The sequence below is a fragment of the Jaculus jaculus genome, chromosome 4 (genome assembly GCF_020740685.1).
Source record: "Jaculus jaculus isolate mJacJac1 chromosome 4, mJacJac1.mat.Y.cur, whole genome shotgun sequence".
Taxonomy (NCBI): domain Eukaryota; kingdom Metazoa; phylum Chordata; class Mammalia; order Rodentia; family Dipodidae; genus Jaculus; species Jaculus jaculus.
This window is the reverse complement of record NC_059105.1, coordinates 46717199-46789287: the sequence shown is the minus strand read 5'-3', so window position 1 is coordinate 46789287 and position 72089 is coordinate 46717199.

Below are 72089 nucleotides of genomic sequence, written 5' to 3'. Positions count from 1 at the left end.
GAAACCCAGAGTAGTATTCCAATGTATTGAGTGAAACAGATACATTGTCATACTTTAAACAAAAATCAATGAGTTATAATCTGTGGACATCAGTGACCATTTGAGCAGTGATAGGAAGCAAAAGTTCCTATAAAGTTTTTGTCTATAGGCCAAACGTGTTTTCAAATTTCAGGTCAATAAGAATATGAGTATTTTTAGTACTATGTACTAAATAATGAGTAAAAGAATAATTTTAGAAAAAAATACATCTTTGAATGTTTTAGTGCCTAAAAGTGAATTATTCTCTTTGTGTTGTACCTCATTGATTTTTATGACATGTCTTTGTCAATACATTAATCATTGCTATTCACTTTTACATGTATTAAAAATTCACAGAGTTTTAAATTTATTGGTTTACAGTTTTAGCAATCTATCTCATTCTAAAATAGTACTACAAACATATTGTTAAAAAATGAATTTAACTCTGGACATATTGTGTTCAGAAATTTCAATATAAAGGAATCCAAGACAGACATGTTGGGTTTTATCTGATAGCATGGTATGGTTTTGTTAAATTTACCAACGTCCCTATTTTTAGATAAATAACTTTGAGACTGTTCACAATATTTTAGCAGAAAAATTAAATCTGGAAATTGCTTTTGAAATGGTTATTTAATTATAATTGAGGGGATCAAAATGATCTTTCATTAATGATATTAAATGGGATAGAAAATATGATCTTAGTTCTTCTAATTATTCTGATGAAAATTTAACTTTCTCCTAAGAAATCTGTAGTGAAGAGGCAAATAGCTCAAAGAGTCTCTATCCTATGCCTAATCATGCTGCTGTGGGTATGTGAAAGTGGCATGCATTCGGTGTGTAGCTCATTAGTATATTGATATTTTGCAAGTAGGATGTCCTGAATTCTAACTCTGTAAAAGAATTGGAACTTAGCCAGGCATGGTAGAGCATGTCTTTAATCCCAGCACTTGGAGGCAGAGGTAGGAGGAGTGCTGTGAGTTCAAGTCCACTTGTGACTACATAGTCAACTCCATGTCAACCTAACCCTCCCCCCACCAAAAAAAAAAAAACAATAAAACTCACAAAGGACAATACAGTATATGGCTTCATAATTCTTCCTAAAGAATTATTGATTGTCAAGTTTGGAGAATGACAAGACTAATTCAAAACATTCAAATAATAGGCACATAATAATATATTTAAAAGCATATTTTTCCTAATGATTTTTATTTCTCTAAATTTTCTCTTTTTTTTTTTTTTTTGTAAAGGGAAAGGCTTGGCTAGTATGTAGGATTTAAAATATATGACCTTCCACTACTTGATCTCTTGTATAAGAATTGTTTGCTGTATCAATCAACTGACATTAAGAAACAATATTGTAAAATATATGATTAAAATTTCAACATAATATCAAGGATAGGGAAGCTTTACTTCTACGTGATTATCACTTCTTTTAGAATCTTCTTATCAGATAGTACCTTATCAATGAGTTCTTCCTAAGCTACCCTACACAACATAATGCTTCACAAACTCCTCCTGGCAGTCCCCAAGCTTTCTATCCCTTTACTTTGTATAATACCTTATTAATATATCCTATATGTTTATTTGCTCTTTTTTATCATTAAAATACAAGTTATATGAGAAAAATACTCATTTATACATTCTATACCTATATCAATCATATCTTTGTATATATATATATATGTGTGTATGTATATATATATATATATATGTATATATATATATATATATGACATATATTTAAGAATATACATATATATGTTCTACATTTACATCATCCTTATAGCTATAACTTCTATATCTATGTCTCTATTCATCTTAATCTGTCTATATCTACATCGTTCTATGTAAATCTAAATATATGAATCATCAATATCTATATGATTTATCTATAACTGTACTCCCATCTAGATCTCATCTTTTTCTGTCTGGAAAACTCTGATTTATATAGAGAAGTATACATAAGTAAAAGAAATACCTTATAGGTTTCCTAAGAACTGGAGAAAGTTATAAAGTACTATGGAGTCTGAAGTTGCTTAAAACAATTCAAGAGAAATTTGGTGGTATCCTGGCCAACTTGATGATTTTAAGGAATGCTATAATATGAAAATCATTGACCTACCTGTTATAGCCATCACAATGCTGGATTTCTCATTAGGGCAAATATACAATTAATAAAATTCACTTCACTAGCCTCAAAAAAAAAAAGAAACAATAAGTTTTATTTTTAAAGTTTTTTTTTTAATTATTAGTTATGTACACAGTGTGTAAACAGCTATGTTGCTACCATCATTAGCCTTATCCCTGTCCTCCCTCCTCCACAGTGACCCTTCTTATTAGGGTCATGCGTTGTAGGGTTAGCCATAAGCTTGATTTTTGAAAGCACTTTATGACTCTCTTTAAAAATGTTCTTAGAATGTGGATGTCATAAATAATAATAGTAATATTTTGATGTAAATTTTTTTAATAATGATGCTAGATGAATCTCTTTAGGAAAGTGCAGAAATATATGCCCATGAATATAGTAACCTATTCTGATATTGCTACCTAATTTCTCCAGGTACATGAACTTTTAGGATGCTGTGATTACTTGAACCTCTAGTTTATTTAAGCTATGTCTTGACCTAATTTTAAGAGGTGACTTGTTAGAATAAAGTCCAAATGTTTTGAATATGGATTTGACTAAGATTTTCTTAAATTATTTATAATTACTCACATGTAAGTAAAGTGATTGTTTTCTGAAAGTGTCATGTTGTCTTAGAACCATTACTGTAGAATCCAGCTTATTTTTTTCTTTATTTGTTATGCACATATTCAGTGCAACTTTGTCTTTCATTATTTAATCTTTAACGTAATTAGTTTTCTCCAGGCTAATCAGAGTCCATGTCTTAAAAAAGCAGTGAATGGATTTACTGAGGTAGTTTTAGCTTGCCCTCTGGACTCTATGTACATATGCACACTCATAAAAATGCACCTGCATATTTGCAGGCGCCTATATATGTACATGTATAAGAATCCAAACATACACATGCAAGCAAAAAGAACACATATGAAAGAATAATTGAAATAATCATGTTTTCTCCTGTTTTACATATTGCTAATCATTGAAACAAGTGAATGATGGAGTTGAAAAGAAAATAGCAATGATGTGTTTCTGATATAGATTTATAATTTGTTTATTGATTTTCCTTCATAACTTTGGACTTCTGTTCCTTTTAATATTTCTTGTGGGCTGGAGAGATGGCTTAGTGGTTAAGCGCTTGCCTGTGAAGCCTAAGGACCTCAGTTCGAGGCTCGATTCTCCAGGACCCACCTTAGCCAGATGCACAAGGGGGCACATACATCTGGAATTCGTTTGCAGTGGCTGGAGGCCCTGGCACGCCCATTCTCTCTCTCTGTCTCTGTCTCCCTCTTTCTCTCTCTGTCACTCTCAAATAAATAAATAAAAATAAACAAATTAATGTTAATATTTCTTATATTGTTCTACTTCATAGTTGAGATAGGACATAGCTTCAAGAATTACTTTTGGTCTTTTTGAGTACTTTTATATTAATGTAAAATTAAAAGATAATCTTTTAACTCGGAAAACCATCCTCTGTACATCACCTAGCTAAGAAATTAAAACTTATCTTCAAATTGTTAAGGTAATAAAATAATTTTGTAGCATTTTGCAGAAGCAAACAAACAAGTTTCTCTCCCGAGTGATTATGAGTGCGTCACCTATGCGGCTGCATCCTTCAGCTTGCTTGTGAGCTTTTTCTTTGGCACAGCTCCTTTCACTTCTAGATGCTTTCATATGTTTCTCAATAATCTTTCTTTTTTGCATTTTATACAAATTAAAACCATTTTAATGTTTCTTGTAAACTTAAATTCTAGTAGGTGAGGTGCCAGCTGGAAAAATTAGGGGACCTCAGCTATAGTAATGCCTTATTTAGAGTTTTGATTTTTTTTTTTTCTTTGAGATGGGGTCTCTCTGTCATCTAGGCTGACCTCAAAGTCCTGAGCTTATGCTATCTCCTGCTTCAGATTCCTAAGAAGCTGGCATTATAGTACTACAGATGTGCCTATTGCCTGGCCTGTGGGTTCCTGGGTTTATGACTATCAAAAATTCACGGACTGTGACAAATCCAGGAGTAGAGTATTTGCTGTCATCTAGGACTTTTTGGTCATTTTCCATTATTTCCCATGTCAGGTTTTTTTGTAGCTTTTTCTTTAAAATTTTTATTAACATTTTCCATGATTATAAAACATATACCATGGTAATTCCCTCCCTCCCCACCCCCACACTTTCCCATTGGAAATTCTATTCTCCATCATATTACCTCCCCATTACAATCATTGTAATTATATATATACAATATCAACCTTCTGTAGCTTTTTGTATTGTACAGTTCAGTGGCAGCCATCATGTTCATAGTGCTGGACTACCATCAACCCAAGTTCCTAATAACTCCCATCACCCCTAAGGGAGACTCCATGCCTGTTAATTAATCACTCCCCATCTGGGCTCACAGCCCTTCAACTTCCACCAAATCTGCTGTAGCTCTAGGAGTTTACCTGCTCTGGATATTTTATATAAATGGAGGCATATACTATGTGACCATTTCCTGTGTCTGTCTTCTTCCATTTCATATGCTCTCATGGTTGACCTAGATTATAGCTACAACAATACTTCATCGTTATGGCTAAATAAAATTCTGTTGTATGATACTGCATTTTGTTTATCCATTTATTTAATGCTGAGCATCTGGGTTATTTTCACCTTTTTCTAGTTTGCATACATATTTTCCATCTTTTTGGTGTATACCTACTAATAAAATCATTATATTTAAAAAAATTGTCTATTTGTATTTATTTGAGAGCAACACAGAGAGAAAGAAAGAGGCAGAGAGAGAGAGAATAGGTGTGCCAGGGCTTCCAGCCACTGCAAATGAACTCCAGACATGTGTGCCCCCTTGTGCATCAGGCTAACATGGGTCCTGGGGAATCAAGTCTCAGACCAGGGTCCTTAGGCTTCACAGGCAAGTGCTTAACCACTAAGCCATCTCTCCAGATGCAAATCACTATATTTGAATTATAATCCACAGCAAGATTCTCCTTTGTTCCTTTTCTTCCAGTACACCAAGGAAATTAGGACTGTTTCACATTTGTAAAGGATTTATATGAGTTTGGAGTCCTTAATCTGAGCTTCCTATAAACTTTCTTTAAGAATAGAATCAGTAAACCGGGTGTGGTGGTGCACACCTTTTATCCCAGTACTCAGGAAGGCAGAGTTAGGAGGATCCTGTGAGTTCAAGACCAGCCTGGGACTACGGAGTGAATTCTAGGTTAGCCTGGTCTTGAGTGAGACCCTACCTGAAAACAAAACAAAACAAAACAAATAAACAGACAAGATTAACAACAACAAAAACAAAAGAATATCATCAGTAGGCCATCATAGTAGGTGGTACATACCTGTAAATCCCAGCTTTTGGGAGGCCAGAACTGGGGATCAAGAAGTTGAGACCAGCCTGGGCTATGTGGTAAAACCTTGTTTCCTTTCCTGTTCAATTGGGGTAATATGACCTACATCACAGGATTATTTTACATTCCTCACTCTTGATACAGAATTTTTTTTTTTTTTTGGTTGTTTCAAGATAGAGTCTCACTCTAGCTCAGGTTGACTTGGAATTCACTGTGTAGTCTCAGGGTGGCCTTGAACTCATGGTGATCCTCCTACCTCTGCCTCCTGAGTGCTGGGATTAAAGGTGTGTGCCACCACACCCAGCTCAGAAAAAATGTTTTTAATTGTGAGTAACCCATCATTTAAGAGCTCACCTAACCATCATTTGACATACTCTCTTTCACAAACTTGGCATTTATTCAGAAAAGCAAGTTGGAAAATGAGTACATTCTATGCAATTATAGTAATTAAATGACTTATAAGAGGAGGACAATTCATGGGTTAGTAACTCTCTGCATGCAATTTTCAAATATGAGAAAAAGCCTTATCACCTTCCAGTCTTTTGGCTATGGTTAAGTATGAAAAAAGGCCTTAAGCTAAAATATAGGAAGGCTGTGCTGTCTGTTAGATGGGTTTAAAGACCTTAAATCTGCCCTTTTATTTAGAAAAGTTAAAGTTTCAGTTGGGTCATGGAAAATTAGTGAGTAGAAAGATGGAGCAAATTTTCTAATTCGCAAAGCTATGGTCAGAGTTAAGTTTACATGATTGTAGGGCAGCCCATCATAATTTAATTGAAGTAAGAAAACTAGCACATAATCCAAATAAAATGTCAAAAATGTTAAGTTTAAAAAGCTTGACGCAAAACAGTAGCAATAAACATAATATATATCATTTAGTTTACTTTTAGAAAAGAGTTTAGACTAAATATTTTAAAGTTATTAAAGCCTTAATGCATTATTTCTTCAGATTTAGGTGTTAGTTGTTGACATTTGAAACAATATTATTATTCATAAGAAATTATTGCTACATTAAGTGATTAGGATTTAGAGATTTGTGCAACTTAATTCCACACAATACAAATTCTTCCTGTTTGGTGCTGGCAAGTATTGTTTTGATTTCCACATCTGATTTTGTACAAATATATTTATCTAAAACTGCAATTGTTGATAATTGTGCAAAACCCATTATGCCATTCTCTGGACAAGTGAATATTCACCAATAATACCGGTTACCCATAGACCACTTTCACGGTACATAAAAAGTATTTATTAGGGCTAGAGAGATGGCTTAGCAGTTAAGTGTTTGCCTGTGCAGCCTAAGGACCCTGGTTCGTGGCTCGATTCCCCAGGACCCACGTTAGCCACATGCACAAGTGGGCACACACATCTGGAGTTTGTTTGCAGTGGCTGGAAGCCCTGGCGCACCCATTCTCTCTCTCTCTCTCTTGCTCTCTGTTGCTCTCAAATAAATAAATAAAAATTAAAATTAAAAAAGTATTTATTATAGGGATTGGCCCAAATATTTATGGAGGCTCAGAATTTCTCAGATATAGCATAGAACATAGTGCAATGTGGGCATAGGCCACAAGAAAAGGTGAAGGCACCAGAAATGGTATGAAGTCTAAATTATACTCAAAATCAGCAGGTTAACATGGAAAGGTGAAATAGATTTGTTTGAGAATAAAATGGTTCACTTTGAGAATGGCGAGGCCTGACCTCAGTGCTTTGGGGGGTTAAACTCAGCAACTAGGATGCCAGACTCTCAACAGATCCCCAAAATGCCTTTGGTTCAGTGGCTAAAGGTTCTTGATCTTGCCAATTCAGGAAAAAATATCATGGACAGATGGATGGGTTTAACATGATAAATTACAACATGGAAAAGTCATTTTTACAGAAGAAACAGCTTATTGTATGGAGAAATCAAATTTATTGCATAGAGAATGGAGACAGAGAGTGTTCTTAGGCTTTGTAGGCAAGCACTTTAACCACTGAACCATATCTCCAGCCCCAGTGAAAATTTCTAAAAAAATACTTTATTATTTTTATTTATTTATGTATTTGAGAGGGGGAGAGAGAGAGAATGGGTGTACCAGGGCTAACAGCCACTGCAAATGAACTCCAGACATGTGTGCCCTTTGTGCATCTGGCTAACATGGGTCCTGAGGAGTCAAACAGGAATCCTTTGGCTTTGCAGGCAAATGCCTTAACTGATAAGACATCTCTCCAGCCCCTCAGTGAAAACTTTAAATAAATTCATATGATATGAAGTCACTAGGGGTTATTGGGATGAATAATATTTATGAATAACAATATGAAAATGCTATGGAACCAATTGGAGTAAGGACAGAAAGGAGTTGGAGAAATTCTGTAATAAAATTGTTGCCATAGAAGCAAGAACAGAAGAAAGAAACAGCAAAAATAAGAATTTGTATTCCTGCTGATATCTTTTGAGATTATACATATGTTTCTGAATTTGCAGACAGAAATGATGGCTGATTGTTTCTTCTTGGTTCTAGAGGGACAGTGAAAATGGATATCCTAGCAGATGTCCTTTCTACATTGAAAGCACATGTTGTCTGGTCTTTGGCAATCATCCACATAACATCCTGTCAGGAAGAAATAAATTTTATGTCAAAATGAGTCATGAGTTATGCTATAAATATTATCACATGACCTCTCCCATCACTATATACGTCTTGTTTTCCCAAATGGATAATTTGAGTGCAACCCAGCACAAGACCAATTTATTGAAAGAAGACTTGTTGCCTCAAGATCCTTAAAGCTATGCTTCACCTGGGATTTTCCAGCTCTTCAACATACAGCTGTCTGAACATCTGCATTAGCAACCCAGTGTGGACCATCTTCTGTGATTCTTGACTGTCCTCAGAAGGGAAGTTAATAGGAAATTACAAAACCTTCTCAACATTCCAAATTTGGATAAATTGAAGGTTTGTAGTTCAGTGCCAAAACTCCTTTGGCTTAATGTGCTCAAGAATTTTTAGTACAAGAATTATTCTCCTGCTTGTACCAATGACCATAATGCAAATTATTGGGGGTTTAGATATATTTAAGAACATAATATACTTAATTTTTTCATTAATAATATTCCATAAAAGGAATATTTCAAGTTGACCCTATTGACTTCTTCTAAAATACAAAAGCATGTGCTTCCTTATGACTTGGACTTTATTTCAAATCAGATCCTCACAGAGTGTAATTTCCAATGACTTTATTTACATTATGATTACACCGTTATCTTGGAAATAAAATATAGACACCTAGGGACTGGTTGATGAAAAGACAGGAACAATGATTGTACTTCCAAACGATAAAAGAACATTGAGCTAAGAAAATTATTCAAGAAAAATGATTAAAAATTGCTTCTCCATGGTTAAAAAAAGTGGCTCTCAGTGAAAAGAAAATGCTCATGAATTTTTGAAGTCTATTTTAATCATTTCATTTCTCCTAATTTAGTTTTGTAATGTCAGTGTATTCATGTTAATGAAAAGTCATTGAACAGGTACACAACGGTTGTTTCCCATTAAGGAAAAAAATTCAGATATCAGTTCAGAGCCTGCTCAGATGTAACCATCAGGGAATTAAAGTATTTCAGTGTACATTTAAAAGAGGTACTCTTCAATCAAGAAGAAAGCCACAGCCTGCATGCCAGACATTATTAAATAAGAGAGTAAATGAACCAAGTAGAATAATTCTGCATGTTTCTTGCCATGAGAAAGAAAACTTGTGAGCATTGCATGTGTGCACTAATAAATTTCTTTGCATTGAAATTTGGATGCAAATAAAATGCAGTCAATTGTCAAAATTATTTTGAAGACTTACAATTGCATGTCTATTTACTAATAGTTCTTACATATTTTCTAAAATTAACTACAATGGTATTCAATTCAATGGGTAATTCTCTTATTATTCAACTGAAATAATGAATAGATTAAAACATTCCAAGTATATGTACTTTACAATATAAATTTAAATATGAGTATAAAGAAAATCAGGGTTCAACATATTTATATGATACAATATCAAAAGTTTTTCAGGAATCTTTCAGCTCTTTATTTTACAATAAAATGTAAAAATCAGTTCTACATAATGAGCTGCAAGCCAACCTGGGCTACATAACAAAACAATGCCTTCAGAAACCAATCCCTCAAAGTACTATCCCTCTGATCTTGGTTTACTTCTTTTAATAAAAAACAATGACACTCATGCATTTGTACCAGGAAGGCATGTGAATTCATGTTGTAGGGATAAGTCAATGTCTTGTTCTAGTAATAAAGAAATTTTGTTTACAAATGACAGGATCTGTTTGTGAGGTTGGCCTAAATCATAGGGAAATTAACTGGTAAAGGAAACTTAAACCCTTAGTTATTGTTAATGAAAACACAAACATAGTTTGAGGAAAATCCTCACATCACAATTTCCAGCTGCATAATATTAAATAAACTGAATCCATAGGACACTTCAATAGCTATAGTCAGATTAAGACAAATATAAATTATTATTCAGAGTTTAATAAAATTAAAATTTAAATATTTCTAAAATGCAATTTGCTATATAAATATTTGTAACTGAATCTTAGTCATAAACACAAAAGGTAAGAAAATTCGCATGATACAAGAACAATATATCTTAAATCATTAAATTACTAAATGATTTTGATGAGTAATTTTCACATTCACATTGTCTTGGAGACTTTTAAATCATACCTTGTTTTTGGTGTGTTTGCATATAAAATGTGTGCAACAACATTTAGACTAGCTGTTATTAATATCTGTTTTGTTTCTTTTGGGGGGACTATAATAACTGTCATGAAATCTGAAATAGAGCATTCTTCTAGCCTTCTGGTTAAGATCATTTCTACTACTTCTGCTCCTAAGAAAACTACAGTGAATGTGGCACAGAATGAGCTCTGTGAGCAAGTTACACCTCAGTTATTTTTGATAATTTAAGTGTAGGTGTGTCTGAAACCATGGTGAAAGAAATGCTTCTGAAGATTGTCCTTCATTTGCTATGCAATATTCATCCTTCTCTGCACCCCTGCAAAGTTGTACACAAGAAAAAGAACTTCCTCTTTTCACGTCTTTTCATACTTTAAGATCATTGATCCCAATAGTATTTTATTTCTCCCAAAGTAACTGATGTTCTATCAATTATAAATGCTATCAAAATGTGCTCTTTCCCTACTTTTTCAAGAGAAATCTTGTTTTCTGAAGTGATTTGCTTCTTCTGGAAACTTTCAAAAGCATCCTGGCATTTCTATTTTGAATCAGCAAAAGTGAATAGTCTTTAAAGGCCAAGGATTTGGGTGTGAATGTACCATTTCTTTTTTTAACAACTAAATCCAATATAAGTAAACTAACAAAGATTCTGATCAGTTTATGCCTATGTCCCATCAATTTTTGATTACACATTTTGTAAACATTTTAATCTGGTGCAGTGTTAAATTCTGGATTTTGAAGTGAGTAACATCACAAATACTTTGATGTTTTCCAAGGTTCCTAAACACAATCACTGAAGAAGCATTGCCCAAACCAGAAATATATGCTTGTTTTACTGGATGTTTTGTATAGAAACTGAGTGTACAGAAACTTGCTTGTGCTTAGTTCTGTGTCTTTCACCTTTCAGAAACATTCCTTGAGCTAAAGAATTGGATGAAGCAGGGATGTGCTGGATAACAGCATTGGAATAGCAATATTCGCTCCCATTGTTTCAGCAGGTTGTAGTAAAAGTGCACTGATGGAGAACACATGTTATGCATTTCGTGATTTCAGTTTTGAAGCACAACTGATACTTACACTTGAAGCAAACATGACGACATATCTCAGCTTCACCTTCTATCAGTTTTCCAGCTGCTCATGGTTTGTAAACCTCACCCCTTCACCAAAGTAGTACACTTTTTCAAAAAGGATGTTTTTCTTTTTTCACTTTTCATCTGTGAAACATAATTAAGAATGGAATAACCACATAGCACAACAGATCAGTAATTCATTGAAAAATGCGTCTCAGTGCTTGTGTATAATTATTATGCAACTCAATATACACAATGAAGACACTAAACAGCAAATCTTCAAGAAAAATGTTTTTAACATATGTTATTATAAGAGGTGATGAGAAAAAGTCCCTTCCTTGGATTATTACTTCATTGTGTATTTTACCAAATATGCAGCACTTGTTTTGGGTGGACATTCATTCTTTAAAAGGGAATCATGTCTATGTCAAAATTCAAATTAGTACAACATGTGATGCATGATTGACATATATATTCTTAAGTTATTCACAAATTTCTTTCAAATTTATACATGCTGGATTGACTTATAATTAATTTCATACAAGAAATATGAATGATTCACATAAATTCATGTCACTCCACTGCTCTAATACATGCCAAGGTTTGAACAATTTCATTATCTAAGAATGTTCCCAACTTCCTCTTTGAAGTTAACCCTTGCTACAGTACTATCTTGGTGAAGCATTGATGTAAGTTACACATAGAAAAATTTTGGTTGCTTCTAGAATTGTCCATTTCTGTGTCATATGATCTTAGAATTCATTTTCCTCAGTATAGTTTTTGGGAATTCCTATGATGGCTGAATAAGCAGTTTGCTGGCCATTTTGCTGGGCAGTATTCCAACATTTACATCTCCATTACTTTAATGTCTATTGTTTACATGAAAGTTTTGGTGATATGAATATTTTTCTAAAATTTTTATTTTAGCTTTTGTTCAGTTATATTTTATTATTTATCCTCTTAAAATTAATGAATACATTAATAAAATGTGGAAATACTATGCTCTAAAGTCAATACGATTATGAGAGTTGTTTCATATTTTGGTTCTAAGTTCTTTAGTCAAATTAGAGTACTGATAATATGATGGCTTTACATGATTTTTTAAACTTAAAAAAAAAATAATCAAGGTAGAATCTGACAGTCCAGGATGGCTTGTAACTCATTCTTTGCCTTGAAATAATGAAGATCTCTTTATTTTGTCTCCTGAGTGCTGAGACTAAAGGTATGCATCATGATTTTGTGAATTTTATGATGACATGAGAGTTAGAAGAATACTATTTTCAGATTTGAAATGTCATCTTTCCAGTCTGTTTCTAGTGATGTGCTTTCACAATACCAAACAGACTCAGAGAATGAAAGTTCTCATGTACACCCCAAAGGAAATACCAATATACTATTGTGTGTGATTGATATTTTGTTGCATACAAGTATTTCACAAATTACATTGAATATTGAACATTGTAGTATAAAGTAGAATTTGTGTTAGATGATTTTGCCCATCATTGGATTAACATAGGTTTTTCTGAGCATGTTTTAAGGTAGGTGAGATTAAGATATTGGTTTCACTGACTGATTATTATAAATATACTTTTTTGTGATACTTTATAAATAATAATTAAGTGTACAATGAATAATTATAATATTTTATAGCTATACTACATTATTACTAAAATTTTATCAGGAAAGGACCTAAATTTCAGGTCAAAGGCCACAGGAATTATCATTACAATGTTTTTTTTTTTAATCATCTGGAAGCCTTTTTTATTCATCTGGTTACATGTTGGAGTATAAAAGTTTATATATTTATTAAATCAAATTACTCAGTATTATCATTTATGCATAATGCTTAATATGTCTACATTAACTGTATAAAACATTTGTGTGGGCTGGAGAGATGGCGTAGCGGTTAAGCGCTTGCCTGTGAAGCCTAAGGACCCCGGTTCGAGGCTCGGTTCCCCAGGTCCCACGTTAGCCAGATGCACAAGGGGGGCGCATGCGTCTGGAGTTCGTTTGCAGAGGCTGGAAGCCCTGGCGCGCCCATTGTCTCTCTCTCCCTCTACCTGTCTTTCTCTCTGTGTCTGTCACTCTCAAATAAATAAATAAATAAAATTTAAAAAAAATTAAAAAAAAATTTGTGCCATGTGTCAATCTGTTTGTAAAATTGTATATGTGGCAATTATTTTTGTTAATAAACTAGACTATATTTTTTTTATTATTTGTTGATTATTGTTTAAATATCCCTCCAAGACATCTAAAATTAAGGATAATGTGAAATCCAATATATGGCATCTTTATTTTCAGTAAAGTGCTGACATGTGTCACCAAAGTAAATCTCTGACCATGTTTTATACCCTGATGCCTTCTTTCAGGTGCAGCTCTTAAGATTTATGGGCCCTGCTGAGTAAAGTAGGATTGTTTGCACACAAGGTCTATAAGTTTGGAACTCTCAATTTGATAAACACGACGGTCACTAGCAGAACAATGGGTTGGCGAACTATAGAGATGGGTATTCTGAATAAAGTGATATGTATATTTTCAGTAGAATATAGCAGGATGGCCCAAGATTTCATTATGTTACTTTTAATAGTTCACAATTTAATGCTTACATTTGGCATTTTCCATTTAATATTTTCAGACTATAATTGATCTCAAGTAACTCAATGCACAGAAAGTAAAACTTACAGATAAGATGGAAATGCAGTAGATGCTATGAAGTAGAATCAAGATATGTTACTTTTTTTGTTGTTTTGTTTTTTTGTTTTTCGAGGTAGGGTCTCACTCTGGCCCAGGCTGACCTGGAACACAACCAGCTAGATGTATTAGACTTTATTTTTTATTATTTATTTATTTATTTGAGAGCGACAGACACAGAGAGAAAGACAGATAAAGGGAGAGAGAGAGAATGGGCACGCCAGGGCTTCCAGCCTCTGCAAACGAACTCCAGACATGTGCGCCCCCTTGTGCATCTGGCTAACATGGGACCTGGGGAACCAAGCCTCGAACCGGTGTCCTTAGGCTTCACAGGCAAGCGCTTAACCGCTAAGTCATCTCTCCAGCCCAATGTATTAGATTTTTAAAAAGGATAGTTAGAATAAGAAAATCAAATGAGTTACACTCGTATATTAAAATGAAGCTACATAAATGTATGCAAATACACATGCCTAGGTATTTTTATAACTATACACTATTACATATTTGCCATTATGAAATAAGTGATAAATTTCCTGATAACCTTCTTATCGGATTGCTTATGTGTCCTACCAATTAATTTACTTGTATATTTTTCACTTTCATATACAAAAATTAGATTATAAATTCATGTTGTTATAGTAAATTTAGAACCATCATAGTGACTAGTATATAAATTTATTTGTTTTTTGGATCACAAATTCTATGGATGAATTTGGAAAAGATTTAAAAAGTATATCTTTGGGCTAATGAAATGGATTAACATTTAAGCCATTTCCCTGTGAAGTCAAAGACCCCAGGCTCAACTCCCCTGAACCCAGGAAAGCCAGATCCAGGGTGGCACATGTGTCTGGAGTTCATTTGCAGTGGCTAGAGGCCATGATATACCCCTTTTCTCTCTCTAACTAAATCAATAATGTATTAAAAAGTATATCTTCTGCCTTTTAGGAAGTAGAATTTTATGGTACCATTGCCGTTTGGGTCCAGATTAGTGTTTCCCACCCCTTCGATGCCCTCCCCTCCCTCCCCATCCATCCTAGTGTGTAGTCCATGAGATGCTTTCTGGGTATGTAAGGTATCTTGGGTAGATTCAGGTTAGGTGCTGTAGATGAGTGAGACTATGTGGCGATTTTTTTTCTGTGATTGGGTAAGTTCACTGAGAATGATCTGTTCCAGGTTCAACCATTTTTCCTCAAATTTCTTTGTGTCATTTTTTCTTACTGCTGTATAGAATTCCATTGTACAGATATACCACATCTTAGTTATCCATTCTTCTAGTGATGGACATCTGGGTTGATTCCAGTTTTTAGCTATTACGAATTGAACGGCTACAAACATGGTTGAGCAAATCTCTCTGGCCTGTGGTTATGGCTGAACCTTCACTAGACCCTTACAGGAAACACCTGAACCACAAGAAACTGGAGAGGGTAGGATCAAGTCTAACCTAAATCTTCTACATCTTCCCTCCCTCCCTCTCCCCCTTCCCCCCTCTCCCCTCTAACTCTTGTATATTAATTATTTTTTTCCTCATTTTCTTAATGGGCACTAACCTGTAACCCCCACTACCAGCATGGGGCTATCATACAAAATGAAATTTTGATCAGAGAAACCTACAAGGTTTCCTAAAACAATGACAGACTTCTGTCAGAGTATTGATGACCCACCCTATTGCTGAAGACTCCATATGCAGCTGACATATAAAATGGAAGGGCATGGCTGGAAGCCAGGAGACTGTCAGTCCCCAGACAATCAGTGTGTCTAGTGTCAGAAGGTGCTACATGGGCGACTGGGAGAAATGACCAATATCTGTCCAAGCAACTCATGGTCTAACCTACTTAGCAACAAATAACCTGTTGTGATGCCCACACAAGTGCAATAGTGGCACACAGCCATGGTGGGGAATCAACTGCTCTTGATTTGGCTAACTGATCCCCTCAGTGGTATGGGACCCATAGCTGGAGCTAGAAAACAAGTCAGAACCATATCCAAACATAAGCCCACTCTCTAATATCAAGCTACCATCAATCATGGGCTACAAGAGGGCCTACACCTATTAAACTCTCTATCAAAAAAGTTAGTGTTATCTCAATTTCCCGGGTGCTAACTTACTCTCTGTTGGAGAATCTGCTTCTTTTTTTCAGATAGATGCAGATCCTAAGGAGAGAGCTGCCCCATCCTACCTCAAAAGGGGTCCGACTGAAACTATGGAAAATTGGCAAAACAAGCAAAAGTGCTGATTTCCTGATGAACTGGATACCAGCACAAAGGGGAAGGAGACCAACACAGAGAAAAATCAACTCCTACCAAATCAGAGAGCCAGAGCCTCAGCCTCAGAGGCCCCCAACACTTCAGCACTGAAGCAGACCAAAAATGAACCCAACATGGCTCAGGAAAATTTTGTGGAAGAGGGAGTGGAAAGAATGTCAGAGTCACATGTTGGGTCATGATATGCAGAGACATTTATCGTACCAATAACTGTGAGCTAACTCCACAATGCACGACCCATTTACATCAACAAGGAGGGGCCACTGGGAGGGGGTAGGTCATGGATGAGTCTAAACAATGGTACCAAACTGCCTGTATTTGCTGAAAAGAAAACTAATATATTTTTTTAAGTATTTCTTCTACAGGTCAGTAAATGTATTAACTTAAATTCTTAATTTTTTCAGCACATTCAAAATTTTTCAGAGAAATTGTAAAACTTAGTGTAGATTCATATAATTTCTGATTTTGATTCTCTAATATATAGTATTTTAAATATTATTTTGTTACTACTTTATTGACAATAAAAATTGCAGTTTGCTTATGTAATTTTAGTATTTTGGGATCTCACATTTTTATGACTTTTCTAGACAAAAAGAATATTCTGAAAATGGAGACCATTTTACAACACCTAATCTTTTATGTTAATGTTTTGAAAAATGTAAGGTATTATAATGCAATTTTGGTTATTATTATAACAAAATAGTTTTGTACTCTAGGGCTATAAATCAAAATAATATCACAGGGCTGTAGAGATGGCTTAGTGGTTAAGCGCTTGCCTGTGAAGCCTGAGGACCCCGGTTCGAGGCTCGAATCCCCAGGACCCACGTTAGCCAGATGTACAAGGGGGCGCACACGTCTGGAGTTCGTTTGCAGTAGCTGGAGGCCCTGGCACGCCCATTCTCTCTCTCGAACTCTCTCTCTCTTTCTCTCTTTCTCTCTCTCTCTCTCTGTCACTCTCAAATAAATGAAGAAAAGTAACCCAAAAAAATAATAATATCACATATTATTTAGTCCTGTAATGTTATTGGGGTTATATTTTATACATGTTTACTATTTGTAGGTGAAGATTGATATGTTAAATCAATTAAGAAATTAAATGCGACTGAAGAGATTGCTCAGTGGATAAAATGCTTGCCTGAAAAGCCTAACAACCCAGGTTTAATTTCTTACTACCAACATAAAGCCAGATGCACAAAGTGGAGCTTGCATCCTGGGTTCATTTGCAGTGGCTGGTGGTCCTGGCACCCTTTGATCCCTCTCTGTCTCTCCCTTCCCCCTCCTGTTTCTCTTTAATAAATGAAAAAAAGAAATTAAATGATATGTTGAAGATTAATATCATTAAGAGCAGAAAGGAGATAGATTATGAGACTATCAAGTTGAAATCTAAATTTATGATGCTATCCCTTGAATTATTGTTTCTTGCATATTTATTTAATCTTTCACTCTTAATATTTTTAATTATGAATATATACATATACATATATATATATATATCGGTCCATAAAATAATACAAAGCTTAAGTAGTATATAGATAAAATGTGTAAGAAAGAAAGTGGGAATGATCAATGGCAAACCTGGGTGAATCAGAAATGTTAAGATAAAACAAAGAAAAAAATAACATCACATAAAATAACAATTTAAAGAAAATGAACATAAGAACAAAATGAAATATAAGTAACTGTACACAGTCACGCTAATGTTCTGGGGTAGCACAGAGAATATTCTCCTGATCTCCTGCTGAGACCACTTGGTTGCATCTCAAATCATAACATCCAGACTGATGGGATGACTTGATCGAGTCAGGTTGCAGGTGGTAGGGCTGGTGCGATGAGTCTTCCAGGTTTGGCTCATACTTGAAGAATGTAGGGGGTAAAGATAAAACTCCCACTGGATTCAAATGTTTAACAATATTACAATGTATTCCTTTCTTTCACTTAATATCCTGTGTGCTGTCATTGTATATTTCCTTGTCATTCATGCCTTCTAGTTATTTTCTCTCTACTGAATGTTGATAACTTGGGTAGTTCTTGTTCCTGCAGTTTTCTAAATATTAAATATTGTCCTTGGTTATCTTCACTGAACGGCATGTTTAAAGTGCTTATGGTCAACAACGTGGAATGCCAGCAAATTTATTCATCCTTTCTAAGTTTCTTCCCATTTTCTGTGTTAATATCTTCAGGTTATATAACTGTGTCCTGCAGAACGTGAAATGTTCTTGGTAATGTTTTTATTTTCGCAAGCTGGTGCTAGATCCCATGGGTTTGAGGTTGATTTGCTCAAAGGAGAAAATAGTAATGTGGGAATTATTCTATATTGTGCAAGGAAACTACTGTTTTACTCATCAGTTCATGGAGGATGATAACAATTCAATAAAATCTGACAATTATCATTCTCTAATAAACTCCCTTAGCTGTATGGTACAACATAAACACTTGCTGACACCAGTCACTGTGCTATATTCTGTTGCTTGTATGAACAAAAAGTTACTAGGAATATGAAATATCTTTGTTCATACACAAAGTCAGAATTCAGGCTTTGTACATTTGAAAATATAAAGAACTAGGTTGATCTGAGTGGTCATGCTCATTCATGATACTTAAGTGAGATTAAAGGACTCCTGGCTTCCTAGTACCCTACTGCTGCATTAGGATGCGCAAAATGCCTCAGCAACTCAGCATAATGGAATCAGACTTAATTCAGAGACAGAACTATGAAACCATAAGTACGTGCAATAGAATCTATTTCTCCCATTTTGGACTTGAACTGTACGTGTGAAATACCATTTGGTTCACAATATACTTGAGGCAAAAAAAAAATAATAATAATCTCAAAACCTGAATTGTGAATATTTGTTTTTCCTTGTCCTCAAACTTTCAATTTTCTTATTTATAAGATTATATTTGAACATGGCTTTCAAAAATAGGCCATGATTAAAGTGTCAGACAATTAATAGTTCAGGGGTGGACGGGGAGATGGCTCTGTGGTTAAAGGAGTTTTCTTGCAAAGTCTGATGGTGAGGATTAAATTTCTAAATGCACACGAAACACATGAAATGTCAGACAGACAAAGGGCTCCATGTGTCTGGGTTTCATATGCATTGGCAGGAGACTCTGGCATGCCCACACTCTTCCTACCTCCTCTCACTCTCTTTCTCCCACACAGACACATAAATAAATAAATATCTCAAAAAATGAAAGGCCAGATATTGGAGAAGTTCAAAATTCACATCTTCATTTTTCCTGATATTATTGTCAAACACTCTGAAGCTCAATATTTATATATATATTTAGAGAATAATAATACATAATATGTTTGAGTAATGAATATGTACATTAAGTTGAGAACATATAGATTAAGATCTAACAAACACCATCTGACACAATGAGTACAGGCCGTCAGTATCGCTACTCTTCATTATCTGTATTTTTAAATCTGTATTTATACTCTTAAGAACTTTAGAACATTAGCTAACTTTTTTTGAGTAGTTATATTGGTGTTATGGCTATATTTTACACATAATATCTCCATAAATTACACTTCCTATTATTTTAAACTACCTTGTAAACATTCACCACACAACTATATACACATAGGCAATAAAATTTCTCCCAGAAAAAATCCAAAGGATTATATAATAAAGGTTTGAAAATCTATTCAACTCTATTTTGGTATTCTCACTTCTGAAGGTCTCCTTTTCTTTACAGAATGGAAAAGTCTTGGCGAGATGTCAGTACAGGAAAATGTATTCTTTGCAGTACACTTAAAATATAATTCTTTGAGAGGTGTGGGTGCACAAAAATTCTTTTCAACATTTTGTGAGTTTTCACTACCACTTGATGATAAAAGTATATTTTATTAGTCAACAAGGGACATAAATATATGGCGGGTTTTGAAATGAAATACATCTTGTATTAAATTCTGAGACAATATGCCTTAAGAATGTTATGGGGAAGATGCCTCAAATCTTGTACAATTAATAAAATGTCAACATTGGAGACAAAACTTTGAATAGTTCTACTATTTTTATTGTTCCAACTTCTTTCCATCTTACCTCAGTGACTGGTTCCACAGCTCTTTGTATATTCTTAATTGTCATTAAATGGGATAGAAGGAGTAACATAAGCAAGCTGTTTCATTTTTGGTGGAGAAAAATATTAAATATATAATATGAATAGGAAATATGTACTATAGTGAGTCTAATTCCAAGGTACTTAACTGTTAGGAATCCAGAAATATTATTTTTATTTAAACCAATGTTATACAATAAAATGAAACTATGTTTATAAAAACCCTATAATATTTAACAGTTTGTAAGCATTCTTCCATCTGAGAAGAAGCAAAAAAAACAAAACAAACAAACAAAAAAAACCTCTAAATCACAGTGGCATTAAAACTTAAAAAAATATTAATCAGTTATCATAATTTGTTTCTAAACTTTATATTTCTAGATTACAAATTGTGAACAAGAGGAAAACATAGAATATTGTGAAATGACGGGTGTTTATTATTTGAGTATAGTTTTTTGATAACTCTGGTATGACAACAAAGAGAATGTAGGCATGGTGGTTCATTCCCACAATTTCAGCACTCAATTCTGAGTCAAAGGTCTACTATCAGTTCCTCACCAGCTGGTGTTTATGAAGAAAACATGTTTCAAAAAAACAAGCACAACAGAAAAGAAAAGAAATGTAGACAAAAGACTCTGAGGAAGAAGGTTTGTGTACTTGGTAGTAGTGAGAAGCAAGAGAGTTAAATACAAACATGTATCTGTTAGAGTGAGTAAGAAAGAGATTTAAGACAGAGAAAATAATTAGGGAATTATTTGCTACATGCATAGTTGATAGGGCTGTTTGTGTATATTTGATAGAGGAGTTTCTCTATCAAAGTTTGGCTAATGGCCGTTACTGAAATAGTAGAAGCTCTGAGGTTTTAGTAAATCAGTGTTCTAAAGTTTACTGGTCAGTGCTATATGAAAGGTTCATGGCTTTAAGTTTCCTTAATAAACTATGACATCAAGGAGTATGCAGAGATTAAAGATAGAGTAAATGGATTGTGGGTGAGAAAATTCTCATAAAGATAAAAATGAGGTAATCTCTATTTTATTTGGACACATTAGGTCAGAAGTATTAAAGACTTGTATTTACATATAATCTAATTTGTTTAAATAGAAAATTAATAATAAGGAAATACAGATATAAATGAATTTAAAAGAATAAAAAGTATTGTACCTTCTAGTTCAAAATTTTATTAGAATATGCAAAAATGAAATAGAAAAGGAAAAAACAATTACCTTGTTTTTGGCATATTCAATTGACAGCCAGATGATAAATAGTCATGCATAGTCAATGCTCCATCAGTATAAAATATCATCTATTATAAACATTAAGAATTCATTCATTAGTCATAACAGCAGTGTTCTTTTTTGAAGTGATCAACTACTAATTATTTTACTATTGAGGAAATTTAGGCTTCCTCTGATTATTAGGAAATGGTTGCATCCTGGTTTAAAATCTTGAACAAGTATTAGCTTAGCTCTTCCCCACAAGACAATAATGTTTCTAAAGTAACTCTATATTTAAATAATAACAAGATAACTGGAACATATTTAAGCATTATAATGCAGGTATTCTTAAGTACTTTGCAAAAGCACTGACAAGTTTTCAGCATTTGATTTAGGAGTTCTCTATCAAATTAGCAACAGAGTTCAAAGCAAAACATATCTTGGGTAAAGATGGGTATTTTTAAAATTCATTAATAATGATAGAATATGCAAGATTTACTTCACCATTCAGAAAGCTTTCTTTAAATATCCTTCTCATGGGAAATTTTCCTTTACCTTTTCATCTTTATTTCATTCAGAATATATCATTTCAGAAATGAATTAGACAATTTTGACCCAATTAATTTAATAGAGTTATATCTTTCAAATTTTGATTCATTCTCATATTTTTGTAAACTTATTTACAATCTTGATTAAAATAGTTTCCAACTATTTTAGGGCACCTCCTTAGTCATCAATATTACTCCTTGTGACATTGTGTGATATACTCAGTGGGATAGTGGTAAATGAGACTAGCCGTGCTGTATTTCTAGCTCTACATCAAAGCCATTCTAATACTCAGCATTTTCTATTTATATGTTTCATGCCTTAACTATTTATGATTATTTTATACTTGACACAAATTTAGTAAGTAGCACCTGGGTTCATTTTCTCCACAAAGCACAGTCTGTATAAAGAACTCTGCATATGGTTTAAGCTGATATATATATAAATATCATATATGCCTATTAACCAGAAACTGGATAGCATTGTTCCATTCATCATTAGAGATTTTGATCTAATAATATTGAGACTGATCTCCAAAAGAATGGAAATTTGGTACAAAGGCATTTATATGTTCTTAGGAAGAACTGGTCAATTACTGTAGATCTATTTATTACAGCTTCTAGAGAACATATTTAGGAATTTCCAGACACAACATAGTGTACAATTACCAAATCTCAAACTAGATAGTGACTGTAATATTTATTAAACTTGTGTTGAGCTTTTATACTCAAGTGATTTGCTTGAAAATTTTCATAAGTAATTTTACCTAGTAGACATGTAGCATTTTCAAGTTAAATTTAAGGAAGAAATAATAATACTTCAGGCAAATATAATGGAGAAATAGTCTTGATTTGCCATATACAGATGCTAAGAATGTATTCTGATGAAAGCATTATGAATTACATAAATCTCATCTACACATATAGATAAGCAAAATGTCCCAAAAAATAGTTTCTCCAAGATTTAAAAGCAAATAGATTTTAAATTAAATAACAATCAGTTCTTTTGAATATGTAAGAATTTTTTATGTATGAATTTTGGGGTCTATGGGCCTGTATACCTGGGGGTACAACTAATGTACATAGTCATGAAACTATCATGAATATGACATTATAAAGTCAGGAGATCAATTGAGTGGATATGATTGCACATATGACACCAAAACTTCCTGTTCTAAAGATAACTGATAACTCTTGCCTTTATATGCAAAATGAAGTAATTGACTCTCAGACTAGTAAAGACTGACTCTACTAAATGGCCATCAGAACTTTGTTCTCACATGCGTCTGATGAGGTGGATGAAGAGATAGCTCACGATATGTGAAGTTTCCCTTTTATAATGAGATAGGATACAATGGTGTAGTAATTTGGAATATAGAAAATAAGAATTATATAGAACGATAACACTTTTAAGTATGAAATATTTTATGGTATTGTAAGTGTTTACTGTGATATATATATGTATGTATATATAGATAGATATATATAGATATAGATGATATAGATATTGATATATAGATATTTGTATGTGTATTCTCATATTTAAAAAAATTTTTTTCAAAAAATTCTCCACCTGCATTCTGTTCATGGGCTTTACTAGTTGGGGCACAGCATCAGTTAAAGTGAACCTTTAATCCCCACATGAGTTCATGTCCATGACCATTCAGTGGCATTTCTAATTCTGCTTATCAGCTTAACCTAACCAAGGGGTACTTGCTCACAACAATAGTTGCTGAAACTCTTTTTACTCTGAGAATGACAAACTGAATACAAGTTATAATGGTGGTGAACATGTATTGAAATACTCCTAAAGCTCCTTCTTTTGCTCAAAATGACAATTTGAATATTGACTATATCAATAATAAAAATATTATTTAGGACCCTCAATCACTTCTAAAGGAGTAAAAATAATGATTGTTTCATAATTTAAATATATAATTCATAAATTTAGTTGAGCAAGACATAATCTTTTTTTTCAGCCATTAGTTGGAACATAAGATGATGTTTCAATAAATTTTCAGACAACTTTTAAGAGTAAGACCATCATATTAGGAGACAACTTTTTGCATATTAAATTATTTGAGTATAAACTATTTTATTATCCAAAAGAGCACTATTCCAAATGGACTAGAAAATTCATTCAACCCAGTATTTTTGTTTGTTTGTTTGTTTCATTTTTATTTATTTATTTGAGAGAGAGAGAATGGGCGGACCAGGGCATCCAGCCACTTCTAATGAACTCGAGACGTGTGCGCCCCCTAGTGCATCTGGCTAACGTGGGACCTGGGGAATCGAGCCTCTAACCGGGTTCCTTAGGCTTCATAGGCAAGCGCTTAACCGCTAAGCCATGTCTCCAGCCCTCAACCCAGTATTTTAATTCAGATGCTGTTTTGATTCCAATTTTCACTACTCATAGAAGTAGTTTTGGCAAGAGTTATTACTGCCCCCTCGATTCATTTACAATTCTTTGCATGGTCTTTGAGTGTATATAGGAATTTTGAGACTTTCTAAAAGTTACTCTGTCTGTAGCTTATGTTTAGTAATGCCTCACACAGTTTTGTAAATTATGGAATAAAATGTATGTGAAATAATTTAACTTAATTCAAAGAAAGTGGTAGAAATATGTCTTTTTATTTTGTACAAATATGCACAAAATATTCAATTAGTAATTCTTTTTATTTTAATGTTAAGTGTTGATTAATGGGGCAAAATAAATTTACAATATCTTTCTGTAATCATTTTATGACCAAATTTTGATTATATTTAATAGGAAAATAGATGCATGTATATGTCCACAGTATATAACTTCTTCATGTTGGGAAAAGCTGAATCTTCTATATTAAGTAATGCATTTTTGAGTGTCCAAGATGTCATTTAATATGCTTGTTGGCTATTTGTATCCTACATATAAAGAAAAGAAAAGTATTTTCTACTGTGAAACTGTTACTATAGCTAGAGAAGTTGTGCAGTTTTAAATGGATGGCCCTCAATATATTCAGGATTTTATTACAGTTTGTAATTTAGATCTGCAGCCACCTGGCTAAAGGAGGTGTCACTAGAGAGATCTTAGGGTCCAGCACTAAGGTGTGGTGTTAGATTTGGAATTCCAGTCTAAAGACAGACTTTTGCTGGGGTTCAGACTGGAGTTCTTGTACTGTGCTTGCTTGAATTTTGGTGGTGGCTTGTGGATGTTCTCTTTCATTCTCTGCCTGTCTTCTTCCATTATGAAAATTCCCATCCTCCATAACTGTGCCTGGTTTGGAAGTTCATCACAGCAACCTGAAGCTGTCTGATACAGATGCCTTGGTAATAATTGTGTTCATTATATAAGTGAGGTTAGAATGGTATTCACAGATTGCTAAATATAAAATGAAGAAGATGAGAGTTTGAGAAATTAAAACTAAAAATAATGAACACTTGAAGCTTGAAAGAGTCAATAAATGTGTCATTTGTACACTCTGTTTCAACACAAATAAAATATTTGCAGGTGAATATTATTTGGTAAAATGTGTACATGAAAAGTTGAAGATTACAAAGCTTTTGCAATATTTCTATATATATGATTAGATAGCTGTTGCTAAATGACAACATAATTAATTATAATATCACCTTTTACCTTTAGATTAACTAATTTTGGAATATGTCATAAATCATAATGTGTTATTTGCTATAATATACATCAAAATTATTATTAACATGACAAATAAATCACTATTATTTATAGAAAAGCACTTTTGGAAAGAAGTTAAATACAGCTTAGTTTATTTTAAAATAATCTAACTGAACCAATGGTTATAGAAAATATCTATAATAAATTCTTGTAACATGTAAATATATAAGAAATGTATCTATAACCTGGCCGTGTCTTTGTGGCTGATTTGTTAGTGGCAATTATGTATCCTCATAATCACTCTAATAAGATAGTACTTTAGAAGTTAATTTTATTAATGCAAATTATGAATCCCATTATGAAATACAGATTGCTTGGAAAGACAAGCAACATTTATTTCTTACTATGTTGGTACCTGCTAAATATTCCACATGTGACATATGTTGAATGCATGTGAGTTTGTGTAACTAAATTACAGTCTTGTACTTTGTGTAATCTAGTACTTCTTTGGAATGCTTTACCTCTTATTGTTTACAGAAAACAATCATGAAATCTTACCAAGTATTAGGTACTTTTTTCTAATGGATTCATATGAGAATTTTAGTGCCATAAATTTAATGACTTATCAAAATTTTTTAAAATATGTTTTATTTATTTATTTAAGAGAGAGAGAGAGTAAGAAAGAAAAGGCATGCCAGGCCTTCCAGTCACTGCAAACAAACCCCAGATACATAAGCCACTTTGTGTACCCAGATAACGTGGGTCCTGGAGAATCGAACTGGGATCCTTTGGCTTTGCAGGCAAACACCTTAGCCACTAAGCCATCTCTCCAGCCCCAAAACTTTTAATAGTGTCCCTGAATGCCATCTCTTTTTCTTCTTTTAATTTTCTTTTTTTTATAATTCTTTCCCCTTCTTTTTTACTGTTTTATTATTTATGAGAGAGAGAGAGAAATATGGATACATTAGGGCCTCTGGCCATTGTAAACAAACTCCAGATGCATGTGGCCCCTTGTGCAGCTGGCATACTTGGGTCTTAGGCAATCAAACCATGGTCCCTAGACCTTGTGGGCAAGCACCTTAACCAGTAAGCCATTTCCTCAGCCCCCATGACTCAATTTGAAGACTGATTTTAAATTTTAAATTTATTTCAATTATAATATTTAAAGGTGTGGTTCTATAGTTTCAAGTATTCGAAAATATTATTTAAATTTATGATACTGATTTCTTCTTGGTCTTTAACACACTTGCCTGACTCCAATTCTTTAAAGAAGGAATTCTTTTATTGATAATGGTATATTTTGGTCTGTGTGAACAATTAAAAGTCAGATATCCTGGCGTTGCTATTTTGTCCTTATAATTGTAATGGCAATAAGAATTAGTAGGTAGGTGGTATTATTAAGCTCTATATTCTCCAATCTGTGTCTTTCTGTCTTTTGCCAAATAGGAATACATTCACTGTTATTTTTTGAAATAACTTTTTCTAGCTCTACCATCTGTCCATCTAGAACTCAGTGATATGATCACCAAAGGATCTGGAGTTCAGCTCATTTTTATATTGAGTCTATTTTCAGATTTTTAAGTCTTGCAGTTGATTGATACATTCTGCTTTATAATATTTATATATTGAAAAGGCAACCACTCATTCTTAACTTGATACGAATTCATGTGCTACTCATCCAGGGAAGAACCCTGCAGTAAGTTATCCTGGAACCTTCCAAAAAATTGTTAAAGAGAGCTAAGAAGGTACTTGATATCCCCATATAATCTCTTTTCTCCTCCCTTCTCACCCTCCCCCCACATGACTAATTTGGAATAAGAAATTATTTAATCATCACATACATGTTAAATTTTCAGGCTGGAATGGAAAGGTATTTATGAAGCATGCTATTTTTAACTAGTCATAGAAATATATTGGTAGTACTATTAAATTTCATTTGGTACCAATTAATTAGAATAATTGGTATGCAAATATGTCTTTCATCTTATTTAAACACAGATATGTTTATCCAGAACAATTTTCATGATGTTGCAGTTTTGATTAACTAACTTAAAAATTTTGTTTTTGGATGAGTCTAATGATTAAATATTACACTTAATCAAATTATGTCAAATAGAATAAATTTGGTAAATCAATATAACTTTGCAACGCATGAAATAATGGATCAAATATACTAGATATGCATGCATTCATTTTATAATTTTTATTGCAATTAAATGTAATTAATACATCATCCATAGAAGTCCAGATGTAAAAGACATATGCAAAAAAATTGGGGAAATAGTTTCATCAATTTTTCTTTGATTTCCCTAAAATCTATGATCAAAATTATGAAGTTCTTTCATCGTAGTTCTTTGAAATTTCTGCCATGTACATTCTAATAGCCCTAATTTTATAGCATAAATTTCATAAATATTGCTATCATTGAGTCCATTCATTCCATTTTTTTTTTTTTTTACTCATAGTGCAGAACTGTGTATTAAAACTGTTATTAGAGGGCTGGAGATATGGCTTAGCAGTTAAGCACTTGTCTGTGAAGCATAAGGACCCTGGTTCGAGGCTCGGTTCCCCAGGTCCCACATTAGCCAGATGCACAAGGGGGCGCACGCATCTGGAGTTCGTTTGCAGAGGCTGGAAGCCCTGGCGCGCCCATTCTCTCTCTCTCCCTCTGTCTTTTTCTCTGTGTCTGTAGCTCTCAAATAAATAAATAAATAAATAAAAATTAAAAAAAATTATAAAACTGTATTAGAAAGAGGAAAATAAAGAATGGATACAGTGCAGATTTTGGAACAAATCACATTGGGGCAGTGGTTGTTGAAGACAGCAGCTGCCTGTCAACAACAGAGCTAGTTTACCTCATTTGTACACTCTTCACCATTGATACCTTTCAGGCTTTGAGTTCAATTACACAACATAATGGGCTTTTAGTTAGACAATGGTTTTTAGAAACTAAAATTACTATTCATACACAGTCAGTTGTTGATGTGTTGGAGCATTAACTGAACTCAAAAGTCAAGAGATGTCTCCTTATACTACACAGAAGATATAGTCAATCCTTACATCTCTTAGATTAACATTTATTGATAGTATCAAGTCAACTGAAAATCTGTGGATATGTTAACATTACACACAATTTTGAATTTATTCCACAGGTCATATTTTTTTTATATATATCATTCTGCAATCTCAAAATAATTCTAAAACTGTCATTAGCTGGAGTTAGAGATGAATTTATTGATCTCATTCTAGTAACTTTCTTAAAATATATTAGCAAAAACTATGAATTTTTGAGTAAACTTGTCTGTGATCTTATATAATTATTGATAGATACTCATCTATGTGTTAACATTTAATAATAGAATGTACTTATATTTACATTCATCTTTCAAGTGGTTTAAATTTAATAACATGTTAATGGAATAATACAGTTGAAATGTTGACTAGGTATTTACATATTTAATGAAAATAAAATTATTCTACTCATCAACACAGGAATATACAGTAAAGTGTGAGTTTTAGGCTTATTTCATGAATTACTTAATAAAACACACTCAAGTAAAACTAACGTTTTCCCCATACCTTTCTTACTAGCAGGCCTTTCTGTTTAATTTAATTTTTTTTTAATTATTTCTTTTTATTTATTTGAGAGCGACAGACAGAGAGAGAAAGACAGATAGAGGGAGAGAGAGGGAATGGGCGCGCCAGGGCTTCCAGCCTCTGCAAACGAACTCCAGATGCGTGCGCGCCCTTGTGCATCTGGCTAACGTGGGACCTGGGGAACTGAGCCTGGAACCGGGGTCCTTAGGCTTCAAAGGCAAGCGCTTAACCACTAAGCCATCTCTCCAGCCCCTTTCTGTTTAATTAACCAAATGACACCACCTGAGAATATTTTTACTTCTCTGCTTATCATATCATTTTTTAAAATTTTGAAATGTTTGATGTGATTCTTTCCCTGTGTTTAGAATATTTGTGCTGCTGTTCAATATGCTCACAAACTGACTTTTTAATAATATTCTGTTCATTTAAGATGGCATGATAATAGATCTGACTTTCTAAGACAATACTAGACGCAGCTCTGACATGATGCTAAAAATGAAAACAAAGTATTGAAAGGGATCAGGACTCTAAGAAAACACAGGATCTCCTGTAATTATTCCACTACTAAATTGACATAGATTTCATGAACTATCAATTGTAGACTCACACTCTAAATAAATAGCAGCGCTGTTTGAAAGGAACCCTCCAATCAACTGCTAGTTCCTTCTGATTATCGATAAAATAAACAGTGATAAGATCACAAGAAAGTTAATTTTAATCTTTTGGATGTGATCAATATGATTTTTGACCATAGAGTTTACACTGTGATTTTAATGAGATACAGAAATCTTTAGCAAAAGTAATATCTTTAATCAAATGCTTTATTTGATAAATAACTGGCTACCATTTAGTTTATAAAGGCTGAAGCATATCATCCTTTTCATCTCAAGATATCTAGATATGGTGTTTTGATATCCTCCAAATATTAATTGTTATAGAAAACCTAGATAGAGTTAAGGGTTAGTAAAGTGAGAGTTCTTGTTTAGTATGATAACAGTGATATATAATATTCATATTACTGTAAAGAACTTTAATTTATAAAGTTATTTAGAAAATTGTGTGATCATATTAGAAATTAATGTGCTATGCAAATACAATGAATGAATATCACATATTACACCATTTCTAAAGTTTCTCAACATATGTTTAAAAATAATTCTCTCTTGAAAGTAGTAGATAAAATATAAGCACATTCAAAAGTTTCATTTACTTAAATTTAACTGGCATGTGGGAACACACATTTATTTTTATCATAAACATTCATACAACATGTACATGTGTATTTAAATGAGCTCTTTTGTAGATTATACAACCCTAGTGAAAGCAATAGCACAACATAATTTTTTTCTCTTATCTGCCCACAGATTAGTACTTATTTGAAGACCTTGTCTTGCTTCCACTACCCCTCAAATTTACATCCTTTTGGATCCTTGTATATTACACATGTTCTGAAAGATAAAAGATTTTTTTCTTATTCTTTATTTATACATGCATATATTTATATAAATGCACATATAATCTATTTTTATCAAATTTTATTAACATTTTCCATGATTATAAAAATTATTTCAGGGCTGTAGAGATGGCTTAGCGGTTAAGCGCTCGCCTGTGAAGCCTAAGGACCCCGGTTCGAGGCTCAGTTCCCCAGGGCCCACGTTAGCCAGGTGCACAAGGGGGCGCACGCGTCTGGAGTTCGTTTGCAGAGGCTGGAAGCCCTGGTGCGCCCATTCTCTCTCTCTCTCCCTCTATCTGTCTTTCTCTCTGTGTCTGTCACTCTCAAATAAATAAATAAATTATTTAAAAAAATTATTTCATGGCAATAACCTCGCTCTCCCCCTGCACTTTCTCCTTTGAAATTCCATTCTCCATCATATCCCCTCCCCATGTCAATCAGTCTCTCTTTTATTTTTCCTCCTTTTATGATAGTCTTGTGCAGGTAGTGTCAGGCACTATGGAGTCATGGGTATCCAGGCCTTTTTATGTCTAGAGGGAGCAAGTTGTAAGGAGTCCTACCCTTCCTTTGGCTCTTACATTCTTTCTGGCACCTCTTCCACATTAGACACTGAGCCTTGGAAGGTGTGATTGAGATGTTACTCGGTACTCTAGTCAATTCTTTCCAGTACCATGATACCTTCTGAGTCATCCCAAGGTCACTGCCATCTGAAAAGACAAGATTCTCTACCCAAAGTGAAAGTAGCATTAATATAAGTGTATGAATATTAAGAGAAGTACTTACTGGGCAACTTGATAAGCATAGTATATACACTTATCCAGACATCAGCAGATGTTCCACCCCTAGGGCTCATGACTACCCCTGTTTTAAGTTTTCAGAATCAGGGATATATTCCCTCCCATGGAGTGGGCCTGTAGTCCAATTGGAGGGAAGTTAGTTTCTACCATGACCAATGTGTCACTATTGCACCCATTGGTGCGTTTGGGCTGGCTAGCCAATTACAATGCTTTCTGTGTCCACTGTTGAGTATCTTCACTGGTGGTATCTCTTTCTCCCATTGAACTTCCTGTAGAATGGCTTCTTCCAGCTTTCTGTCAGCTGGTCTACATGGAGGAGGTTATCAGCATTTCCCTGATGACTAGGAATGTAGAAAATGTCATTTGCAGTACAAAATCTTTGTAATTTCATGAGGTCCCATTCATTAATCTGTGGTTTTATTGCCTGAGAAATTGGGGTTATATTCAGAAAGTCTTTACCAAGACCAATATGTTCAAGGGTTTCCTCTAGTTTTTCCTCTAGCAATTTCAGAGTTTCAGGTCTGATGTTAAGGTCTTTAATCCATTTGGATTTGATTCTTATGCTTGGAGAGAGAGAAGAATCTATTTTTATCCTATTTATATCCTTTATATACATATCCAGTTTTCCCTGCTCCATTTTCTCAAGAGGCTTTCTTTTCTCCAATGAGTAGTTTTGGCACTTTTATCAAATATCAGGTGGCTATAGCTACTTGGACTTGTATCTGGGTCCTCTATTCTGTTCCAGTGATCTACATACCTGCTTTTGTGCCAGTACCATGCTATTTTTGTTACTGTCTCTGTAGTATAGATTAAAATCAGGTATGGTGATACCTCACGACTTATTTTTGTTGCTCAGTATTATTTTAGATATTTGAGGTTTTTTGTGATTACAAATGAATTTTTGGATTGTTTTTTTTCTATTTCCGTGAAGAATGCCTTTGGAATTTTGATGGGGATTACATCAAATGTGTATATTGTTTTGGTTAGATTGCCATTTTCACAATATTGATTCTTCCAATCCAGGAACAAGGGATGTTTTTCCATTTCCTGGTGTATTCTGCAATTTCTAACTTGAGTGTTTTATAGTTTCAATTGTAGAGATCATTTACTTCCTTGGGTAGGTTTATTCCAAAGTACTTTATTTTCTTTGATGCAATTGTGAATGGGAGTGATTCTCTGATTTCATCCTCTGTGTGTTTGTTGTTAGCATATAGAAATGCTACTGATTTATGTGTATTTATTTTGTGTCCTGCTACATGGCTGTAGGTGATTATCAGCTATAACAGTTTGCTGGTAGAATTTTTAGGGTCCTTTATATATAGAATCATGTCATCTGCAAATAATGATAACTTGATTTCTTCCTTTCTAATTTGTATCCCTTTTATGTGTGTCTCTTGCCTTATTGCTATGGCTAAGACTTCTAGTACTATATTAAATAAAAGTGGGGACAGTGGACACCCTTGTCTTGTTCCTGATTTTAGTGGAAAAACTTCCAGTTTTTCCCCATTTAGTAATAAGTTGGGTGTAGGCTTGTCATAAATAGCCTTTATTATACTGAGATATGTTCCTTCTATTCCCAGTCTCTGTAGGACTTTTATCATGAAGGGATGTTGGATTTTGTCAAATGCTTTACCTGTGTCCAAACAGATGATCATATTTTTGTCCTACAGTCCATAATGTATTACATTTATCAATTTGTATATGTGGAACCATCCTTGCATCTCTAGTATAAAGCCTATTTGGTCAGGGTGAATAATCTTTCTCATATATTCTTATATTCCGTTTGCCGATATTTTGTTGAGAATTTTTGCATCTATGTTCATGAGGGAGATTGGTCTGTAATTTTCTTTTTTTGTTCTATCTTTGCCTGGTTTTGGTATCAGGGTGATGCTGGATTCATAAAAGGAATTTGGTAGGTTTCCTTCTTTTTCTATTTTATGGAAAAGATTAAGAAGCAATTGCATTAGTTCTTCCCTGAAGCTCTGGTAAAATTCAGCAGTCTATCCATCTGGGCCTAGGCTTTTTTTTAGTTGGGAGATTTTTGATAACTGTTCAAATCTCCATGCTTGTTATAGGTCCATTGAAGTGATTAATCATATCTTGATTTAATTTAGGTAGGTCATATAAATCAAGGAAATCATCCATTTCTTTCAGATTTTCATACTTTATGGAGTATATTCTTTTATAGTATGTCCCTATGATGTTTTAAATTTCTGTGGTATCTGATGTGATGTTACCTTTTTCATCTCCTCTCTCTTTCTTTTGGTTAGATTTGCTAAAGGTTTATCAATTTTCTTTATCCTTTCAAAGAACCAACTCTTAGTTTCATTGATTCTTTGGATTTTTTTTTTATTTCTATTTCATTAATTTCTGCCCTAATCTTTATTTTTTCTTCCCATCTACTGATTTTTTGTTTGTCTTGTTCTTCTTTTTCCAAGGCTTTAAAGTGAAGCATTAGGTCGTTTACTTATGACCTTTCCAATTTCTTAATATAGGCACTTAAAGCTATAAATTTACCTCTTAGGACTGCATTCATTGTGCCCCCAGAGATTTTGGTATGTTGTATTCTCATTATCATTTGACTTTATAAATTTTTTGATTTCCCTCTCGATTTCTTCACTGACCCATTCATCATTTAGTAGTTTGTTGTTTAATTTCCATGATTTTGTGTATGCTCTATAGCTTTTATTGCTATTGATTTGTAGTTTTATTCATTGTGGTCAGATAGAATGCAAGGAATTATTTCAATTTTCCTGTATTTGTTAAGATTTGCTTTGTGTCCTAATATATGGTCTAATTTAGAGAATGTTCCATGTGCTGCTGAAAAGAATGTGTATTCTGCAGCATTTAGATGAAATGTCCTGTATATATCTGTTAAGTCCATTCCTTCTATGACCTCATCTAGTCCAGATGCCTCTCTATTTATTTTTTCCCAGCATAACCTGTCAAATGATGAGAGTGGGGGTTGTTGAAGTCACACACCACCACTGTGTTTGGTGTTATCTGTGACCTTAGTTCTAATAGCATTTGTTTGATGAATTTGGGGGCCCCCATATTAGGTGCATATATGTTTAGGATTGTAATGTCCTTCTGTTTCAGGGTGCCTTTAATCAGTATACAGTGGCTTTCCTTATGTTTCTTAACTAATGCTGGACTTAAGTCTACCTTGTCAGATATTAGTATAGCAACCCCAGCTTTTTTTCTAGGTCCATTTGCTTGGAACACTTATTTCCAACCTGTCACCCTAAGATATTGTTCATTCTTTGTAGAAAGGTGGGTTTCTTGGAGACAACTAATTGAAGGATCCTGCTTTTTAACCCAGTCTGCAAACTTATGCCTTTTGGTTGGGGCATTGAGGCCGTTGACATTAAGAGATAATATTGAAAGGTGTGTATTCGTTTTCGCCATTTTTTTGTAGTTCTTCCAGTTTTACCTTTGCTCTCTTGGATTAACTAGTATTTGAGTATTGTTTGTTTTTTCCCAGTTCCTTATATGTGTGCTTTTCTTTTTCTTCAGCATGGAGTATTCTTTCAAGTATTTTCTGTAGAGCTGGTTTTGTCTCCAAATGCACATTTAGCTTGTTTTTGTCATGGAATGCCCTTATTTCTCCTTCTATTTAAATGGATTGTTTTGCAGGATAAATTAACCTTGGTTGACAGTTGTTATCTTTCAGGACTTGGAATGCATCACTCCATGCCCTTCTGGCTTTTCAATTTTGTGCTGAGTAATCTGCTGTAATCCTGATAGGCTTGCCTTTGTAGGTAACTTGGTTTTTCTCTCTGTCTGCTTTCAATATTTTTTCTTTGGTTTGTGTGTTTTGTAGTTTTATTATAATATGGCAAGGAGAGGTTCTTTCCAAGTTTTGTCTGGCTGGTGTTCTAAAGGATTCCTGTATCTGCACTGGCACCTCTTTCCCAAACTGGGGAAAGTTTTGTTCTATGATTTTGTTGAAGATGCCTACTATACTTTTGGAGTGAAATTCTTCTCCTACTATGCCCGGAATTCTTAGGTTTGATCTTTTCATAGTGTCCTGAATATCTTCCAATTCCCATTCATACTTTTCTATTAGTTTGTCTTTCTCTTTGTTGGAGTGTATTATATCTGCCACCTGGTCTTCTAGCTTAAATTTTCTGTCCTCTCCTTCATCCATTCTACTGATGAGATTTTCTACAGAGATATTTTCTTTTTAATGATTTCATTAACTGTGTTCTTCGTTGCCAGTAATTCTGACTGGTTTATCTTTATTATTTCTATTTCCTTAAATTGGTCTCCTGTGTCTTCTTTGATTCTTTGATTTCTTCTTTGACTTCTTTGAACATATTTATAATCATTCTTTTGAAATCTTTCTCAGGCATTTCCTCTAACTTGTTCTCAGTGGAGGTCATTTATGATGCATTAATACTTTTTGGTTTATTTATGTTGCCTTGATTTTTGGTGTTTCTTGTGTTATAATGTATATATTTTTGCATCCTGGATTATTTAATGATTGGATTTTCTAGTGAGCTGGGTATTATTAGATGTATTAATCAATCTGATGTTATATAACTTCAGGGTAGGAGCTTGAGGCATTATATGTGGCTTTCAAGACTCTCAGCGTCTCTACAAAAGTGATCCTAGGTGTTGGGTTTGCCTGCTATGAGAGTATTCAAGTAGGCTGAGTGGACAAAATACAGGCAGATTCTAATATTTAACTAAACAAAGTAAACTTTCAAGGAAAAACAGGTCAGAGTATTTATCCAAGAGTGGGTATTATGACAACTAGATCCTCTATCTGTCTCTTAGGGTGTGTGGTGCCCCACCCACAACCTTAATCCTGACAACAAGTTTAAGATTTCTGATTTGTTGAGGGTTCCAAGTCAGCTTGTGACCAGGTGAGACCCTTCCTTGGTGTAATCCCAGTTACCTCTGCTCCTGCTTGGGTCTCACTGTCATAACAAGTTGGCATGGGCCACTGCTCTGTTCACTGGAGCTGGGCACTGGTGGTGGGGGAGGGGAGGCTGCCGATGCTGCTCTAGTTCTCACGCTGTTCTATGTGTTCTACCTTGAGCTCTGCTCCTCCATTGTTTGCTGTTGTAATCCCTTCACATTTCTTGAGTTTGTAGAGAGCTCTGGTTTGAGTGGAAGCTCCTCTCACCTGGCTTTTCCTGCAGCTCAAGCTGAGCCTGGCAGTTTTCTGGCATTCTGAGGCCGCCACCATGGTCAGCAGACCTGCAGCTGCTGCTTCTGCCAGTGGGCTCTGGATGGTTTGGATCTCTCCTACTTCTCTGCTGCCATTTCACTTTCCTATACACCTCACTTTTTAGTAAAAGTGTGTATTTTGCTGAGATTTTTTTTTTTTTTTTGGCTTTTTCCCCCCTAGGCTGATTTGGCATGGTACTTATGCCACCATCTTATCTGGAAGTCTGAGATAAAAGGTTTTGATTCCACATGTCAGTAGATCATTCAGTACTTGTCTAACCCTGACTGCTCTTGGCTTACATCACTGACATCTGTTCCATGTTGTCTCAAGTGACAAGATTTCATCTTATTAGGACCTTTATACTTTCAAACAAATTTTCTGCTGTTTTCTTGCTTTTCTTTGGGGATTTACATTGAACATATGTTGAATCTATTGAAAAAAAATATATATATATATATATATATATTGAGGTATGGTCTCACTCTAGCCCAGAATGATCTGGAATTCACTCTATATTCTAGGCTGGCCTCAAACTCATGGTGATCCTCTTACTTCTGCCTCCTCTCAAGTGCTGGGATTAAAGGTGTGCTCCACCACACCCAGCTTGTATTTCATTTTATTTTTTATGGTTGAATGTCATTTCATTGCATATATGTAACACATTTTCCTTATTGACATATCAGTCAGTGGGTGCATAGTTTGTTTGTTTTTTTTTTTCCATTATCTCAGTGAATATGAGTAGCACTGTAATAAACATGGAAGTGAAGGTGTATAACATTTTGGTTTACTTTCTATGGGATAAATAGCCATGAGGTGGTCAGCTTTCCATTGCCATCCAAATATGCCTAAGATGAACAAATAAAATTGAGGAGCAAGCCTAAAGAGAGGGCTTATCAGTTAAGGTGCTTGAGTGAGAAGCACAAAGACACATGTTTGATTCTCCAGGCCCCACATAAACAAACATACAAGGTGATGCAAGTGCACAAGATTGCACATGCACACAAGGTGGCATATATATCTCGAGTTTGTAGTGGCTGGAGAACCTGGCACACCAATTCTCTCTCTCTTTATCTGCCTCTTTCTGTCTTTCAAATAAATTAAAAATGGAGGAACCATTGGCTGGTGGTTTTAGAGGCTTCACTGTATACCATCTTTTATACTTTTCTACACTGTATACTTTCTTGTTTGCATTAGATCTGCAGGAATACCAATTATTACTTTGGGAACACTTTCTGAAGTAGGGCTCTTCCTTTCTTTGTGGTCAAGATGCAAAGGAAGAGACCAGACAGTGATGCCCACCCCCATCACTGATTTTCAGCATAGTACTTGAAGTCTTAGCTGAGGCAATAAGACATGAGAAACAAACAAAAGGGATGCAAATTGGTAACGGACACAAACTAGCCCTATTTTTAGAGGGCATGATTTTATGTATAAAAATAACCCCAAAACCCACCAGAAACCTTCTAAAAGCAAAAAATTCTTTCATTAAAATGACAAGAAACAAAATTAATACAAAAACATCAGTAGTTTTCCTATAAGCTAAAGTTAAACATGTGGAGAAAGATAAAGAATGATATCCCATTTTCAATAGTCACAAAAATTTAGATGCCTTGAAATATCCCTATACAAGGAAGTGAAATGCCTATGCAATGACAACATAAAAATAATGAGGATCAAAATTGATAATGATACAAGAAGATGGATTGGAAGAATTAATATTGTGAGAATGGCTATCCTACCAAAACTGCTATATATAGATTCAGTGCAATTCCAATAAAAATTCCAGCAATGTTCTTCACAGAGATAAGAAAAAGTTCTCAAAATTCATGTGGAAGAATTTCTCAGGTAACCAAAAATATTCCCATAAAAAGAAATATCTCTGGAGGTGAAGTAGTCAGTTTTTTGTTTTGTTTGTTTGTTTGTTTATTTATTTATTTATTTATTTGTTTATTTGAGAAAATAACAGAGAGAGAAAAAGGCAGATATGTAGAGAGAGAATGGGCACACCAGGGCTTCCAGCCACTGCAAATGAACTTCAGATGCATGTGCCACCTTGTGCATCTGTCTTAAATGGGTCCTGGGGAATTAAGCCTCAAACTGAACAGGGGTCCTTGGGATTCACAGGCAAGTGCTTAGCCATTAAGCTATCTCTCTAGCCCCTAGTATTTTTTTTTTTCTTTAGAGGAACAAAACCAATATAATGAACTATATTAAAAGGGAATTCATTAGATTATTTAATGGCAGTATAAGAATAGCAGTTTGTAGACCCAAGTTTCAAGGAACCTGGTAGCTGTTCATTCTAAAAGCCTGGTTGCCCCAAGAGTCATAATCCACCACTGATGGCCTGGAAGCTTTCTAGAGAGTCACTGGTCTTTAGTTTACACTAGTCTTTGGTCCACACTGTAAGGCAGCAAGCAGCACCAGAAGCCAGGTGGGAAGAAGTTTTTTTTTGTTTTGGTTTTGGTTTTTTTTTTTTTTCTTTTTCCAGAGCATTTTTATTTTTAGATAAAGCCCCCCATAACAGTGGCCACCTACTCAGGGTGAGGGGCTCACTCTTGGGGAAGGACTTTCCTCTTAAGTTAATCCTTTCTGGAAGCAACTTCAGAAACCTACCCAAGAGCAGTATCTGTGGATTCCTGAACAAATCAAATTTTCAACAAAACTTAATCATTACAGCAGGTAGCTCCACACGTGATTTCAAAATACACCAAAAATCCATAATAACTAAAACAGCATGGCATTGGCACAAAAACAGACACACAGGCCAATGGACAAGAATAGAAGACCCATCTCTAAATTCAAACAAATACATCTACTTCATCTTTGACAAAAGAACCAAGAATATACAGTGGAATAAAGACATCCTCTTCAAAAAATAGTGCTGAATTAATTGCATAACCACATGTAGAAGAATGAAATTAGACCAACTTGTCTCACACTGCTCAAAAGTCAACTTTAAATTGATTAAAGAATTTAATATAAGATTAAAGTTATAAAACTATTAAAAAAAAAAAAAAAACAGGCATCCACTCCATGATATAGGGATAGGGAAAATCTTCCTAAGTAAGACCCCAGTATCACAGGAAAATTGGTCACCACCAAGCCATTGGGACCACTTGAAAATAAAGGCTATTGTACAGAGAAGCAAATCTTCAACAGAGTCAATAGATAATCCATAGAATGGGAGAAAATCTTCACCAGCTATACTTCTGACAAAGGCATATCTAGAATTCACAAAGAATTCAAAACACTACACCAAAAAAATCAAACCACCCAGTAAAAAATGTGGTGGAGCCTGGTGTAGTGGCGTACACCTTTAATCCTAGCTCTCGGGAGGCAGAGGTAGGAGGATTACTGTGAGTTCAAGGCCACCCTAAGACTACATAGTTAATTCCACATCAGCCTGGACCAGAGTGAGACCCTACCTCAGGAAAAAAAAAAAAAAAAAAAAAAGTGGTGGAGAAATAAACAGAGACTTCTCAAAGGAAAAAATGTAAATGGTCTTACACATTTACACATTTAAGGAGACATTCAACCTAATTAATAATCACATAAATGCAAATCAAACAACTCTAAAATTTCGTATCAATCCTATCAGGATGGCATTCATCAAAAAGTAGAATGACAGGCTGGAGGGATGGCTTAGTGGTTCAGGTGCTTGCCTGCAAAGCCAAAGAACCTCAGTTCAATTCCCTAGGATCCACATAAGCCAGATGCACAAGGGGGCACATGCATTTGGAGTTTGTGTGCAGTGGCTAGAAACCTTCCATGCCTATTATCTTTCTCTCTCTTGTTCCCTACCTCACTCTCTCCCTCCCTCTTTCCTTCTCTCAAATAAATAAATAAAAATAAGTATTAACAAAGTAGAATGACAATAAATTCTGGTAAGGCTGAGGGAAAAGTGGCCCCCTTACCCACTGCTGGTGGGAGTGAAAACTTTTACAACCACTATGGAAATCAGTATGGACTCTCCTAAAAAGATGAAAATAGACTTACCATTTGATCCAGAAATACCACTTTTGGGTATATGTACTAACCCCCCACACACACTTTACTACAGAGATACTTTCTCAGTCATGTTTGTGGCTGCTCTATTCACAATTGATAGGAACTTTAACCAGATGCCCATGAATTGGTGAATGGATAATGAAGATGTGGTACATATACACATTGAATTCTACTTAGTGGTAAGGAAAAATGAAATAATTAATTTATCAGGGAAATGGATGGAGTTTGAACAAATCATTTTTAGTGAGGTTATATAGGCACAGAAATCAAATACTGTATATACTCTTTCATCTGCAGTTACTAGCTAGGATCAATTAGAGATGAATGAAAATGATACTCAACACCAGAAATATGGGCATAAAACTAGAATGAGACAAGTAAAGAGAAAAACAAGGCAGAGAAGAAAGGAGGAATTACTTGACAACTTAGGGGAGGGAAGAATATTGGGGATGAATAGGTCTTGGATGGATAGCTGGCAGAGAGAGTAATGAAGAAATTATATAAAAATTATGACAACATGAATCACTTCCATATTAATCCAAATTTTGACTAGCATTCTGCAAGATATAACCAACAACAGAGGGGCACTGGGGAGAGTCCAGAGAGAAGATGGAAAAGTTTAAACTTCTTAAAACCATTGGTTCTGGCTGGTAATTCCCAAGCCCAGAGTTGGGTCAACCCTCACAGTGAGCTGTTGACCAAGGAGAACCATAAAGTATACGAAACAATGTAGGCCATTACCAAAACATTTGATTATCTGCCAGAGGTAAAATATAAGACCTTATTGTTGAAAATACCACATGCTGCTATCACAGGACATCTAAATACATTGTCGTTTCTGTAAAGGAAACTAGTTTCCTCCTCGCCAGCCCTCATACTGCTGGAGATGCCAACTGGAGGTGATGGAAGAAAACAGTCACCAAAACCATGAATAAGTAGAGGAACCGGAAGATGAAAAAATCAACCAGCTGGACAAGCATTACACAAATGTGCAATAGTGGCACACACCCCCTGCTGGTAACTAACTGTTCTCTGATTGGACATGAGGCCTGGTCATGTTTTAGAAAGCTCATACCTCATACTGGAAAACAAGTCAGATACCCATAGTCTGGAAACTCATACTTCAGACAGACACCCATTTTTAAAAGACTTGTCTTCATGAGCTAATTTCATTCCCCTTAACCATACATTTTACATGTTCTACAACATTGCAATAACTATGGACTGAAGTCCAAGCCTTCAACAAAGAAGTCTTCTGGCAAAATACAGATATAAATAATAGCAAGCCAGTACTGGGATTGTCTGTTCTATGGTAGTTCTATTGTAATTTGGGGGAAACTTCCAAAACTGTCCTCCAAGGTGGACTTATGCATTTCAATTCCCACCACTACTTTAAGTATTCACTGTTACCTAATTACTTCCACCTTCTGTTGAAACTGTATTTATTCTTAGGAAAATAAAATGCTAGGATAATTAAGAACTTACTCCCCATATAGTCTACCCCTCCTGCCTATGGTTGACATACCTCCCCTGGGAGCTGCAGGTCTTCTTCTGGTATATTCTGTTGTTTTCATGGCATTATGTTTTGAATTTTTAGGATTATTTAAGAATATTTTCTTCATTCTCAGAATTCCAAAGGATGGATATATGCCATAGAATGTTTCATAGATTAGAAAGAGTACATAAAATGCGGAACTAAGCTATCACTCATGAGCTCCTTATACAATTATGTATTTGTTAACTTAATATGGTCAGAGTAAGGTATTATCTGACATGTGTGTACTTGGAAATTTTAGAGAAAACAAAGAAGAATTAGGTAAATTCTGAATGAGAAATTTTAATTATTAACTCACAGTATTGAAGAAATTAGTATCTGTAATCTATTTCTAGTATTGCAATTAAAAGATAATCTTCAAAATATTTTCTTCAAAACTATTTGGATCACCATCATTATGACAATGTGAATCACATAAAATGCTAATGTGTTGTGTTTAAGGTTAACTGCCAAATATAATTGAAAAAAATCATATTTGAATTATTAAAATGTTATAAAATAGATCCAATATCCTTTAAACATATATTTTGCTATAATTGTAAGAAAAATGTAAACATTAAGGATTTGAATTGTTTTAAGGCTTTGGTTTAACTGAAACCTATTCATAACACATTATATTCTCAAAAGACTGGGGTATATATGCTGAATTGAAGAGTGATGTCTTCCCAATAAATGAAAAATCTGTTAGGTCTATCAATCAGTCTCTCAATTCTTCCATTCATTACTTCACCTTACTTAATAGAGACTTCCATAGATCACTATCATTACACTCTGCTCACAGCATATTAAAACAGGAAATCACTTTGTCAGTCCTATGTGGCAGTCTTTTATTTTATAAATCAATAAACAGCTGTCCAAAGAGAGCATATAACTTATTCAAAGTTATAAACTTAGAAGGTATTAGAACTATATTTAGACTGACATGAAAATTTTAAGACTTAAAGAAAAGTTTCAAAATATTTCAAAGTTCCTTTTTACCCTTAATTTTACTCCCCCTAGCTAATTACTTATATAAGTATAGTTATCCAACCTGGGATTACAGAGTGATCACCAGGTCAGCCTGGGCTAGAGTGGGACCCTACCTTGTAAAACAAGAACAATAACAGCAACAACATAAAGGCTTTAAAGAATTTATTATATTTTTCATCAGTTTCTAATGTCTCATGTTCCACCAAAGTCTATGAAAGTATCCTACATTCCAGTCAGGTGTATCCCTATCATAGTGTCACTCATAAACTTATGTATGTCCCTCAACTTTTCCTTGGCTTGGATTTTGTAAAACTATCAGCAATTATTTTGCGTCTTTCTACACTTTCGTTGGTTTAGCATTTCCACATGATTATATCAAGATTAAAAATCTCTGATTATATCAAGATTAAAGAAACTCTGTGTAAAAGAATCGTTATTAGTATATGTTGTCAGGATAGATATGTCATAACAAAGTCTTATTATTAATGACCCAGTATTTCATCATGTGGTTTGTATTGTCTGACTTGTCCACTTTAAAGTTAGCAATTTCTTTTAATAATGAATAAATATGCTGGAGAAATGCTATAAGAATATAAAAAATATTCAGTATCCTCTCAAAATTTTCACACTAACTTCAGAATACATTTTTAAAAATATTTTCCTTATTTATTTGGTGGGGAGAGAGGCAGATAGAGAGAATGGGTGCCTTGTGGCCTCCAGCCACTGCAAACAAACTCTAGACTCACGTGCCACCTTATGCATCTCACTCACATGGGTTCCAAAGAATGGAACCTGGCAGGCAAGTGCCTCAGCCACTAACGCATCTCTCCAGCCCCAGAATAAATATTTTTCACCTTATACATGTTCTTCAGGAGTTCTAATCCATCATTTTCATTATTTTTCCATTGTTTCCCATCCTTCTACATTTATTCATTGAAATTTCTTTACAGAGGAGCTATCATTACACCACAATTGTTACAAATATGTATTTACATAATGTAACTATTTTCTGGTTGAAATTGTTTCTCACATGGCCACTGGAAAGTAAAGTAGTGTTTTCAATGACTTCAAAAATAACATTCTAAGATGGAAGTGAGCCAGTGATTTAAATAAAATTTCCCTGCACGAGCTGCAGTTCTAGCTCTGAGGCAGTTCGGGAGTACCAGTCCTCCACCCTTGCAATTAGAAGTGATACATGTCTTTGAGCATGTAGGATTAGGACATTTCACTTTGCTACAGTTCAGAAATGTCAGAAGGGTCTGTCCTTTTCTTACTTTTTCCAACCGTAGAGGAGTTGTCTTTTTCTAGGAGAGATACTTTCTTCCTTTATGAAAAGGGATTCCTGAAAGATTAAGATTTCTGGGAAAATTGCACCTTCCCAGAAAACCTGACCCCAAACTACTGACGTCAGGACTTGACTGAGCAGCTCAGCCCCACTCCCATTGAACTACTCAATCTGGGTGTCCTGGGGCTTTCCCTATTTTCTTGCACTCTCCTTGGGCAAGAGCCCTGTTCTTATCCATTCTCTAAATTCTCCTGCTTCTAAGCTGTCCCTCTCCTAATCTATAATAAAATCTTTCTAAACCTTAAATATTGACTTGTATTTAAGCATTTGATACATTGTATAAGCAAGATATTATGATGTTATGCTTCTCATTCACTCCGTTAATGTGAATCACTTCATCAAGGACACAAACACAAGTGTGTGTGGGTGTGTTGGTGTGTGTGTGTAGTGAAAAGTTGTCATGTAGCACAAGATAATTTCAGATTTCTCTTCTCACCCTCCCAAGTCCTGATTTAGGCATGTACAAATGTGCCTGTCAAGGACTTATAATACTTTGTGGTAAGTGATATGTTGACACTGTTGACTGATTGCTAAGTCTCTACACTACTACTGGATGTCACTACTTCTGAGGTACTCAGAAGACAGACCTGAGAAACTATATGGTGATTGATCCATGCAAACACATATCATGTACTTAAGCTTCTATCCTCATACCCATTAATGCTTCTGTTTTTAGTATTTTATGTATTAATTTGAGAGAAAAAAAAAAGGTAGGGAGGAATAGAGAGACAGAAAATGAGAGGGGGGGGGTATGTGTTAGGGCATCTTGCCACTGCAAATAACTAAATACACTTGCCATCAGGATTTGCAAGCAAGTGCCTTTAGTCACTGAGCCATTTACAGCCCAAAGTTTCTAAGTCAAGCTTTAATTTTTAGTTGAAAATTCTTTCTATTAGAAAAATCCTGGTTCTTGTAATCAGTAATATATTTATAACATTGTTAAACCCTGATATATGGAAAAGGTAATTTTAAAATTAAAAACTATGTAAAACAAATTGTGTTCCTATAGATTCATTTAATAATATAGTATCTACATTAAACACTATTTTACAAAGACATTTAGGATCATTAGATATTTATTTTATTTCTCATTTTCCAGGGTGGACATGCTATTCATTTATAGCATGCTATGGTAATATGTTACAGTTTGTATTGTATTATCATTACTTATTTTAATTAAATTCTTCTAAGGTGCATTTCACTTTGTGACACAAAGATTTACAGTTATTATAACATGTATAGTCCTGTATGAACCACTGCATAGCAAATACAATTGTTCCTCCATCTATGTTTCAATCATGCTGTTCATTTGTAAAGCATTCCCTCTCCACACTTAACCTCTCAAAACTGCAGCTTTCTTTGCCCCTATAAATTTGTGTTACTTTGGAATGTTAGTCACACATTCCTCCATAAATTTTCCCTGTGTGTAAATCTATATTTGCTACCGTGAAGTTTATATTGAGCAGAGAAGAAAAGCAACGGAGATAGAAATGTTCTAGAATCTAGATGGAGAAGTTTGAAGTGACTCAAACTTCAATCTTTCCTAAGCTTAACTGGCAGCCTTGTTAGTGAATCAAAGTTACTCATTTGTATAAAAGAGCATTGCTTATAATGTATAAAGTTCAGCAATCAAATTGCTATATAATAGTATCAAATAACTTTTCCTTATCACAAAACAGTCTAGCTGAATTTGGTGAAATTATATCTCATATCTTATTTGAAATAGTTAATTCTAACCAAATGTGTTATTTTGTTATGAAGATGAGCAGAATGGTTTAAATGACAAGAGACCATTTGCATACATGCTGTAAACAGGGTTGAACAAAACAAGAGTAAAATCAATGATATTTTGAGGGTTCTCACAGCTTGCATTTTCATCTAGAAAAACTGAGGTACTGCCAATTTACTTGTTCCATAAAGAAAGTCAGCCAGAAACAAAGAGGAATTCATGACATTTTGCTATAAATATAGTACCCTGCTGTGGAAATGGCTCATGTTTCTATTTGCTTTTAATTTGTTAAAAAGTCTTCATTTAAAGAAAAACCAATGACAATGAAATTAACAAATGCAAATAATCATGCATTATGAATGGAAAATCTATATCTAATTATCTTGTATCAGTTTAGTTTTCTCATGTTCACAATGTATTTTGGAAAAAAAGGAATATGTTGCTTTACTAGTTCATCATTCTATAATTTTGGTAGAAACACATGCTGCTGTCATTTTCATATCAGATAAAATAATGTAGCAACAAAATTAGAATATACCTATTTTTTATCATTTTAACATAGTATCCAAAATGTACACATATTTCTAATTTTGGAAAAAAATAATTAAAGGATTCCAGAAATTCTGTAAGCAGTTATCTATTAGCCTTATATATGCTATATTCTGAGATACATGATGAATTTAACTTTATTCAGTTTTCTGTTTCCATATGTTCTGGGAACAGGCATAGCCTACATGCTACAGAGCAAACATGGCTCCGCATACTGTGACTCTGTCATACTAGAGAACCCTAAATCTTAGATACATCTCAGAGAACATATTTACTCATTTTTATGCTTTATTAATTCCATGCATAAGCAAAGCATCCTTAAAAACAATGATGATTTAGAAATGATTCACAAAATGAAAGCAACTGATAATGTAATAGCAACTTTGCAGAAGAAAGTAAATTTCAACCAGTTTTTGTTTCAGTAAATTCAGCTTAAAATATAGGATGTTTTATTCCAAACTGTCATAGTTCACATGTGTAATAACTTTTAACTAACTATCAGTGTACTACTCTCCAAATAAATAAAAATAAGTTAATAAAAAACTAAAAATGTATATATTAATATATATTAACAATGCATAATACTTAATACATATTATAAATAATATATTCATATAATACCATAATAAAATAATTTTTAAAATTAAATAAAAAGTATACAGATTTAGTAATCATTAAAATATAACTTGTCTAAACTACTTTAATCATTGGAAAAATAGTATCTTCAAATATATCTTCATTTTTTGTTTCTAACCAATCTCATTTAATTTCCACAATATCATGAAATTGTGTTTAAAGAGACAGCTGTCATTCAGCCTTAATGTATACAGAATAGAAGTTTCTGTGAAATTCTTTAAGCTGGGTTTACCAAGAGCATGGCAACATCCTCTTCTTGGCACCTGGAGTAGGCCTTCTTGCTGCATCATCACATACAAAAAATGAACAAGCATGCCTACTTCTTCTCTCTTCCTTTATTTACAAAGCCATCATAAGAATGCCTCCTTCAGATCACTTTATTAATTAATTAGTTTAGTTAGCATACAAAATAACGGTTTCCACATGACCATTTAATACATATATCATTAGGAAAATAAATGATTTTCTATGTCTGACTTTTATAAAATATTTACCAGTTGTAACTATTCACTTCAATAAATATCATTGACAAACACAATTAATATTGTTTTCATTTCTCAGCAAATAAGAAATTATTTTTCTCAACTAAAAAAAAAAAAAAATCTGTGATAGCCTTAGCTTGTACCAAACAGATTTTCAGTAAATATTTCCTTACTTCACCTCATTCACTTAATTAAAGTTTGCTACTTGGGCTGAAGAGTTGTTTTAGAAGGTGCTTGCCTGCAAAGTCAGGGGACCCAGGTTCAACTCTCCATGAACCACATAAACCATATGCACAAGGGGGCACATGTGTTTGGAGTTCATTTGCAGTGGCTAGAGGCCCTAGCGTGCCCATTCTCTCCCTCCCCCTCTCTCTCTCTCTCTCTCTCTCTCTCTCTCTCCCTCTTTCTCTTTCTCTTTCTCAAATAAATAAAAATAAAATATTAAAAAATTGCTACTTGACTATTGTGACTATCAATACAATACACAATGTGCAAGTGTCTCTGTGGCATGTTGACTTGGATTCTTTGCATAAATACCAAAAAGTAAAGATTGGTCATATGTTATAGACATTTATGTGATTTTATGTTTATTTAGTTGAGAGAGAGTTAGAGAGAGAGAGAGAGAGAGAGAATATGAATGTGTGCACCATGGCCTCTAGCTGCTGCAAAGGAGCTCCCAATGCATGTGCCATCGTGTGCATCTGGCTCATGTAGATCCTGGAGAATTGAAACTGGGTCCTTTGACTTTGCAGGCAAGCTCCTTAACTACTAAGCCATCTCTTCTAGTCCAATATAGACAGATTTTAGTGGATACCTAATACCATGTATTTGTGTATGAAGATAATTGATATTGGTTCCTTCAAGTGGTCCCTTGGGGAGACCCGACAAGAGAGCTTGCAACTTCATTCAAGGTTTCTACCTATCTGTTTCTATGTGAATAAGTAAAAGTATGAATGCAGACAACTTTTATTTCTCTCTATAAAAAATTAAATGAGTTTTACTTAGTTTTATAGCTCTTTCAGTTTGTTTAGATAATGAAATAATGTAAACTGGATATTCATCTTTGGTTTTAGATTTTCCTAACATGGCAGACAATACTAAAAAAAAAAAAAAAAAAAAAAAAACTAAAACTTCCCATGTACCCTTGAAAACAATATTATATAAGTTTTTATTTGATACTTCATTATTGGAAAAACAAGGATGACTATTTGAGGAATGAAAATTATTTTACTTTTTTTGTCATGTATAAGAAAAAAAAAGATTAAATGCCATTATCTAAAGGAAAAAATATTTCAAAATAAGTATTTAAATTTATACATACAACTTGTTACACCTTTGCTAAATCAGTAAATAAGTTCTTCACTTTATTTACATAGGGCATAGCAAATACATGGTTTTCTTATTTGAAATTATACTTGTGATTACAAAAAAGCATTTTATTAAAAAATAGTTTTATTTATGATTAGTAGTAGCATTATTATTAACACTGTGTATGTGTTCTAGGAAATTTAATTATGGATCATGTCTGTTTAAATAACAATGTGCTGTACATTGTTGAAATATTAGAAAATTTTTAAAAAATGAGAAAGTGAGTCTGATGTTTTACTACTATGGGATATGGACTGTTAATAGAGGCATGTCTGTTATGGGGGAAACAAACTGCACTCTAATTGGACTAGAAGCAACTCCACAGGAGGAGACACATGCTTGGTACTGAAAACCTAGTCAAAAGCCTATGGCTGGGAAGGTCATGAGCCCTAGGGGAGTAACACTGTCATTGTCTGGCTGAATGAATATATTATGCTCTGCAAACTGCCTCGTGAGTCCTTTTTAAGGTTTATGCGCATATATTAATGCTATTCTCACTTTCGGATAGAGAAGTTTCTCTTTTCAGATGATGGTGACTAATGAGATGACTCAAATGCCACCATCCTGCTGAGAAGTGACAGTAGATGTACATCACTGAGACCTCTCTGTCATACAAAGTTCAGGGTCCATTAAGGAATCAGTGGTAGAAAGACTGAAAGATCCAAAGAAGGTGAGAACAATCTGCAATACAATCTTTTAAGCACAGAATGGTCTTGATATTTACAACCTCTTGGTTCCCAACACTACCTACACAAGGCCTTTGTAATAAGGGGAAAATATGATGACATCAAAATAAAAGAGATACTAATTGAAAGAGGGAGGGTTTTGATGAAGAGTGGATTTGAGAGTAGAAGAATGGGGATGGGGAGGGAATTATCATGGTTTATTGCCTATAATTATGGAAGCTTTCATTGAAAGTTAAAATGAAAAATTCGCCTGGAGTACATAATGTAAAATCATGGGAGAATGAAATGTCACCATGTATAGCAAGATAAATAATCATAAACAAATTGATATGCATTAACTGATAAATCTGTTACTCAAATATGTTTCTCACTGGTCCAATGAACATTTTTATTTTAATACTTCTTTCTCCTGTGCTGATTCTTTAGCAGTTGTTAAAAAATGCATAGCTCACAGTAATACTTTTGACCTGGCCAAATCATACCATTTTATTTTATTTATTAATTATTATTATTATTATTATTATTATTTGTTTGTTTGTTTTTGAGGTAGGGTCTCACTCTGGCCCAGGCTGATCTGGAATTAACTATGTAGTCTCAGGGTGGCCTCAAACTCACAGCGATCCTCCTACCTCTGCCTCCCAAGTGCTGGGATTAAAGGTGTGTGCCACCACGCCCAGCCATACCATTTTATAAGTGCAACAAATACCTTAAAACTTTAAGTATATTTGGGCTACAATTTTTGTTGTTGTTGTTGTTATTGATTTTAAGAGGTAGGGTTTCATTCTAGTCCAGGCTGACCTAAAATTCACTATGTAATCTCAGGGTGGCCTTGAACTCGAAGTGATGTTCCTACCTCTGCTTCCTGAGTGCTGGAATTAAAGGCATGCGCCACCACACCTGGCTCAGGTTACAATTTTTTAATCTCTTGCTTCTTAAGGATGCATGTATATTGCACATTTGAGTACTTTCCTCACCCTTTGGCTGAACAAGTCCTGATAACCAAGCCTAAGTGCCTGACAAAATGAAGTCATGGTGCTTCTACAACCGTCAATGTCTGAGTATGAAGAGGGGGTACCCCTCTTTGCCAATGAGCAAATATTTTATTAGGTCTTTCATAATGGAAAAGATATGTAAATTGTGGAAAGAAGATATTCTTAAACCATGGGAACTAATTTGGTTAGTCTAAACTACAAGGCATAATACAATAGCTAGTGAGGTGTGTTTTGCATGAGAGTATATTATGTGTGATTTATTATGAAGTCTTTCTCAAATGTATGTTTTCAGCATGTTTCATAAACTAGAAACATTTTTATTCACCAACCATATTCAGGAAATATTTGAAGGATTTTCAAGCCATGTACTGAACAGTCCTTACAATTAGGTATTTATGGCAGGCTGAGAGAACAATACGAACTGAAATGTTCCATGCTCAATGAAAAAAATATTTGCTCTAGGTGAGTCGTGTATAAATTCAGCAAACAAGTGCTTTTGCCTGATACTGTGAAAATCTCCACAGGGACATTTTAAAGATGGAAAAGCAAGAGAAAATAACATTTGTTCCAGAGAAAGATTTAGTTGCCTGAAAACGTTCAAGGTAGTTCTCAATCATACCTTTTCTGCTTTTTTTTTTTTCTACTAACTAAAGAGAAGGAACATTTTCCCTAAGTGCATTAGAGGATGTTTTGATTAGAGTTTCTTTAAAACAAGGTAAAATGTTTGCTAACTATGCAAAAAAAAAAAAAAAATGGAGATTGTAGTCCACTTTGGAAAAGAAAAAAGTATTTGGACATATTTTAAAATGTACAGATGAGAGCAATGCAATTGTGTTCTGCTTGTGTGTAGAGACTCTGATGTGTTAGCATATGCTAATACACTCTTATGTGACTGTGTGTGTGTGTGTGTGTGTGTGTGTGTGTTTATGATCCTTCTGACAGTTTAAGATCAACTTTTTACTCTGAGATAGTCTTTAGTGTTTGAAAGATTTTTTCTCATAAAGAGAGTAGCCTTATTTGTAGCTTAACTATTATACAATTAATCATTTATTTAAGTGCACATTAACCTCATTAATACCATGCTACCTATTAATAAAACAAATGAATTTTATGACTGATATTTCTCATGAATTTGAAAAATGCTTATATACATATTCAGATAAAATCCAGATGGGTACAGAAATCTTTAGGTCTTTCTCTCTCTCTCTTTCTCTCTCCATTTCCTGTAGAACATCTTGATACTGAAATAAATCATCATTTAATTGATTTCTGGAAACCTAAATGTGCATTCCTACTTCCACCTCCCTAGTGCTGGTATTAAATGTGTGTGTCACCATGCCCTGAATCTCAAGATATTTTTTAGCAATGCAATTATTATAGCCAAATCAGTGACATAACTGGTGTTTATAATGTTTTCCAGTATCTTTCTGAGACTGAGATTAGTAGAAGTGTATCATGTTTGGGGAAGGAGTTCTCAGTGTTGGTTTTGTGTCATTTATATATTTACCTGAACATTGCTTGTAATCATTCTAGTGGTTTTTCTAATAACCATCTACAGCTTCTGGATGTGCCATCATTTAAGAAAGTAGATTTTCATATGTCTTATTCAGAATATCTTGAATTTTGATTGACACAGGGACTTGTTATTTTATTCTTCAAAATTATTCTCTTAAAATGAAAAACTGAAACATAATCCATGTAAAAAGGGTGCATGTAATAATGAAATGTGTTTTTATTCCCCAAAATTAATAAGGTATTAAGTAATTGATTTTTTTTCTTATTGGGAACTCATACCTGTAGGTGGTCATAGTGACCTTAATTGAACATTCCACATTTTTAATGTTCTTTTTGCCTCCCTGTAGGAGTAACAGAAAAATGGCCACTTAACTTAGGTTTTTGTCATGAAAGAATATGCTTAATTTTCTGACATGGCAAACCTGTCATAGCTAAATCACTGTTATTATCAACATTAATCACATACCTCTCTATTTTATTCTGAATAAGCTTTATGATTGCATTTAGAGTCAATTATAAACTACACATGCATATACCCATACAAATAATTTATTGCTTTTTTCAGCATACATTATTTTTTAATTAGACAGTTACCTTATGCTTGATTTTCTCCACTATTTACCTGTTATATTTGGGAATCACTCCAAAAGAAAAAAAAAATGTTTAAAGAAAAATATTTTATGCCATTACTGAAAGCTGTTTTTTTTTTTTTTTCCCAATTAAAAAGTTAAGTTACATGAGGCTGGAATCAGGGGTGCACCACACACAATTCTAAGGTGGGGCTGAGATCAGGTATTGCACACCAAGGGGAGAATCATCCCCATCCCTGGGAGTCTGCCTGGGAGGGCAAAGCCAGCACAAGAGAAGCTGAGATTAAGGCCATGACTCATACCTTTGTGAGACAGGGCTGAACTCAGGAGTTATGTACAAAGAGCAAAGCCCTATCTGGGAAGCCCTACTTGGGAGGCAAAGAACAGAATGAAGCAGCCAACCAACTTGGATCCCCTAGGAGAAACTTGGAGCTGACCTTTCTCCCAAAATCAAGACAGCAAATAAGACTGGATGAGAATTATCTAGCTCAGACACTTAGAAAGCCATGTCTCCAATGGTTTCACCAAAATTTTCCCAGAGGAATCACACTTAAAGTAGACCCTGTTCAAGCTTGTGCACCCACCCCAATCCAGTGCACAGGAATCAGTTCCACACACACCTTGATCAATTTATACCAGATTATCCAACATAGGATATACAAGAGCTGCTATTGCTACATTCTTAGTAAGACAACTGAACTCCTTATGGGCAGATCCCATTGCAAAGAAAATAACAAGAAACACTCAGCAAAGGAATTTCCACCAAGATTACTTACTCTCACAATGGAAGCCCATAATGGAAACTTAAGAGGAAACTTCAGATATAGAAGCTATGTATAAAATTTCAGGAGGAATTTTCAATGAACTTAGTGAAAACATAAAGAAATGGCTTGTTGATTGAGAATAAATGAGACAAAGAATAATCAAACAGGAACCCAAGAATGGCTGAAAGAAACTGAAGACAAATGGCAAATAGGCTTTAAATTCCAAACCAGAGATTGGCTCTATGAATTGGAAGAAAGACAGAAAGAACTCAGAGTATGGATGAAGAAAATGAAAGATAGGCAACAAAACATCTCAATAGATGGTTGAAGGAAGCCAAAGAGAAGAGAGAAACAGTACTCTATAGACAGCTTAATGTAATCAAAGACAATCAAAAACAGATCAACAGAAGATGAAAGGAAATTCATGAGAACTAACAAATAAACAAGCTAATGAGCCAATGGAAGAAATTCAATGAGGACATATCCAAATGCAGGATTTAACATCAAAGGTGAAATCTGGAAATGCAAATGGAATTCAAGCAAAAGATGAAAGTGCTGAGTAAAAATAGAATTCAAGCAAAAGATGAGTTTTGAGTGAAATGCACTATTTTGAAGGCTCCCAAGAAAGCCTCACCATCAGAGCAGACCACATAGAACACAGATTGTCAGAACTCAAGGATAAGACAGAAGAATCAGACCAGGACTCCAAAAATATTTTAAAATTCAAAAAAAGAAAATATGAAAACATAACACAAGGGAAGTTTGGAGTACTTCAAAACAACTAAATATTCAGATGATGGGCATAAAGAAATGGAAGAAATAAATAGGGCATAGAGAAGATCTTCAACAAAATTATTGAAAAATATTTTCCCAACCTTACAAAAGAGTGACCAATCCAAATACAGTAGGTACACAGAACACCAAATAGGCAGGACCAGAGATGAGAATACCCACAACACAGTAATCTAAACACTGAACACAAAACAAAGAGAGAATACTAAAAGCTGTTTGAGAAAAACAGCTTGTAACATACAGATAAAAACCCATCAGAATGAGGTATTTTAATCATAAACTTATATGCAACAAACACAGAGATAGTTAAGCAGAATATAAACAGACAAACAATGGAGCTAGATCATAACAGATAAACTGGACTTAACAGACATCCATAAAACATTCCACCAAAATTCTACTGAATACACATTCTTCTCAGTAGCTCATCAAACCTTATGCAAAATAGACCATATACTAGGTCATTAACCATGTTGTCATAAATTCTGAGAAAAAAAATTATATAACTCTATTCACTATATTTGACCACAAGGCATTGAAACTAGAGATCAGCAACAACAGTAAGAACAGAAAGCACACCAACTCCTAGAGACCGAACAGCTCACCATTAAGCACAAAATGGGTTATTGAAAACATCAGAAAGAAGTCCATACATTTATCAAACTGGATGAGAATGAAAACACAGTATACCTAAACTTATTGGATACAACAAAGACAGTTTTAAGAGAAAGTTAATAGTACTAAATGCCTATATTAAAACACAATGATCCCAAATAAACAACTTACATATGCATTTGAAGGTGCTGGAAAGGTAAGAACAGTCCAGTCCCAAAAATGCCAGACAAAAAGAAATTATCAAGATAAAAGCAGAAACGAAGTGGTAATAAAAAAAAAAAAAAGACTGATTAAATGACCTGCTTTTTTGATAAAATAGACAAGATTGATAAACTACTAGACAATCTGATCAAAATCAAAAGGGGTGTTAAGTGTTAAATCAACCAGATTGGAAATGAAAATTGAGAGGCATGGAGGCCGATGTACAGTCTGAGGCTCTCCATGAATTTGAGGGCAGGATGAGCTACAGAGAGAGCCTACCTTTGAAAATATGGAGAACGTGGATAAATTTCTTGACTGAACACTTTGTAAAACAAATCCAGAACAGATAGACTTCTTAAATTAACCTTATTATTTCTAACAAAATTAAAAATCTCCCAAAAACAAGTCCAGGCCCTGAAAAATTCATTGATTTCTACCAAAACGTCAAACAACAAGTAAAACCACTTCTCCTCAAATTGTTTCACATAATACCAAAAGTTTGGGAATGCTCCCAAACTCATTCTCTGAAGCCAGTGTTACTTTTGCCTAGACAAAAACAGAAAATTATAGGTCAATATCGCTAGTGAACTCAGACACAAATATTCTCAATAAAATCCTTGAAAATGAATTCAAAGTACATAAAAAAACATCATCCACCTTGATCAAGTAGGTTTCATCCTAGGGATATAGGGGTGGTTCAACATATGGGGATCAATTAATGTCATTCACCACATAAATAAACTTAAACAGAAGAATCACATGGTTATCTCAATAGATTGAAGAACGGCCTTCAACAAAATTCAAAACTCCTTCATAACCAAAACATGGGAGAGATTTGGCATGCAGTGACCATACCTCAACATGATAAAGGCTATTTATAAAGTACCTAAGGCTCAGATCACATTAAATGGGGAAAAATCTGAAGTGTTCCAGTTATGGTCTGGAAGAAGACAAGGGTGTCCATTCTTACCACTGCTTTTGAACATCATAGTTGAAGTTTTAGCTCAAGGAATATGAAAAGAGGAACAAATAAAAGTGATATACATTTGCAAGGGAGAACTAAAACTAACTTTATTTGCAGACAACAGGATTTTTTTGTATAAGTGACTGTAATAGTTAAGGTGTTGTCAACTTGATCTGTTTAGTAATCCACAGGCTGCTTCTAGGAAGGATCAACTAAAGGAGGAGGTCTTTCTCCCAGGGTGAGCCCTTCCCCCAGAGTGGGTGGTCCCGCTCAGAGAGGGACTTGATATAAGGAAGCTCTGGGTAGAAGAGTTCCCTTTTTTTTTCCTTCCTTCCTTCCACTTGGCTGCTGGAGCTGCTCCCTACCTTCTAGCATGGATTGTGGATTGAAGACCAGTGCGGACTAAAGACCAACATCAACTGAAGACCCACGTGGATCGAAACCCAGCGGCTCCTCAGGAAGCCTCCAGGCTTTCCAGCTCCTCAGAAGGCCTCCAGGTTTTCCGGCACCATCTGCAGTGCCGGTCGGGACTGCTGAGGCATCTGGCCACGTGGACTGAGCAGCTACCAGGTTTGGTGATTCTCAGGCCTGCAACTGCTATTGGACTACTGTAAGCTAATCCAATAAATTCCCTTTATAAAATAATTCATTCTAGTAATTCTGTTCCTCTAGAGAACCCTGACTAATACAGTGACCCAAAGTACTCCACAAAAAACTTCTAAAAGTGATAAATGCTTTCAGTGCATGTACACTGACAACATAAAAACTCCAGGGCAATAAATTGAGTAGGATAAGAAAATATGGAAAGATTGCCCATGCCCATGGAATGGAAGAAATAACATTGTGAAAAAGACCATCATTTCCAAATTATTATATTGATTGAAAGGTATTCCAACAAAAATTTCTATTATATTATTCACAGAGATAGGCAAAATAGTCTTAAAATTCACATGGGACAAATGAATGCTTCAGATAGCTAAACACAACCTCAACAAAAGAAAAGTGTTCGTAGGTACTACCATACTTAATTTCAAGATATACCAAAAAGTCATAGTAACCAAAACAGCATGGTACTGGCACAAAAAGACACCCATATCAGTGGATAAGAATGTAAGACCCATCTCTAAATATAAGAAAATACAGCTACCACATCTTTGACAAAGGGGCCAAAAATACACACTGGAGAAAAGACAATATCTTCAACAAATGGTGTTGGAAAAATGGAATAACTACATGTAGAAGAATGAAATTAGATCCAATTTTCTCACCCTGTGCAAACATCAACTCTAAGTGGATTAAGGACTTCAATATAAGATTTGAAACTATAAAACAACTAGATGAAAAACACAGGGCGTACACTCTACTACATATGCATGGGGAAAGACATGCTGAATAAGAGCCAAGTAGCACAGAAAATTAGATCACAGTAATTGATTGGGACATCTGTAAGCAAAAAGCCTACAACAGAGTCAATATACAACCCACAGAATGGGAGAAAATCTTCACTAGCTATACTATAACAAATGTCTAATATCTAAAATGTACAAAGAACTCAAAAAGTAAACAACAAAAAACATCAAACAACCCAATCAAAAATGGGATAGAGGGCTGGAGAGATGCCTTAGCGGTTAAGCGCTTGCCTGTGAAGCCTAAGGACCCCGGTTCGAGGCTTGGTTCCCCAGGTCCCATGTTAGCCAGATGCACAAGGGGGCACATGTGTCTGGAGTTCGTTTGCAGAGGCTGGAAGCCCTGGTGCGCCCATTCTCTCTCGCTCCCTCTATCTGTCTTTCTGTGTCTGTCGCTCTCAAATAAATAAATTAATTAAAAAATTTAAAAAAATGAAAAAAAATGGGATAGAGATTTGAACAGAGAATTGTCAAAGGAAGAAATGCAAATGGATTATACATTTAAGCAGATGTTCAACATCTTTAGTTATCAGAGAACTCCAAATCAAAAGAACTCTGAGATTTTATCTCACTCCAGTTAGGATGGAATTCACCAAAAAGGTAAATGACAACAAATGCTGGTCAGGCTTTTGGGAAAGAGGAACCCTTACCCACTGCTGGTGGGAGTGCAAACTTGAACAACCTCTATGTAAATCAGTGTTGACACTCCTAAAAATGATTAAAATACACTTATAATTGGATCCAACAATACCACTTCTGGACCTATACACTCATATATATCATATATATGCATATAGTCATGTATCTCTTTACTACAGAGACACATGGTCAGCCATGTTTGTGACTGCTCAATTCACAATGGCTAGGAACTGGAATTAGTCCAGCTGCCCATCAATGGTTGAATGGATAATGAAGATATGTTACATGTTACATACACATATTGGAATTCTACTCAGTGGTATGGAGAGATGATATAATAAAATTTTCAGGTAAATGGATGGAGTTAGAAAAAGTCATTCTAAGAAAGGTCATGCAGGTACAGAAAGACAAACACTGCATATACTCTCTTATTTGTTTATACCCCAGACAGTGTAGTCAGCACTAGAAATATTGGCATAAAACTAGAATGAGATCAGAAGAGATAAGAACTAGGGGTAGAGGAGAGGAGTGGTAACATGACAAGATTATTAGGGTTGGGGTCATCTTGGAAAGATAGGGTAGGGAGGTTGGGAAGGGAATCACACAAAAGTTAAGACAACATGATTCTGTTCCATAAAAATCATAATTCTGACTATCATACAAGATATAACCATCAATAAAAGGGAAAGGGGTGGGAGACAGTTCAGATAAAAGGTGGAAAAAACTCAACCTTCTTGAAACCATGGACTTTGGTAATTCTCAGGATCAGAGTTGGGTTGCTCCTACAGTGAGATATTTGTCAGGGGCACACATGAGGTCCCCAAAACAATGGAAGCCATTGCGAAAACACTTGGTTACTTGCCAGCGCTAAAAGTACAAACTTATTACTCAAGACACTACAGGCGGTGGTCCCAGGATATTTGATTACCATGCTGGAACTGAAAAGGAAACTAGCTCTGTTCTGACTAGCCCTAACAGTGCTGGAAAGTTCTATGGGAACAGCTGGAAGAAAAGTCAACACCGTGAATAAGCAGGGACGTTGCAGACTATGACATCAATCAGCTGGGCAAGAAGCACACAGTCGTACAACAGTGGTACACAACCTCGGCTGGTAACTAGCTGTTCTCTCATTGGAGAAGGCCTGCCCAGTGGGAGAAAACTCATTCCTGGTAATGCAAACCATGTTAAATTTCCACAATCAGGAAACTCATACTTCAGACAATAGCCCCAAATGTTCTCTGAGGAAGAATAGTGGGATTACACATGATTATACACCGAAGACAGTTTTCACCTAAGAACATGGAATTTAATTTGACAGTAGATACAGCAATAAATAGTAAAAATATGCACAAACTCTCATGTCTTTAAGCTACATACTGTATGTAAATATTAGAAATTCTGATAAATTAATATCTTGTTTTTTAAATGATATAGCTCATATTCATCTCATTTTAACATAAAATTTAGCTGAGATAATCAAACTTTTGCTCAGTTCTAACCCAGTAGAATGGCATAGTTTCACAGTTTTTTGGCCTTGAAGCACTTATGAGCATATTAGTCTTCTCTTTATTTCAGAAGATACTTCTGTTAAAAGCTAGTTTTGAATATATAGCCAATATTTTATCAATTAAAATGATACACAACTCTTAAATCATTAACATGTGGTAAATATCATTTTAAAGAGTTGATGGCATTTTCAAAGCAACTCTTACAGCAGTTACTTTGTGCCAGTTTTTTTTTTCTAAAGTACTTTTTCATTTTATGTATAAACTCTCCCTTTCACCTTCAAATCTAAATTGTTTTGTGATTAATTAAATTTTATTTCTAAAATGGTAAGCTGGGTGTTGGGGAGATGGCTCAGCAGTTAAAGAAAATTGTTTTCAAAGCCTGTCAATTTACGTTCAATTTCCCAGCTACCCAAAGTTATACAGACATTCATTTTCAGTGGCAAGACAGCCTGTTGTGTCCATGCATAAACCTATACATACACGCACACAAACTTGCAAATAAATAAATAAAAATGTTGAACTAGTATATCAGCAGAAAAACTTGGAACTGAAACTGGTCCTTTCATTCTTGAGCATAACATTTAATTAAGTTTGAAAAACTATAAAAATGTCAAAGCACACACACACACCATATATATATGTATATGTATATGTATATGTATATGTATATGTATATGTATATGTATATGTATATGTATGTATGTGTATATATATATATATATATATATATATATATATATGCACATCCATACATACATCCATACACATACATACCCATACATCAATTTTTTCAGACTGGTAGTTGGAAATCCAGGAAATTTAATTTTCCACGAATCATTTATGCAGCAATAATGTAACAAAAATTTATACTAAAGCATGGTTTCAGAGCATGTATTCTCAGCCATCAAATTAAACAATGCAGTATATAGCAAAACTGTGACAAAATTGATTTTACAATTACTATACATGTTAAAACCATATATATATATATATATATATATATATATATGACAGTAGATACAGCAATAAATAGTAAAAATATGCACAAACTCTCATGTCTTTAAGCTATAATTCATACTGCATGTAAATATTAAAAATCATAATAAATTACAAATTATCATGATTCTGAATTTATTAATGTTTTGTTAAATAACCATCACTAGTTAACTTTAGGTGTCCTTTCAAGCAGCACCAGGAGAAAATATTATGTGCCCCAGCCAATGACTAAGGCATAGTTTCCAGAATCCTCCTAAAACTAGTTTCTACTTCTTATGTCTTTTTTGTTTACCTTCCCAATTTCTAATGATTTTTGTTAATCATGGAACAGAAAAATGGGTGGAATGTTACTAAGAAATTATGAAACATTTCTTAGAATTGTATCAAGTGTGTCTGGATTTTTTCCCACCTTTACTGCCTTGTTCTTCCCTTTAGCTTTCTTCACTAACTCCCTCTTACACATTAGTTTTAAGAAACTGAGGTGTAGCCATCCAAACCATATTAAAGATATAAGATGCTTCTAGCTTGGCCATATGCTGACTTATGGTACAGCCTTTGAAAAAGCACTTTCTTTTCTTTAGCAGTGTAGAAGCAGATAATACCTCAAGTTAGATAATACCTCCAGTTATTGAATGCAATGATTAGTTAATGCCTCTAAAGCACTAAAGGAGTTCGAAAACGTACTGGGTGATGGAAAAATAAAAATCCATGGATGTAGCAGTTCAATTCTGCACTGGCACATTAGGTAACAAATACAATATAACTGATCTGATTTCTCTCTAGCACTTGGCATTCCCAGGAGATAATGCTGTACTTACAGGAAAGCTATTTAGAGGAAGTCATGCATTTACACTTCTGTCAATAATTTTATTGGAAGGTTCTTTAAACTAAATTTATATTAAGATATATTAAAAGTTTTGATTTTTCTATAAAGTTCCATGACACATATTTATAGACTAGTGTTTAATGAGGAACAGAAGAAAGCATTTGATAATTGTATACTGCTATGAAATCATCTACGTTATTATTATTATTAATGATGTGTACAATGCCCCAAGTGTACTTTTAAATGCTAACACTTAGCTTAATTCATACAAAAATATCTTAACTTTAAGGATTTATTGGGTATCCAGTCAACACTAGCCAATTGGGATGCAAGTTTATCACACACTTGAATATTGTAGTACTTTAAGATTATTGTTCTTTGGTAAGCACTGACATATAAAACTCACAGAATATAGTGATTTTATTGCTGAAAATAGTTTTTATATTTTACCTGAAATTTTTATAAACATTATGGAGTACATTTAATAAAACATATTCTACAATGTGTTTTCACATAAACCTGGAAAATTTTTTTGAAAGCAAATTGCTTTTTAAATAAAATTTATTTACTCTAGCCAATAGATGACAGAGATTTTCTTCATTCCACTGTATTAATATCTGTTCCCATTTTGACACTTTCTTTCAGAGAGTACATCATGAGATATTTCTTGGATTACTCTGTATATTTTAGAAATAAGACCTGAATAAAGTTACTAATTTCATTAAAATAATACTCTACTCTTTTTTTTTTAATTTTTTATTTATTTATTTGAGAGTGATAGACACAGAGAGAAAGACAGATAGCGGGAGAGAGAGAGAATGGGCGCGCCAGGGCTTCCAGCCTCTGCAAACGAACTCCAGACACATGCACCCCCTTGTGCATCTGGCTAACATGGGACCTGGGGAACCGAGCCTCGAACCGGGGTCCTTAGGCTTCACAGGCAAGCGCTTAACTGCTAAGCCATCTCTCCAGCCCAATACTCTACTCTTTTTAATGGAACACGCACTTTCTTTTTGTCTGTATGTTTTCTTCCTTTGAATTTATATACATGATAAATTTATTGATTTATTTTACTTCAAATAAAGTTTTACCACCCACATAAACTTCATATTTATGATAAATATTTTAATGTCTAATCATTTTGTAAGTGATTTATTTTTGCTAAGTTTTCTCATCATTTAATTTGAGTCAATGCATATATATATATATATATATATATATATATATATCAATTTTATAACTGAAATTTGTGAAAACATGTCACATATAGGAAAAATGTTTGTACTATTTCCAAGTTATGGGTTATAATTCTATTAATATATCTTAAACAATTATTAAAATCAAAAGAAACTTCTTAATTTTCCAATATAGTTCAATATATAGGCAGCAAAACACATAGGAAAAAAGCAAGTATTTCAACTTTTTACAAACAGATATTTTTAGAAATGTAGACTTGTTTAACTATAATGTAATAGTATCTACTTTGGCAGTTCTTGTATCTGTGAATATTCATAACTCATGATAGAATTAGTAAATATTTGGTAGACTTCCTTTCTACTAGTCCCAATTTTAAGTGTAGATAACTAAAAGAATGAGAGATGGACCACTGCTCTCATTATAGAGGATTTTTTAAAATTATAAATATCCCTCACTTGTAAATATATGAAAAATTCTTCTGGAAATATATAGAAGGATTTTCCTTTCATCCATTAAGTGCAGATAGCTTAATTTATTTATATATGTAGTATACATTGAGGGCTCCTTTGAAATTCAACACTGAGTAGGTTCATTCTATTTGTAAATATATTTAAATTTGTGAATTTATAGTTATATCTATAATAAGTGGGGAATATATCCTCACTAAATTAGAATGCTTATTTGCTAATTTAAAGTATATAACACTAGATAATTTTAGCATAATTTTGCATGTCACATTTATCAGTTCTATTTCAACCAGTTACAAAGGCTTTAATAGTGAAAGTGCATGCTTCGAGAAATTTGGAATGAATGCCAATGTCTCTGCAATAAGATACTTGGAGCTATATTGCCAAGATGGAGGCATACTTCAATTTCCTTATTTGTGTGTAATTTTCTTTGTGTTTGCATAAAGCTATGCATATTGTTAATTGTTGCTATAGCAAACTAGCTTCAATTGAGTGAATTAGTTTTCATATTGTACTTTAAAAATAATATACAAATAAATATACACATAAAATAATATTAAATCAAAGTATAAGGATTTATTTCAGATACAAGATTTAACATCAGTGAGAATTAAAACCTTTAGCAAGTATTATAACATGACAATGGGAGTTGAAATATAGGCTGTCAATAGAGTTACCTCTGTCTTGATTAGGAAAGTACATGTTTGACAACTTAACGTTGGAAGATGCAAGCTATAAAAATAGTCATAATTTTTCAATATATTCATGAGTACATTAAATATCATATGTTAGTACATTATGTTTGTATATATACACATACATTCAAATATGGATATTAATAATTTATCTCACCTCTTACCATTTTGGAAATGCAACTGTGAGACACACATTTAATCCTTTTAAAAAATATTTCTTATTTTGCGAAAAAGAGAGAGAGGAAGGCAGACAGAGAGAGGGAATGGGTGCACCAGGGCTTTCAGCCACTGCAAATGAACTCTGGACCCATGTGCCACCTTGTGCATCTGATTTTCATGGGTAGTGGGGAACCAACTCTGGGTCCTTAATCTTCACAGGTTAAGTGCCTTAATTACTAAGCCATCTCTCCAGCCCCCACCTTTAATCCTTTTACTCAGCAACTCTTTAAAGGATATTTTATATTAACCTTGCCCTCAATGTTCAAAAAAATTCTAACTATATTATATATTATAATTTATTTCTTTATATCAAAAATGGTACAAAGCAAAACTTTGTGAGTCACGAAAATTACTACAGAATTGCATAATATAAGAAAACCTGATTGCATTATTTAGTTTTCTTTATGCAACAGAATACTTGACAAAAGATAAAAGGAAGTGTTGTTTTAGCTCATACCTTTGGAGGACTTGATCTTTGCCTGCTTGGTCATGCATAGAGTGGGAGCAAATAATATTAGTGGAAGTTTGTGGAAAAAAAAAAAGAAATTCTCTATTGCATGATGGATAGGAAACAGAGAATGATATAGATAGGGTCAGGGCAAGACACATACCCAAGACATGTCCCAAGAATTGTACTTCCTTAGTTATTTAACCTGTGGGGAACATCAAATTTTCACATAGCTTTATATTACTTGTCACCAAAAGGCTCATGTTCATCTCAAATAAAAATACTTTTAGTCTCTGTCTAATCATCCTCAAAGTATTAGCATCTCTCTAGTGTTGAGCCAGAACATTCTCTTTTCTTTGACTTGCTATAAAATATGAACAGAAATTATGTACTTCTAAGGTGCAATGGCACAGAGTCCATTTTCCTATTCAAAAGAGAAAAAAAAAATCATTCCATAAGAAAGTGAAGTTGGTTAAAGTAAGGTTGAAAGCCTGCAGAGACAATTCTAACCCCTATAGCATCATGTCCTGCATTCAGGACCTCATCGCCTCCTGAGGTGAACTTCAGAGGTTGTGAATATCCCTGTCCCTCTGTTCTCTTCAGCTGTAGCCAACTTCGCATCTCTTCCACATTGGCTCCAATTCCTTGCCTGCGGCTTTTTGCTCAGCAAATGATCCAGGGTTATTTGCCAGAGAGACACTCAGTAAAATGCAATAATTTTTAGCTCATTATTAGCAAACTTTTATTTTACTGAAGAAATGGGGACATATAGTGATATGGTCAATTAAGACAATACCATTGGTTAACTACCTAGATGGGTAGAACAACAACAACAACAAAATGATACTGCAATGTTTCCTGAGATGACGTATGGTCCTTCAATACTTTCACAAACAATTATAGGATGGTCATGAAGTCTCTTAATCCCTCAGGCAGAACAGCTTACATACAATTTTAACTTCCATACTGGTAATTTGCTTAGGTGTTTCAGTTTATTCTCCTTCCCTACCCATCTACTTTCTACGTAAGTCGTATCTTAAGCTTCCACACTCTGATATCCTGTTGTTGTCCACAAATATTATAGAAGTCTTATACCTGTATACATTTTAATGTGATTCAACGTAAATTAACGTAGTATATCACCATGATCTCAATCCATTTGTGCTGCAAAAAAGCTGAATTTATTTTCTTAATTTAAGAGACAGAGAATATGAGAGAAAGAGAGAGAGAGAGAGAGAGGGAGAGAGACAGAGACAGAAACAGAGACAGAGAAGGAGGGAGAGAGGCAGATCAAGAGAATGGGCATGCCAGGTCCTGTAGTCACTGCAGAGGACCTCTGGACACATATGCCACCTTCTGCATCTGACTTCATGTGGATACTGGGGGATTCAAACCTGAGTGCTTTTGGATTTGCAAGCAAACACCTTAACTGCTGAGTCCTCTCTCCATCCCAAAAGCTGAATTTAAATCAACTACGAATTTTACATAATATCTCATTCTTTTAAGATAAACATTTTTGAATATACCCAATTTGAAAATATATTCAGCAATATTTCACAAATATATTTAGCTAAAACAACTTTATGATAGCAAGCTCCTAGACCTGTGTTTCATAAATTTCAAGCAAATCAGTATTTCTTATTGTTTTAATATAATGCAATGCTACCTTGAAAAATACTTTAAAAGTTGAGAGATAGCATTATCTTTTAGCATTCTGGTATTATATAGGTAATTTATAAGTTAAGTTCTTATATAAGACATTTATTCATCTTTCCCTGATATATAATTTCATTTTTATATTTTTTTCATATTTTTGATATAAATATGTTTATTTTTCTAATTTTCTTTAATATTTAGAACCATTATTTGTACAAGTAAGTTTAAAAACCTTTTTAAACATATTTAATTTATTTATTTATTTGAGAAGAGAGAGACAAAGAGCAAATAGATGCACCAGGTCTTCTAGCCACTGCAAACGAACCCCAGCCACAAGCACCACTTTGAGCATCTGGCCTACATAGGCACTAGGGGATTGAACCCAGGTCATTAGGCTTTTGATACAAGTATATTAACTGCTGAGCAAGCTGTCCACCCAAAGGGTAAATTTTGAATTTTCCCATTTGGTTACAATTTTAGTTTAAATATATATCAAACTTATCTAATTAAATTATGATTATTTTACCTAAATGATGAAAAGTAATAGGCATATATTTTGAAAAAACATCACATTCTTTGTATTATAACTATTGTAGTGGTTATTAATAAAAAGTTTTCAAAGTCTCTCTAAAGATATGAGAGGGCTGGAGAGATGGCTTAGCAGTTAAGCGCTTGCCTGTGAAGCCTAAGGACCCCGGTTCAAGGCTCGGTTCCCCAGGTCCCATGTTAGCCAGATGCACAAGGGGGCGCACGCGTCTGGAGTTCGTTTGCAGAGGCTGGAAGCCCTGGCGCGCCCATTCTCTCTCTCTCCCTCTATCTGTCTTTCTCTCTGTGTCTGTCACTCTCAAATAAATAAATAAATAAAATTAAAAAAAATATTTTAAAGATATGAGAGCAATAAAGTAATAATTGGCAATGATCTCTATTGTCATTTCTAAATGATTTTGTGCTTGGATTTTTCAAGAACATTCATGTATTGATGTACTTATTACTCCCAAATTTTTGGAGTTGTTGGCACCAGTAAGGCTTTCAAAAAAATAGTTCTAATTTTAACAACATCACAACAAAAATAATGTATTAAAATACATGAATTTATTAGTAAATACACAATTAATTTTCAACATTACTTAAGTATTCATTTGATAGAGTGCATTATCTGTAGTATTTCTGTGGGTTTTGGAAAACAGTGTCCAGTTTAAAAATTGTACAATGATTGCTCCATTAAAATCTGCATCTATGAATTACTGACATATATCATATTATATTAAAGGTATGAAAACTTAAAATTTTACTTCTTAGAAATTATAATCTAAGAATAATGGACTATAAGTAGTCTATGAGAAAAGCATATAAAATTTAAAATTTAAAGAAATTTAAAGAAAATCAATTTCACATTTAAAATAAAATTACATGTGTTTAATTGTCATAAAACACTTTTATTACTAACATTATCTTTTTTATTGGTTATTTATAACAGCTTAGTCATTATAAATGTATTTTCTTTTAAAAAATTAAGAAAATATTATTTTCCCTCAAATATTTCTATAAAAAATCTTTTAAGAAAATAATTAAATAAAAATGCATATATTTTGCTTTATATTGTTGGTTTACATGATCACATGTGTATTAATTTGCTAGCAATTAATAACTGAGGCAATAAGAAAAGCTGTTTCTGTAATGGTTGTGGGCACCATGGGTTATTGACTATCCTTTTGTTATGATTTATAACTGTAGCTCAAAATTCATGCTATCATTGATGTAATAAAAAGCCATGATCCATACACTGTTGATTTTATTTGACTACTTCTATGAAATTCACTTCTTGATATATGATCCCAAGTAATAAGTTTATATAGGTGATTTGGTTGTTTTGAAGTGTAGGTTACAGGAACTAGAAATACTCATGTTCTTAAGAAAGTGGAAATTTTAAATTTTCATTTATACATTAGTGGGTCTTTCACTGGAACAAATTATTTTCATTATATGTGATAATCTATACATGAAACTAGCACTGTTTTTTTTTCTTCTTCCCTTTAAAATAAGGTTTTAGGTTAAAATATGAATAAATAAAATAATATGGAACCCCACTAGGTAAAGTAAATATTACCTGTAATAAAACATCTATAAATCAAATGTTCCTTTTATTGTGCATAGGCAATCCTAACCAATCTCTCTCTCTCTTTCTCTCTCTCTCCCTCTCTCTTTCTCCATACAAATATACAAAGTTAACCATGTTTCCCAAAACTTAACACCCCAAATACAATCATCTAAACAAAAAGTGTTTAAATGAATTGGACAGTACACAGGACAGGAAACAAAATTACTCAATATATACAAACAATTTTTTTTCATTTCTTAGCTACTAGGGAATACAATTTAAACTATGCTATGATTCTGTCTCAAACTCATCTAAATATCAATCATTAAGAAATGCAAACAGGGCTGGAGAGATGGCTTAGCAGTTAAGCACTTGCCTGTCAAGCCTTAGGACCCTGATTCGAGGCTCGATTCCCCAGGACCTATGTTAGCCAGATGCACAAGAGGCACACGTGTCTGGAGTTCCTTTGCAGTGGCTAGAGGCCTTGGCATGCCCATTCTCTATCTATCTATCTGCCTCTTTCTCTCTCTCTCTCTCTGTCGATTTCAAATAAATAAATGATAAAAAAGAAATGCAAACAAATGCTGGCAAGGATGGAGAAAAAGATGGATCATTTTAAACTAATGGTAGGAATGCACACTAGTATAACCACATTGACAATCAGTTTGGAGGTTCTACAAAAAAAATAAAATCGGGACTACTATATGGTTTACATAAACCATTTCTAGGTACATATGTTCCCAAGGAACCTATGCCAGCATATCATAGAAATACTTGCACATTCTCATTTGTTGCAGAACTATTCACCATAGCCAATATACGAGACCAGAATAAATGTTGATAAGCACATGACTGGATAAAGATAATGAGCTACAAGTGAACAAGGTAGCTTCATTCATTCACAAAGAGAATTGAAATTATATAAACTGCAAGGAAATGCAGGGAAATTGAGATTACCCTATTAAACAGGAGCAAGGGCTACATGAGTAGGAAAGCAAAATGAAATGCAGGGGATATATATGTAGAAAACAGAAATGAAAGCATAGGGGAGGGAAAAAGAAAACCCATAGTTATTTCTTCTTATGCTCAAAAAACTAGATGGAAATATACTACATACACATAAAATATGGATAAAGATTCAAATACAGATAGATAGACGATAGAAAGATGATGATGATGATGATGATGACAGATAGATAGATAGATAGATAGATAGATAGATAGATAGATAGATAGATAGATAGATATAGATGGATGATAGATGATATGAAAATAAAGTGATACTTTTTGGAAAGAATGTGGTAGGGAAGCAAAAGTGGAGCTGAAATGAATGTGAGAAAAATTAAAGTGATATTTGCATTATGAAAAGGACAATAACTTACCTATTAGCTTGTGAGCTTAGTTACAAATAGTAAAAACATACCACATCACACATAGTACTGTGCAACTTGCTTTTTTATTTTAAATTAAACCATTTATGCATATACATTGTCTATAAACATAAAATCTTCTACCAATAATTGCTTAATCAATATTTCCATTGAGTACCATCAGGAGTAAAAACATGCAAGTGATCAACAAGAGCATAGGGCCCTTGACCTCAGTGCTCATTTTCAAGATACAATGAAAACACACTTGTACATCAAGCCAACTATAAAGAATACAATTAGTAAAGTCAACAGTTAAAAAAACCTTTGGAAAGCAATGTTTTCTGTGAGAAGGTGGAGATACTGGAATCTCAGAAAGTGTTGGTATCCATCTTGATTATGTGGAAGAATAGTGAAAACTTTTAGGCACATACATGTGCAATCATTTTCATAGATTTACTAAATGCAATGACTAAAATTTATAAACAACTCAAAGAATTAATAAATAAATACCCAGAATATAATATGACTGAATATAGAGTAACATAGAATACTTAGATTCTTATGATCCACAGTCAGGGGAGCTATCCATTGCACAACTGGTCCCTTACCAGGATGCAGTCAAAACCCACAATGAGCTGTTGTTCAGGGAACATACAATGTTTCCCAAAATAAGATAGACTTCTGTCAAAGCAATTCATTACCAACCAGAGGTTAATGGTAAGACCCTACTTCTGAAGAGATCATATGCTGTCAGAAAGGAACATGAAGATAACTGGCTGAAATCTAGAAGAGAGACAGTCCACACACAGTTATTCTTCTAGTGCTAGAAGGTGCTAGATGAGCTACTGGGGAAAAGTGGCCAACATCTGTCTAAGCAAAGTGAGGTCTAAGCTACTCAGAAGCAAACAACCTGACATGATGCTCACCCAAGTACAATACTGGTATGCAGCTATAGTGAATAAATAACTGCTCTTGAATTGGCTAACATATCTACTCAGTGGAAAGGAACCCATATCTGGGAAACAAGTGAGAATCATATCCAGATAATGAGTTTGCTCTCCAATATCAAGCCCCAACTAATCTTGGGCTATAAGAGGGCCTACACTCATTAAGTTTTCTCTAAACTAATAATGGTTATTCGATTTATCCTGAGCTGACTTCACTCTCCTTTGGAGAATCTGTTTTTCTTTTCAGATGGAAGCAGAACCTGAGGAGAGAAATAACCTGTCACACTTCACCAGGACCCCAGCTGAAACCATAAAGGAATTGGGAAAATGAGCATGAGTGTTGCTTTCTAGGTGAATCTGATACCAGGACAAGGGTGAAGGAGATAGACACTGAGGAAACTCGACACCTATCAAACCAGAGATGCTGAGGTCTAGAGGCTCCTAAGAGCTCATTACTGAAATAGACTTAAAAGGAACCCAACATGGTTCAGGGAAGTTCATTGAAGAGGGAGTGGAAAGATTGTTAGAGCCACAACTTGGGACATTATACATTGCCTCTTCCCCATAACTGATGGCTGCCCCCACAATGCACCACATACAGTCCCCATGGGGATGACTTGCATCCCCAATGAGGAAGGTCTCTTTGGAGGAGGGGGCGGGGATGTGGGTAAGGATGTTACCAACATGTGGTGCTTACTTTGATATTTTTGTCCATGTGTGTGGGTGTATGTATTGTTTGATACAGTGTATGTGACGTGTGATGTATGCATGTGTGTGCAGATGTGCACAATACACAAGCAGTGTGTGCAGAGGCCATAGGATAAGGTATGATTTAATTTTCTTATTACTCATCTCTGAATTTCCTTTAGATGGCTGGATTCTGTCAGTCCACCTGGAACTTCTGTCTGCGAGCGAACATCAATGACTCTATGGCTGCTGAACCAAAGGACAGGGGTTACACAGGTGCATAGCGATTCCCAGATTTTTTGCATGGGTTTAGGGAGTTAAATTTGGCTGCCTACTTCCTGAGAGACCCTCATGCATAACATATAGATTTTTATGATAATTAATCAAAACATTAAACTCACATTTTATCTGATTCTATGCATGTAAGATGTGCAGACTAGGTAGTTGTTAGAGTTGCCTGTGGATGGAGACAATGAATTTGGGTG